The sequence below is a fragment of the Paroedura picta genome, chromosome 3, assembly GCF_049243985.1.
Source record: "Paroedura picta isolate Pp20150507F chromosome 3, Ppicta_v3.0, whole genome shotgun sequence".
In the NCBI taxonomy this organism is placed as follows: Eukaryota; Metazoa; Chordata; class Lepidosauria; order Squamata; family Gekkonidae; genus Paroedura; species Paroedura picta.
In genome coordinates, this window is record NC_135371.1 from 10,133,246 (window position 1) to 10,197,504 (window position 64,259).

Sequence of the window (64,259 nt, forward strand, 5' to 3'; positions counted from 1 at the left end):
TTCAAAAAGCCTCAATTCTTTGACGCTCGGCCTTCCTTATGGTCCAACTTTCACAGCCATACATTGCAACTTGGAATACCATAGCTTTGACTAGATGCACTTTTGTTGGCAGGGTGATGTCTCTGCTTTTTAGGATGCAGTCTAGATTTGCCATAGCTTTCCTCCCCAGGAGCAAGCGTCTTTTAATTTCTTTGCTGCAGTCCCCATCTGCAGTGATCTTGGAGCCCAGGAAAATAAAATCTGTCACTACCTCCATTTCTTCCCCATGTATTTGCCAAGATATTTGCCCCGGGACCCAGGGCAGACAGGAAAAGCCTCTGCCCTGGGAATATTTACTCATATGTAAGTCATGTGAGGTTGGCAATTTGCAATCTGAGAAGGGAGAGAGGCTTTCAGGGTAACCATCACAGGCACTTGCAGAAGGGGAAATAATGCTGGTGTGGGTGGGATGGGGAAGGTGTAGACTTTCCCTCTCCATATGGACACCAACTGGGTCTTGCTGCAGTCTTTCCAAGGCCACCACAAGAAAGCAAATTTGAGGCCAATGGCATGGAGGATGAGGAAACTGTCTATGTGGCACAGAAGCACTATAAGGCCTTGGGAAAATTGGGAGGGCGGGAGACAGTGTTTCCTAGTAGCACCTTCCCAGTAGAAGAAGAGTTGGTTTTCATATCCTGCTTTTCCCCCACAACAGACACCCCATGAGGTAGGTGAGGATGAGAGAGCTCTGAGAGAAACTGCTCTGTAAGAACAGTTTCAAACAGGACTGTGACTAGCCCAAGGTTACCCTGCTGGACCAGGTTCATCCAGTATGTGGAGGAGTAGAGAATCAAATCCTGCTCATCCCCCTGCCCATTCCCATCCCAAACAGCTCTTTCTTCCAGGGGAACTGATCTCTGCAGTCTGGAGAGGAGCTTTCATTCTGGAGGATCTCCTGGTCCCACCTGGAGGCTGACATCCCTGCTACTCTATTCAACACTTACTTTCTCACACACCCACAAAAAAGATTTCCTGGGGAGGGGGAAATGGCTATAATCGACATATGCTTGGAGCGAAAAAGATAGCAGAGGGCCTGTGGAAAGAAATATGAAACAGAAAGGCATGGGAGAAGATTTAAATAGCCAGTGCATCCAGTGGAGGAAGAATTGGATCAGCAGTGGTGCTCTCACAGGGACAGTAATTTCTATTTCTGAAAAGAATTATTTTTTATATAGCCCATGGTTCCTCTCATTCATATTTAAAGGAGAGCATTCTCTTAATAGATTCCTCACAGCAGCGCCAGTTTTTAAATATTAAACAAATTAAATAAAAGAAAGGGCAGCAGGTAAACCCAAATGTATGTTTATTCTTTCACTTTTGATATTCTCAAGACATAGCTCCTCCAAGAACACGGAAGAAGATCAGGTAGAGAAGTCTCCTTCGTCAAAGGCCCAGTGACTGAGGGCAAAGGGAGAGCAGCTGGTCCAGTAGGGAGAGGGGAGGATGGGTTCAGGAGGGGAGGAGATCAAGCCCAGGGGATGCGTTGCCAACTCCCACCTCCCCAGAAGGGTTGGTGCAGTTAGGAGGAGGGAAGGGAGAAGGTGTTTTTTTATTGCATAAGTCAGTGTTACAGCAAGTAGTAACCCGAATTAATTTAGCTAGCTTAATAATTGTGTCACAATATTCATCAGTATAACTGATACATCCATACTTGACTCCCGCATATTTTTCACCTGCAAGACAAAAGGCAAAAACCCATGAGTTGTTATTTTGCATGGGAAAGTTTAGGAAAGTTCAGTTTATTTACAGTTCAACAAATGAATAAAATTATACCACCGATGCTTAAACAAAGTGTCCAACTGTGCTGAATGAATAAAGAAGAAAATTAATTTCCATCCTGGCCCCCACCTGGTGGAACGAGCTCCCAGAGGAGATCAGGGCCCGGACAGAACTAAAGCACTTCCACAGGGCCTGCAAAAGGAAGCTCCTCCACCAGGCATTTGGGTGAGGTTGACCTATCCATCGCTTCCAATTGGCCCCCAAGCCCTCCCCTCCTCCCATGACTGTGAACAAATCCACCCAACCCCTGGGTCTCAGTACGAGTTGAGCTAAGGCTCTTGCAGTTTCACTTTCCTTTAATGTTATTGTTGTTATTGTTATTATGTAAATGTTATTGCTGTTGTTACCACCTACTGTTACTTGAATGATGTTACCTGTACTATTTTGTTGTTTCATGTTAACCGCCCTGAGACTTCGGGGAGGGCGGTATATAAATAAACAAACAAACAAATAAATAAATAAAATAAATCAGTGTGGCGTAGATACATTAAAATGAATAATGTGTGTCAAGATAATAAAAAAGGCTCCATTTAGAAATAAACTTTGCATGGGAGGGTGATGTCCCAGATCAGCAGAAACTAGTCTCAGGCTGTCTGTGGGGGATTGGGGAGAACAAGTTATACAGCAGTTGTGTAAGTTGCTAGAAATCCCCCGCTAGGGTAGCCTGATTCATGGAGAAATGCAGAGAGGGAAAAATAGGCTAAGGAGCAGATGGTGCAACTGAAGGAGAATATGTTATTGTTTGGGTCAAAGGTGGGATGAGTTGAGAGTCTGCTGTGCAGCCCTGTGGCTTCTTGCCCCAGACACCCTTTGGTGAATTGGTGCCTTATGGCAATGGGAGTGGGGCTTGTGAGCTTGATTTGTGGAAACCCCTGGAGATCGATAAGGGACCTCATGAAGCTCATTTGATGTGCCATGTTCTTGTCTGTCTTGAACAAACCTTTATCGCCTTCATAGATTGATTCTGTGTAACATCGCCCAAGCTTAGCTACGCAAGTGTCGCCAGCCTTACAGTTCCCCTTTTCAGAATGGCAGAAGTTGCACAGGATCTCTTTAGCTAGAAGAAACAAAAGAATATTTTCAATATTTCAATGCATCAGACCATCCCAGATTTCCCATTATTGATGTCAGATGTACATTTTCAAAGGCTCCATCCCTTCATCCATCCTTTCCCGCAGGCGTAGGAGCTGGAAATTGCACATCAAAATGCAGCTGCTAAGAGGACCCATATCTAACCTGTGCTGAGGCAGCTGCACTGGTTTCTGGTTGTGGCCTGGATCCAGTTCAAGGCTCTGGCATTGATCTTTAAAACCATCCATGGTTGGGTCACTCATATCTGCTGTACTGCCTATTTCCTTCTCCCCCCTGCAGGGTCTTGTGCTCTGCAGGTATAAATCTGTTGGTGGTTTCTGGCCTAAGAGAGGTTTGCCTGGCCTCAACTAGGGCCAGGGCATTCTTGGTCCTGGCTCCTATCTGGTGGAATGAGCTCCAAGGAGAGCTGCAGGCCATGTCAGAAATTTTGCAGTTCTGCAGGGGCTACAAAATGGAGTTCTTCCACTGGGATGTTGGTTGAGGACAAGGCAAGGTAGATCTCCCCCCCCCCAAAGATCTGTGAGATCTTGGCTTCCCCTGATATGGTCCCCCTTAGGAGACCATGAGTTCTTTTGACCTGGGAGTGGGAGGGAGATGTTGCCACCATGCCAATGCCAAGCTCTCTCTATCATAATCACTCTCTTCCTTTCTATCTCCCTCTCTCTTTGCTATTTCCCCCTCCCCCTGCTAGTGCCCATTGTATTAGCTACAACAGTCTATAATTTTAGTATAAATAAATATCAAACAATCTACCCTACTGGGATTTCGCAGTCATCACTCAATGAGGAAGATCAACCACCTACTCATTATGACCACTGGTTTCCTTCAGGCTGTCCACGTCTTGATGGGGGTTTCATGATTATTTAGCACGAAAAGGGAATTTCTCTCTCACTCCCAGCCCTTCAGGGAATCAACAAGAACAATTTCCAACTCACCACAAGTAAAGAGGAACAGACTGGAGATTCCAAGGAGAAGAATCATTTTCATTCTGTGTTAATTTTTGAGGTTGCTGAGGAGAATAAGACTGAAAGAGGCAGCCAGAATCCTCAACACTCTGCAAGTCTTCAGGTACACCTAGGTAGGTGTACAGTTGTTATTTATTCTCCCCAGCATCTGAGGAGGAGCCAATGGGGAGAAGGATGAAGGTTTGTTAACTCCCTTTTGTGGTTCAATATACACGTTGCACAAATGCCTTTTTAATTGTTGTTTTTAGGATTTGTCACAGATTGACGAGAATCAGGCGACAGTAGTGATGTAAACATATGGGAGATTTACACGTCAATATGTGAAACGGAGTAGATAAATATGTGGAAACTTCGGCTGATGGATTTCATCAGACTGTGTTGGCTTCTGAGAAGTGCTTTGTGAGCCAGTTGGACTGCTTCCCAGTTCTGGGAAAACTGCCGAAGACAGAATTTCGGGGAACAAGCAGTCCATGATGGCTTGAACATCCTTGGTCTAATCAGGGCTCCCTCAGAACTGCATCTCCCCTTTAAAGTTTCCTGTAACAAAAACCTGATCTATGAGGCCCATAGGGCAAATTCTTATATCACAGGGGAGAATGGTACTTGAAGATGGCTATCATATCACCTCCTAGTTGTCTTCTCTCCTGGATAAACAGACCAGACTCAACCTTTCTTCAAACATTTCGGACTCCAAACCCCTCATCATTCTCGTTGCCCTCCTCTGGCATCATAGAGTGCCAAAGTGAAGGCCCTACTATGACTAGGTACTTCGTTTGGCCGAATATGTCATAGGGGAAGATGAGTATCTATTGGGTTTGCTGATAATGAAAGAGGGGTTATTAGCTTGAGCCTGTTGACGTTCTATGTCAGTTAATCTCTGCTTAACAGCTGCTTTGGCCTAATCATATCCCACGTTCAGTAGGAACTCAGGAGAAAACTCCAAGAGTGCAATTTTCGCTCTCACTTTTCTTTGCCATAAAGATTAGTACCCATCCTCAGTTGTTAGTGGGGCAAGGCCATGGGGGGAAAAAGATAGTCTAAGCCAGTCATTTAAAGCAGTCAGCCCTAACCCAGCCTCCATCTTCAAATATCCTGTCTCAAGTCTCAGAGGAGCATTGGAGACCCACTTTGATTGTAAATGTCTTGCATATAGTTTGCTGATAATATCTGCAGGATAATTTTTCGTCCCTTTTTTATGTATTGGGACAATAATTGCTAACCCCCAGTCCTTAGGAATAAGTCCATGAGTATCTATGAAAGTAAAAACTACAAGTGGCTATCATCTGGAGTTTCCATAGAAAGTTCATGAAACTTCTGGAGAGATGTGACAATCCGCTATAGATTATCCCTTTCTTTGGGAGCATTATGTCAAATGCCAAAATGAGGCTGAATCATTGGATTTAACAGCTTGTATAAGACTTGACCAGTTATTTTTCATGGCTTCCTTTTTCTTATAAGATAACAGTTGCTTATATGGTCTTTTTTGATGGAGACGATCTGTTGCAGTTGTTGAGGCAGTATTAGCTATAAATGCCTGATAAGCAAAAACAAGAGCTTTCTTACCAGTGACACAGTCCTTATCAAACCACGATCTTGAATGATAATGCTTCCATAGTACAAATATATTGTCTCTGCGGGATAAATGCTGGTAGATTTCTTGAGTAAGAGCACTATAATTTTCCAGAAAAGCAGCTGGAGTCGGCGATCTGTGTCCAGGAAGTCAGCTGTTGATCAATGCAGTTGAAAAGTCCACTTGGCATGGCCATAGGATCTGCCTGCTGGCATTAAGGCGGGCTGATGACACTCCTCAGTATGCAGCCTTCGAGCAAGAACATTTAAATTAAGCATGACTTGAAAATGGTCACTAAAAAAATTAGGAATAACTTTTAAGTTCTTAACATATGGAAGAAGATCCCTAGATACAATAATGTAGTCGATAGTGCTAATTCTAGCCCCCGATAAATAAGTAAATTCAGTAGGATGGTCTCCCTCTCTGGCACCATTTAGTATATGGAGATTGAACCTATAGGCCATTTTGGTTAAGCAGAAACCTGAAAAATTTGTAATCTTATCATTGGAGCAACAAGTAAGAAGAGCTCCAGTGTCTTCATGTGATGGAGGCAAACATTTATTTTGCTTATAAAGAGTATAGTCATCTGGGCCCAATCTGGCATTAAAATCCCCTCCCAAGACTATAGGTCCATCTGAGTTTGACAGGATAAGGTCAGCAATATACATTTCTAATTCCGCCCACAGAGCATTAATCAGAGGTTTGTTTCAAAGGGGTCAGATAGACATTTATTATCAAGATACTTGCTTTTAAATTTAATTTTCATTGCCATAGCACTGAATCACATTGCTGTCTCATGTTCAGTATCTGGTCTACTAAGATATCAAGACCCTTTTTGCACATATTACTCCCAAGAGAGGTCTCCCCTATCCTATAATGATTCATTTGATTTTTCCTACCTAAATGTAGAACTACATTTATCAGTATTGAAATTCATTTTAGCCCAGTTTTCTAGCCTCTCAAGATCATCCTGTATCCTGATTCTTTCTTGTGCTGTTTTTTTGGTAATCTCTCCCAGTTTCATTCTGCAAATTTAATAAGCACCCCCTCTATTCCATCATCCAATTAATTCATAAATATGTTGAACAATATAGGGCCTAAGGCAGATTCCTGAGGGACTCTGTCACTACTATTGAAGAGGACAATGAACCCTTAACAAGCACCCTTTGGCTGTGATCTGTCACCCAGTTATTGGTCCACCTAATAGTAAACAAATCCATACTGCATTTATCCGACTTGTCAAGAAGAATATGTGGAATCATAGAATCATAGAATCATAGAATCATAGAGTTGGAAGGGGCCATACAGGCCATCTAGTCCAACCCCCTGCTCAATGCAGGATTAGCCCTAAGCATCCTAAAGCATCCAAGAAAAGTGTGTATCCAACCTTTGCTTGAAGACTTCCAGTGAGGGGGAGCTCACCACCTCCTTAGGCAGCCTATTCCACTGCTGAACTACTCTGACTGAGAAAAACTTTTTCCTGATATCTAGCCTATATCGTTGTACTTGAAGTTTAAACCCATTACTGCGTGTCCTTTCCTCTGCAGCCAGCAGAAACAGCATCCTGCCCTCCTCCAAATGACATCCTTTCAAATACTTAAAGAGGGCTATCATGTCCCCTCTCAACCTCCTTTTCTCCAGGCTGAACATTCCCAAGTCCCTCAACCTATCTTCATAGGGCTTGGTCCCTTGGCCCCAGATCATCTTCGTCGCTCTCCTCTGTACCCTTTCAATTTTATCTACGTCCTTCTTGAAGTGAGGCCTCCAGAACTGCACACAGTACTCCAGGTGTGGTCTGACCAGTGCCGTATACAATGGGACTATGACATCTTGTGATTTTGATGTGATGCCTCTGTTGATACAGCCCAAAATGGCATTTGCCTTTTTTACTGCTGCATCACACTGCCTGCTCATGTTTAGTTTACAATCCACAAGTACCCCAAGGTCTCGTTCACACACAGTGCTACCTAGAAGCGTATCCCCCATCCAGTATGCATGCTTTTCATTTTTCTGACCCAGATGCAGAACTTTACACTTATCTTTATTAAATTGCATCTTGTTCTCATTTGCCCATTTTTCCATTGTGTTCAGATCTCGTTGAACTCTGTCTCTATCTTCCGGAGTATTTGCCAGTCCTCCCAATTTGGTGTCATCTGCAAACTTGATGAGTAGTCCCTCCACCCCCTCATCTAGATCATTAATAAATATGTTAAAAAGTACCGGGCCGAGCACCGAGCCCTGAGGTACCCCGCTACTCACCTCTCTCCAGTCTGATGAAACACCATTGACAACAACTCTTTGAGTGCGGTTCTCTAACCAATTCCCTATCCACCTAACTATCTGAAAATCCAGATTGCAGTCCTTCAACTTATCCATCAGAACATCATGGGGAACCTTGTCAAAAGCTTTACTAAAATCCAAGTAAATGACATCAACCGAATTTCCCCGATCCAGCAAACCTGTTACTTGGTCAAAAAAGGAAACTAGGTTGGTCTGGCAGGACCTGTTGGAGACAAATCCATGCTGACTTCCTTGGATCACCAAATTGTCCTCCAGATGTTTGCAGATCGCTCTCTTTAATATCTGCTCCATTATCTTCCCCACAACAGAGGTCAGACTCACTGGTCTGTAGTTTCCTGGGTCATCCTTCCTCCCTTTTTTGAAGATCGGAATAACGTTTGCTCTTTTCCAGTCCTCCGGGACATCTCCAGTCCTTAAAGAGGTTCCAAAGATGATGGACAAGGGCTGTGCAAGTTCTCTGGAAAGTTCTTTGAGTACTCTCGGGTGCATTTCATCTGGACCAGGGGATTTGAACTCATCCAGTGCAGCTAAATGCCTCTCGACAACCTCTCTATCCATGTTAACCTGCCACCCAGACACTATCCTTTGGCTACAGCCATCTCTAGATGTGCCTAAACACTTTGACCTGTGGGAAAAAACTGATGTAAAATAGGCACTAAGCCTTTCTGCTTTCTCTGCATCTTTCGTTAGAGTTTGTCCATCTGCACCCAATAGTGGGCCTATTGCCTCCTTGACTTTACTTTTGCTCCTCACATAACTGAAAAATCTTTTCTTGTTACAATGGGCTTCCCTGGCCAATCTTAGCTCACTCTCAGCTTTGGCCTTTCTGATGATATCGTATCAAAAGCTTTCCTGAAATCAGAATTAGCTATATCCACAGCATTCCCCTTATGCAGCAAGGTAGTAACTTTCTAAAAAAAAAAGAGATAGTTAGTCTGACATTACTTGTTCTTGAGTAAGCCATACTGACTCTTATTAATCACAGCCATCTTCTCTAGCTGCTCATGTACTAACAGTTTAATTGCCAGCTATAGATGACAAGCTAACAAGTTACCCAAGATCCTTGTTTTCCCCATTCTTGAAGACGGGAACATTTGCCTGCATGCAATCTTATGGCACTTCACCTGTTCTCTAAGCGATCTCAAAAATAATGGATTTGAGTCTGCTGCATGTTCCAAAAACAAATGCTACCAGAGTTTTCAAATGGCGCATCCTTACTTAAAACTTGCCACATGCTGAAAACAGGAAATGAAACTGGATTCAGGCTGGAGTCTTAACATCTTTAAACCACCCCGTGGCACGGCGCAGAATAAATAATTGAGTAAGGGCAGTCGGGGAGGAGTTAGGGCGGACCCTGTCCGGGATAAAAACTCGGAGCGCCCAATCAGGAGCCGCGAAGCTCCAAGTGTCCATCCAGGGCCAAGCTGCCAATGGCCAGGCCAGCCAGGGACTCTGCAAGTCCTCTGGCCCCACCACTCCTGCATCTTCGGAAAGGAACAGGGACGCCGTGTCAAAGACGCGGCGTCCCTGCTCCTTTCCCACCCTTGGGGCCATGGCCATTGCTGGGGGGACGACATCGCCAGCCGCCTTCTCTCGCACCCTCATGCTGCGGGAGGCACTTTGTGCCTCCTGATCCGCCCCCCAACTTCGCCTGCGTCCCGCGAGCGGCTGCCGCCATCACCTCCGGCCCTGTCACCTCCACCGCTCGCCGCCCACCCCGATGCCCAGGAGGGCCCAATGGATGCGCCCGTCGCCATTCTGCCACCAGCAGCCGCAGTCCCAAACATGGCGCCTCGCAGCCGCGCTGCACACCTGGGAGCTGTCTCTGCAGCCACATGCCGCTGCCACGCCTTCCTTCCGCTGCCAGCAGCCGCCCTACAAAACATGGTGCCTCGCGGCCGTGGCCGCAACCCTGCACAAGCCCACCACGACCGGCCATCCCGCGCACCCGGAGCAACAACCTCGCTGCCCGGCCTTTGAGCTCCTGCCATCGACGGCGCCCGCACCAGCCTCCAGGTAGGATGCCCATCGCTGCTCTAATCGTCGCCTCCGCCCAGTCAGCCCACACGACCAACACCACAAACTGCCCGGCTTCCCTAGCGCCCGCTGTATTCGCACTACAGCGGGCTTATTTTCTAGTCTAGAATAGTGAAGTTGGTAAAATATCATGAATTTCACCTTGATCAAACTTCTTCTTTAACACAAATGATATTTCATTGCTGGATTGCCTCATTGTTCTTGTTTTATGTCCATCCCAATGTTGGACATAAGAGAATTTCCAGGTGGGGGAAGGGAATAATGGTTCAATGGGAAATCCGGGTTGCATTTTTTGCTAACCCCAACGGAGGGTGGTGTGGCTCAGAGACTCCTTGGTCTCCTTAGAGCAATTCCTTCATCCTTGTGGTACCACCAGCCACAAGTCAGGAAGCTGAGGAAAGCAGCAAATTTTTTCTATGAGTTGGGGGCCACAAGTCAGCATGGGAATACCAGATCGATTGGTAGTGGAGAGACAAAGGAAGAGCAGTGGGGCTCAGTCCAGCAACTGACCAATCATCTGAGAAATTATCTGTGCTTGCAGGTCAATTCTTGGCCCACAAACTGACCTGCTCACACTGTGAGAGACAGCTGAGGTAAGCCCACCAGCTGTATCTAGGCCACTTTCTGAGCTTGGCCAAAGCTTCATGTTTTTTGCGGGTGAAATTCAACACGTCAGTTTATAATAAATTCCTGTAAGAGAAAATTTGTGCTTGGAATGTTTTTGTTTAGTAAAGACTTGCCTTGTTTACATGAATTAATCATTGTTACAACAGTCATCTTCCCAGAAGAGACATTATTCTGGTTATTAGAAATGGCATTTCTAGAAAAGCTCAATGAACCATCATTTACCTATGCCATGCAAATGATATTTCGGAATGACACACCTGTGTAGCTATAAAGGGGGAGAGAAAAAGAGAGGGTGAGAGAGAGAGCACACAGTGTCTTGCTGTTCATTGCAGGTAACTGATCCTCTGAAACTGAAGATGAACAAAATTATTCTCCATGGTTTAGGTCTTCTGCTCCTCTGTGCTGTGGGTGAGTAAATAAAGTAGTAATAATATGTATATTAAAGTTCCAAAATCTCTTGTGAAAACACAGTATTATTGTTTTAGTACAGTTAATAGATTGAATCTCTTCCTGACTCTGATCTACCAAAGTTGTGAGTGCCCTATTTAAGACTACTCTGGCCTGAGACAGCATCATCCACATATATAAGAATCGGTATTTTTGTCTCTGCTGCAAGCTTTGGGGCATGCATGTCAATGTCTAGGAAACTGATTATCAAACAGTTCACATAAATATTGAATAAAAAGGGGGGAAGAAAGCAACCTTGTCTAACTCCTTTTAGAGACTGCTGGTTTATATAGCCTGCCCTCAGAGGAATATTTCCTCTGCAGATTGGTGTTTTCATGCGCTCTGATCATTAAATAAGGGAGGCTTTTATTGATCTTTGTAGATCCCAATGTTGCCCAGAGCCAAATTATTTAATTGTTTGTTTACTAGGGACAAAGCCCATTGAATCCAGGTATACAACAGGCGCTAGAGTATGTGGGGTGGTAAAAGTAAGTAAGGAATTGTTGAATCTGGAAGGACATGTGGATGCATGGGTGTGTTGTTTGGGTTGTGATTGTGTGGCTAGGCAGGAGGGTGTGTGATTGCAGAGGGTTGTGGCACAGACGGGCACTCAGAAGATTTTGTAGGTTTTAGAACAATGGGCGTTAGAGCTTGGCTGTAGGAACAGGAAGGGAAGGGGTTGTTCAGTCTGTCTCCCAGACCAAGCTTTGGAAAAGTCACTTCAATTCCCACGTAGCTCCAGACATTTACTTGTTCACCATTTACAGTTTCGGGCTGTAAATATTCTTTATTTAGATCTTCCTGCACTTTCCAGACTCACAGGACTGATGCTGGTATGTCTGTCTGTCTGCACCACAAAATACAGAGCTGCTGACAAGGGCTGGCCAAAGACCATAACCTAGGAGGGACACACCCGCACCACTCCACCCCAACCTCAATCTGCAAGCCTCTACCATCATCTCTAGATCACTGGGTGATCACCATTTTAAGGCCCTCCTCCAAACATCCAGAAATATTTCCAACCCAGGGGTAAACAACCTCCAGTTGGCTCCTGGAATATTGGTGAAATTACACCTCATTTCCAGATTGTAACGATCAGTTTGCCAGACAACAATGACTGCTTTAGAGGGTGGTCTCTGAGGCATTGTACCATTTGGAAGTCCCAGACCTCCAGGAATATTTCCAACTCAGGGGTAGATAACCTCTAGGTGGGGCCTGGAGAGCTCCTGGATATGGAGTTCATAGCTTTAGACTATAAACTTCAGCTCCATATATGGAAACGGCAGGTTTGGAGGTTGAATAGTGTTGTTCTGGAGAAGAAGCACTCCCTTCCTCACCCCATAACAGACTTCCTGTGAGGGAAGTATGTCTGAGAAAGCTCTGAGAGAGCTGGAACTATCTTGAGGTCATCCAGCAGGTCTCAGGTCTCTCTAAGCAATTTTCAATCACCTTTCAATCACTTGGCTAAGTTCAGTGCAGTCAAAAGGAGAGAAACAAGAGCTAACATTTTAGAAAAAAGAACTATTGAAATAGCTGTTGAGATGAGTTGGACTGCTGGATGTACTTTTGGATTAAAGAACTCTAGGTTTGATTGGCCACATGCAAATGCCCCTCGTATGACTTTAAGGATTTGCTCCTCAGCCATCCAATTGCAGTTTTACACAAAGACTTTAGTTTAAAGCTTACAGATAGTGTTTAAGAGGATCATAGGTCTATAATTATTTGGGTCCGATCTGCTATACGTCTTATATAGCGGTATTATTATAGCAAGCCCCCACTCCTCCGGGATTAATCCCCACATAGGAAATTTATTTTCCCGCATGAAAAACCCTCTTATTAGCTCACCGATGGCAAAAAGTTGATATCTTTCCAGCATCAGTGTTTATTTTGGAACAGTGATTTTTATATTGAAAATAACCACATACATACGTATGTATGTATGTATGTATGTATGTATGTATGTATTATTTAATTTATAGACCGCTGCTCTCATTGACTCATAGAGGTTTACAGTAAAAAGATTAAACAACAATACCCATAAAATCCCCCATGCAAAAGTGATGGCTCATCAACGGAGATGACTCAACTTTAATCTCCCTCCTCCACCTGTCCAGCTAGCAGTCTGGAGCATTTCCATTAGGAGCAAGGGACCTGATCTAGTAGTTCAAGGGGCCTTCCAGATGTTTATTCTGGGACCTCAACCCAGACTCAATCATATGCCTGTGGAAAGCTGTTAACTGCAGCTTTATGGTTTGTTTGTGTGTAGTGTTTCTAATCTAGTTCAGCAGCAAAGGACAGGGAGGGGGGAGGAGGGTTGTCAGATGCAGGTTGGGAAATTCCTGGAGATTTGGAGATTGAGCCTGGGGAGGACAGCAAACTCTGTGGGACAGAATGCAAGACAGATGGCTTAGAATGATATCAATTAATTGGAAGGGACCTCCAGTCCAACCCCCTGCAGAAGGTTTTCTCATCCAGTGATTCGTGACAGGCCTGGAAGGGTTTCACAAAAGGGTAGGAGCTTTATTTCTATATCATTTTAAAACTTTTATTGGGTGGTGTAAACATATATGGTCATGTCAACCTGCCTCCCCCAATAGCCAATGATGGGCCTAGAGGGGGTGGGAAAAGGGAGGGCCCCTAGGTGGATGTATGCACAGCTCTGCTTCCCAACCATATTTCTTCACGATTGTGCCATTTCTGGGGTTTCTCAAAGCCTGAAGAATGCTTCAGGGATTCCTCAACAGTAAAAAAAAAAAAAAAAAAAGCTGAGAAAAGCCGCTATAGAGTTCCACCCTCCAAAACATCCATTTTCTCCAGAGGAACTGATCTTTGTCTGGAGATGAGCTATAATTCTGGGGGATCTCCCGGTCCAACCTAGACCCTGGCCTCCCTTCATGGTCCTGAACATTTTACTGAAGCAGTTTAATTATTGGTTACTTGGATATGTTTATCCCGTTTCTCTTTTAATCTAATTCCATTGACATCGTTTTCTAAAGAACATTATATCATTTAATGTCAGAAAATGACTTTGTTATTATTTTTAATTAAGAGTTCAATGTATGCAAATAACGTAGAGTCAATGCTGCCTGAGTGGTACTAGATGAAGGGGAACTTTCCCAACTGCTGCTGCAGCTTCCTCTTCCCCCAGGAAGTTGTGCCCTTGTGGGGGGGGGGACCCTGCAGCCCTAAGGAACAATGAAAGGGTGAAGTGCGGTCCTCACTAAGGAGTGGGAAGGTTCCCCCATCAACCTTTGATGCAAGGCATTCTCTTCCTAGATTTCCTATTTTCCTTACTCAAAGGATTGCATTGTGATTCCAGAAGTTTCTTTAACAAGTATTTTCAGATCAACATAAAATTTAATAGACACTTAACTGGTCTATGACTACAAATAAAGTGAACTGAATTGGACACAGTAAAAATAGTCATTTTATTTATTTAATGAGTGAGTGAGTGAGGGAGTGAGTGAATGAATAATTTGTATGGACAAAGAAGTGAAAAATATCCCAGTGAAACATACAAATATATTGACTTCAAATATTATAGTGGGAGGGGGAGCCTGTCCTCCCACCTTTTAACTGGTTCTACAGAAGAATTAGCCATCAGTTGGACTCCTTCAAAATTCTGTTGTTAAGTTCTTCTTTAGCATTTAGCAAACCAAAAAGAAAATAAGAGCTGTCCTCAATTATCCCTGCTACCTTTTGATTTTCTTCTGTGATCTTTAGCAGTATGAGACAAAAACATACCCAAAATGGAGTTCTGCATACTTCTCACTGACAACACTCCCTTTCTCAGTTCAGGGTTTGTGGTGCTATCAGAAGTGTGACAGCGATCCATGTGTTCCCGTTTACTGCTACGCTTGTGGAAAGGATCAGTGCTTCACCCAAAAGATACAAGGTAAGCTGCAGAATGTCCCAATGGCAGGGCTTGTCTGACCTTTTGGCCAACCAAGATCACCACAGATGCCTAAGTTATAGAAGCCCTTAAAAGCTTGTCCCGAGTGGGGGGGTGGAGGGGACACTGCCTTCTTCTGAGCCAGATTATTGGGCTATCCTACCTAGAACAACCAACAACCTAAGAAAGAAATATTAGATGCTCTTAAAGTCCATTGAGAGTAGGGCAGAGTCTGCACTTACTTTGTTTATTGCATTGTCAATCCTGTTGAATTCAGATCGATTTGTCTCGGGTCTTCCTCTCCCCCCCTCCCCATTGAAACAGAAAAGTGTTAGGGTAGCACAGTCTCTTTCTTTTTTTTCTTGAAGTGGGGGAGAGGGATCGAAGAAGGCAGAGGAGGGAGAAAAAAATCTAAGACTGACAGAAATTGAGAGAAATTAGGGCCTTCTCCTTTAAGGCAATCTTATCACATGAGCAGCTTTGGCCAATCAGGGGTTCTCTGCCACAGAGCAGATGCCAGACGCAAAACAGCCTGCTTTTTCAACCCGATTCTTAAAATATTGAGGGTTAAAAGCACTCTAAGATATCGCACAATAAAGGTAGGGTCACTCTGGATCAATCCTGCTTGTTGAAAAATGAAAATTTAAATCGGCCAATATCAAAACAGAAATCGCATTCTGTGTAGATAGCAGGGACTGAATCGACCTGGGATTGGAATAAAAGCTCCGTGCAGTTTACACCCAGATTCTCCATCTTTAGGTCATCAGGACCAAAAAAGCCTGGAAACAAGAAACCCTTTTCCCCTCTGTGTCCTATGGGAATTAAAAAATCTTCCCCCCACTATCTTAATTGTATTCTGTAATTGTCATATCTTTTAAAAATTATCTTATTTGGTTTCATTGACACATTGTTGGGTACAGCCCATTTTTCTTTATCCTTCTTTTATCTCATTTATTACTTTTGTACTGGTATTATTAATACTTCTGACTGTTTATAATACATTGTTGTTAATCCACCAGAACTTGGTGCTTTGGTCTTTTTTTCATTTTTTTATTGCCCTGGAAAATTCCTGGATTGTCATTGCTTTCTTTCTTTCTTTCTTTCTTTCTTTCTTTCTTTCTTTCTTTCTTTCTTTCTTTCTTTCTTTCTTTCTTTCTTTCTTTCTTTCTTTCTTTCTTTCTTTCTTTCTTTCTTTCTTTCTTTCTTTCTTTCTTTCTTTCTTTCTTTCTTTCTTTCTTTCTTTCTTTCTTTCTTTCTTTCTTTCTTTCTTTCTTTCTTTCTTTCTTTCCCAGAACCGGATCAGGGTGGTTTACAACATATAAATACATTAAAACATTCCTCATTAAAACAATAAAGCAGTAAAACAATTAGAATTCTGAAGTGCCCAGGCTTGCAATCGCTAACATATCTCGCTTGCAGGTATTATATGATGGACCTGTTCATCTTCAGGTCTTTTTATTCCAGGGAGGGCTCTTCTGGGTTCTTGTGGGAGGAGGCCTATAAGATGTTATTCCTTAATTCCTTGGCCCCAACCAAACGTCATTGCAGAAGAGCTCATTTTGCAGGCTCTTCAGAACTGTAAAAGTGCCCAAAAGGGATGCAGAGGTTCAGTGTTCTTAACGGTATTCTGTAATTGTCATGTCTTTTAAAAATTATCTTATTACCTTCTCTGAGACAGACTGTTTTTTGTAAGTTCTGTAAGGACATTAACATTTTTTTTCTATTTCTTTTTCACCATATATAATTTGATGTCCTTTATTTATGCAGGTTATTGCTCTTTTTTCTTGCTCTTTCCTGAGATAATACAGCGAGTAGCAATATTTGGCACATGTATTGTTGCCAACATACATACCTAGTTTGAATGTTTTGTTTTGAATTGAGGCAAGATATAGTTTGCCTAGAGCCTCTTGTGGCGCAGGGTGGTAAAGCAGCCGACATGCTGTCTGATGCTCTGCCCATGAGGCTGGGAGTTCGATCCCAGCAGCCGGCACAAGGTTGACTCAGTCTTCCATCCTTCCGAGGTCGGTAACATGAGTACCCAGCTTGCTGGGGGTTAAAACGGTAATGACTGGTGAGGGAAATGGCAAAACCACCCTTTATTGGGTCTGCCAAGAAAACGCTAGAAGGCGTCACCCCAAGAGTCAGACACAACTCGGTGATTGCACAGGGGATACCTTTACCTTTATAGTTTGCCTAATTTGTGATCATTTAAAAGATGTTCATATTTTTCCATTGTATGAGTGTCTTGCAGGCGTAACATTTCGCCCATTTTAAGTTGACTTAATAAAATTGTTTGCTTGAAAGGAGAATTTCATTCATTGATTAAATATATTATCCATTGATTTATCCATTGATAAAATCTTTTAAGGAGTTGAGGATCACATATATTGAACACCTGAATTCCATTCCTAAATGTATGTCTGGCCCTTAAAGTTCTTGATGTCCAGAACTTGCTTCTAAAGAATCCAGATGATCATTTCACTCAAGTTTTCTCCAGTGTGGGTGCTGGTGGCAAAATGCACAAAGATCCCTCCTTCTTCATTCTGGCAGCACCCAAAACAAATGCAAAAAGTGATCTGTCAAAGGATGTCTGGTGTAAATGAAAGGCTCAAAAGAAGTTTGTTTCTTGGAGGCTTTATTTACGCCCTTCATTCCCCCTTAACACAATTAGTTTCACAGATCTGTGAAGGAATTTATAAATCATGGCCCTTTCCTTTTTTTGTCTCCTCTCAGCTGATGTGATGCAGGGAAAGGGAATGAGGAACACTTATCAAACTCCATATGGTAAGTTTCATTGCTGGAGAAATGTGAAGGTTTTCACCACAGACTCAAAGTCCCTTTTCTGCAAGAAAGCTAGTAAGAGTGACTATACACTGAAGTATTTTTCCTGAATTACTTAATTTTTTTGCACATCCAGCAGACTTTTTATCTACTGTACTCAGAATGCCCTTCTGTAATTCTGCAACACTAAAATGCAATTCAACGAACAGTTTTTGTATTGGATGGCTTTTTCATGCTCCTTTTTGTTTCACATTTTTCTGTTCTGGAAACCGTCCTTCCAATATACCAGTCCTCATTGTACAGGAGAATTTATGGACAAAGCCAGCAACTGTTTCCCGTGGAAAGAAAATATAGCCATAGCTTCTAACAACCTTATAACCATAGCATCTCCATGTTCTTGCTCTTTCCTAAGAGAATACATTGTAATCTCCATGTTTATTTGCACATTCAAAATGCCTCTGCTTTAACGTTTTAATTTTTTTCTGACTTACTTCCATCTTCATCACATCTAATTAGTTTTAATTGTCTAATTTCTTCTAATATAACTTTATTAAGAAACTTTTGCATTCTTCCTCCAGTTTCTGAATTATTTCTAATTTCTTTGTTCTCTTTTCTTCTTTGCATCCACTGCTATTAAAATTACTCTGATTTATTTTGATACCTTTGGTTTATAGACTGTCATCTCCAGTCAGGGCCAGGGCTGCGCATATATATATATATAGGCTTTACGTGTTGCTTGCCACATTGCAGCTGAAGATATTCGTTCTGTTGTTTATTTTAAAGAATTCTTCTAGATATTTTTACACATATTCATCACCTTGTCTTGTAATAGAAAAGTAGCATTCCGTCTCCATCTTTCTCTTGGTGTTCTATTCCACTATAAAAGTACATCTACTGCAAAGGTACCTTGGCAAATATTCTCTTTTTTATTATTCTTATTTTTATATAGATACAGAAAAGAACAAAGACATAATATATTGGCTTACAATATCACCCCTCCCTCTACCCCCCAAAGTCCCCATTTGCTTGAAATTTCATTTTGCCAGATATTCCAAATACATCTGTTGTCTGTAAATATAAAAACAAGGCAACAACAAAAAAAGTCCACTTTTACAAACATTTCCAGCACTTACAATCAACTTTGGGTATTACAAAAATGACCCTTAAACTTGAACTTAAGCTAGGAAATCAACTGGCTCCTGCACTTGTTCACAATAACATATTTTATGTACATTTCTTATAAAACAATATGAAATTTAACCCAGTATTTATAAAAAAAGAAATGAAAAAAGGAAAAACCCACTTTATTATGACATTTCCAGCTCCTGAATTCTTCGATTCAGATCATTTTTATACTTTAACACAGTATTTATTTTTTAAAAGGAAAAAAGGAAAAGCCCACTCTTTCTCCAAGATGATGTCTTGACCTTAGCCCAAAATTTATAAATTTTCTCACATAAGAATTCCACAGTTCTTGAGATTCTTCAGCTAATTTTCTGTTGGCTATAGATGTAACCTTGTTGCAGTGATTGCATAGAAAATTAGGTTTTTAACACAATCAAAGAGCCTTCCTGACAGATATTCAACACGATATTTCTAGGTTTAAATTAGATACTTAACATTGAACATTTCTTGTAGAACTTTGGCCCTATAACTATACACTGATTTTAAAAAGAGAGAGAGGGGAACCCCCACACACACTTTATCATGATATTTCCAGCACTTACAAATTATATTACCTTAAAAGTATACAGAAAAAGAATAAAGAAAAGATTTCAAACATGTTGTTCCCCTTTCCTTTGCTTCTCCTTTCCTTTCCCCAATCTTCTTAAGGGGATCTCATATCGAGGCTTGCTGCACCTTGTTGTTCCCATAGACTTATATTCTGTCCAGTTAGACTTCGGCGTAGAAAGTGCAGTTGTACTCTTTTCCATAGAATATTCACTGATGGATATTGAAGTAGTTGTACCTCCTGGACTCCAATCCACAATGTATCAGTACGATTTTTTTCCCCTGAGAAGCTCCTTTAAATCGATTACTTTCAAAACAGATCTATTTATCTTTTGGCTGATTCTTGTGTACTGTTGCTTTGAAATAGCTGTATGCCTTTTCAAAAGGGTGTCCTTATCTGGGGAGTCATGTTTTCTGAGGGGCTCCAACACCCCCTTTTCCATCTCCAAAATTTCAAATTTCTCTTCTGCTGATGATTTCCAACCTCGTTTAGTGCTGTCATCAACCACTGTTTTTAGTCCATCAATCCTGTTAAAAACTTCTTCCTTGCCATCTTGGATCTCCTTGAAAATATTCTTAAGCAAAAGTTCTGTAAATGCTTTGAAATCATGGGTTTGTTTCTCTATTAGATGGGCCATTCTTTTTAACATAGACATATTTTCGGCTTATAAGTCACCAGCCAAGCTCAGACAATATTGCAAATAGCCAGGAGAGGTCTTCCCTCAAAGGGTTTTGACGATGTTGCTTAGAAAGTCACAGAGCTTCAGGAAAGGTATTGCGGGAATGCCTTATCGAGGAAATCTCCGCGAAGTAATAAACAGACTGGTTTAATGCTTTCTTGTTTTTCAGTTTTATTAGTATATCTCACCTTCCCCCTGAAGTTAAAAGAGGACAAAAATAACTGGCAGGAAAGGCTTTGTAGGAGGTAACTCCATTGCCGCTTCCTGATAACAGAGCAGGGGGAGGTATGCGAAAACAATTTAAAGTCACTGGAGAATTACTCACTCTTAGACGTTTGTAGTCAGAAATTAATCTCCGTAGAAATTCTAAAAACTCTTCCAGGCAGCTCAGGGAGTGATAGAAAAAAAAATGTTAAAAAAAATAATAATATGAGAAGAACACAAACAGCATGATTTCCAGGGAGATAAATCTCCCTAAGGGTCAGAATTGGCCCCACAAGTTCCCAAGAACTTCCTGAGTAGAAAATTGGGGAGGTTTGCGCACCTCGTCCCTTTCTGCCGATTGCAGCTGCAAATCAACCCCTGTCAGGTTCCAGAGTTCACTGATAGTGAACTGCTCAAGAAGCCATATTTTTCCGCCCCCCGGCAAATATTCTCATTTGGAATTCTGCTTTATCTATACTTGTTATTAAGCTTTTTGCTATTCAGCACAGTTCTGTTTGATGTTTGCCAAGGGGGGGAAAAAAACATAATCTTTCTCTTTCGGATGTTTAGACCTCCAAAAGAGGTTTGTTTCCTGGAGGCTTTATTTACACCTTTCATTCCCCCTTTAACACTATCATTTTCGCAGATTTGTGAAGGAATGTATAAATTATGGCCCTTTCCTTTTTTGTCTCCCCTCAGCTACTGCTATGCAGGGAATAAAACCAAGGAAATTAAATCTAACTCTCGATGGTAAGTTTCATTGCTAGGGAAATGTGAAAGTTTTTACCACAGACTCAAAGAACTTTTTCTGCAAGAAATTTAATGAGAGTGACTATACACTGAAGTATTTTTTCCAAATTACTTAATTTATTTTGCACATCCAGCAAACACTTTATCTGTTGTACTCAGAATATCCTTCTGTAATTCTGTAACACTATAATGCAGTTCATCAAATAGTTTTTGTGTTGGATAGCTTTTTCATGCTCCTTACTTTCATACTTTTCCATTTTGGAAAACATCCTATCAATATACAAGTCCTCACTATACAGGAGGGTTTGTAGGCAAAGCCAGGGACTGTTTCCTGTGGAAACAAAATATAACCTTAGCTTCCAACAAGAAGTCTCTGCAGTTCGTAACACAAACACAAATGGAGAGGGTGAGAAATACCACACAAGGTAAAGGTATCCCCTGTGCAAGCACTGGGTCATGCCTGACCCTTGGGGTGACGCCCTCTAGCGTTTTCATGGCAGACTCAATATGGGGTGGTTTGCCAGTGCCTTGCCCAGTCATGACCGTTTACTCCCCAGCAAGCTGGGTCCTCATTTTACCGACCTCGGAAGGATGGAAGGCTGAGTCCACCTTGAGCCGGCTGCTTGGATTGAACTCCCAGCCTCATGGGCAGGGCTTTCAGACTGCATGTCTGCTGCCTTACCACTCTGCACCAGAAGAGGCTCTTATCCACACAAGATAGGTCTTCAAATTTGTTTTCATCTTTGTTGGACCACCAGGCCAACCAAGGGAATCACTGCAGGTGCCCTAGTTAGAGGGGGACACTGGAAAGCCTGTGGTGGGTGGAGGGGACACGGACATATTTTGAGTCAGATTATTGGGCTATCTTGCTTAGAACTGCCAACACTCTAAAAGAGAATGGTCTAGAACCCACTAAGAGAGGTTCAGTCAGATGTCATTTCAGTCTTCACTCTGTTGAACCTGGAGTGGGTTCGCCAAAGTAATAAAAACACAACCTCCTCTGTCCCATGAGAATTAAAATAGGCAGGTTGGATGACTGCTGTAGTTCAATGGCTAAAGATAAAAGAGCTGCAGCTGGGTCCTTTCAAGTCAGAGGAGGGTAGTTTGTGAAAGCTAAGGTCCAGAATGACATGATGCTCTCTATTTTGATGGAGTCCATCACCACCCATGGCTTACCCAAGCCAAGGGGCAGTTTTTGCTCCTAATGTTTCACCTGCACCTGTGCCTGGCATCTTCAGAGTTCTGTCACAGCAAGAGGTGTATTTCTATATGGCATAACAAACAGATTATCCTGTCCAGATCATGGGAGGTGATGGTACCGCATTACCCTGTTCTGGTTCAGCCTTGGAGTGCTGTCCTCACTTTTGGGCATTTGCATGTGCACGTCTAATGGTAATCTTTGTCAGGCAAGACACATTTGCGTGTATATGTCTTGGTGGAGTGCTCTGTCTTTGGCTTGACTGTGTGTGACTCATCTTAGAACCTGGACTGAAGAGATGTTGTAGGGGTGGAGAAAGAAAAGGAATGGTCTGTGATCGAGCAAAATGGATCTACCACACCTTCCCACTGACAAACTGAGTCACTTAAACTGGGCTCAGCAAGCAAATAGCAACTCCACAACAGAAACCAGAAGACCAAGATGCAAGGTTACAGGACCCACCACAAAAACTATAAAAGCTACTCAAGAAAAAAGACCAAAACAATGACATTGATTAAGGGGCATGGGGCAGGGAAACCCTGTATTCTTGTTTTGTTTGTGCGGGGGGGGGGGGGTAACAGTGAGAGATCTTCTGGGGTTCTGGCCCTGCTGGTGGACTTCCTGATGGTTTTGATCCTTTGCAACACGGTAACTGATGGTGCACGGGGAGGAAAGTCAGGGCCAGTGGCAGCATGACAGCAGGGCTAATCCCCGCTTATGTATGACATTGCTGCCCTCCTGGTCCTCTCCCATCCCCAACTAGCTCTAGGGCCTCTGATGGCCTGCAGCAAGGGAATGCTGATTTTTCAGGGTTCCCTTTGTTGCCGCGGCTATCATCAGGGCAGGGGCAGGACCGTGTATACAGGGAGACAAGTCACCCTGTTGAGCTTTTCTGCTATCCCAGCATGCCACTATCCCACCATCTTGTAGTGGGATTCCCGTGCCCCTTGCCCCCTCTAATGTCACAGTGTGCTGCCCTAGCCGGGCACACGCAGGGTTAGTGCAAGGGCAAGCACAGTTACCGAGTCCAGCAAGTTCAAAGCGCATACCAGAGAGTAGTCAAAAGTCCAGTCCAGGTCTTATCAGGAATTGTTAGCTGACGAAGTCCAAAGGAGAACCGAAAGAGTTGTCGTTTATCTTTACCAAGGTGAAGCCGGGAATAAGTCAAACAGAGCTTCACCGAAGCGTCGGGGAGCAGGAGACCAGTCAAGGCAACGGGTGGACATGTGCACAAAGTTGCAGCCACACTGGGAAGCACTTCGCCTGAGCTTAAGAACAAGCTGAGCTGTCACACCAAGTGGCTGCACCTGGCACTCAGCCTTCCTCCAATGAATGAGCCCCACTTGAGCCCAACCTAGCCTGTTGCTGTAGTCTTAGCCGAGCACTATGCCTGCATTTTGCCAACGTTGTCCTCCTGCATTCCCTCCTGCGCTCTGGAGAGGAATCTGGGCTGTTCAGGGGTATTGCTGCAGGCTGAGGTAATGCTGGTGCAGAGGGCATGGTGCTTGTCTGGCTGGGAACTGGTTGTGGCTCCCTATCAGGACTTGCCTCTCTAAGCAGCACCCTGCTGCTTTGCTCCAGCTCCTCCACTTCTTCCTCCAAGGGAGCTGGCAGAATGAGCTCAGGCAGTGGTGCAGAGGCACCCTCTGGAGACGGGGCCATGACACACAGCCACAAGGTGTCTCAGAACATTCCCACCCTGGAATTTTGTGTGCACATGCAGAGCACTGGGGTGGACCGTGTGCGTTGGGGGATGACTTCCCCTGTCCATACATGGGAAGCGGGGGGGGGGGGGGCATGTATAGGTCCAGGACAATTGCCCCTTTGCTCTCCCTAGCACTCCTACATTTGCTTCATCTTATCCATGAGATTTTCATTCCCCATATACCAAACTTGCTCCTGTTTTGACTTTCTCAACCAGATCTCCAACCAACTGGCTGCACCACTGCAAAGAATCGCCATCTGTGCAACACAACTCGATTTGGAGGAATGATCCCAATTTTCCATGTCAACGTTTCAATCTACATAAATATGACGTGCTGCAAGAAAAACAATTGTAACGAGGATAAATTCTCCTCGCTTTCTTCAAGTTCTTTGGGAGGGATGTAAACCACACCCTCCTGACCCTGCGACTTGAAAACTTACCTGTTGGTGCCTTGATTTAAAGGATGAAAATAAAATTGTAATTCCACCTTGATTGTGTCCAGTTCTCCTTTACTGTCTGAGATACCTGTTTGTCTTTAGCTGCAAAGTCGTGTCCGACCCCTCGCGACCCCATGGACAATGATCCTCCAGGCCTTCCTGTCCTCTACCATTCCCCGGAGTCCATTTAAGCTCACACCGACTGCTTCAGTGACTCCATCCAGCCACCTTATTCTCTGTTGCCCCCTTCTTCTTTTGCCCTCGATCGCTCCCAGGGTGGACCCGTGGGATGTTCAAGGGGGTGGAGAAGCCAGGTTATTGGTTTGACCCAAAAAGCATCATCTTTCCCCACCTTCAATGGAATGTTATAAAGTCTTATGTAACCTATTGTTCAACGCACAGATTTGGGAACCCCCTGTGCCTATATTTCTGCTGCAGTAAAAATATGAAAAGGTCTTTCTCTCCGTATGATTCTGTGGGATGGGCAGAAGGTACCCTCATTTGGCTGTTTGACCTTCAGGACTACCAATAAATGGTTGAGGAAGGGGGAAGGAGAGATGGGTGGCTGGCTAGAGGAGCCGGCTCCTCCCCTGGGTGTAAACTGCACGGAGCTTTTATTCCAACCCCAGATCGATTCAGTCCCTGCCGTCTACACAGAATGCGATTTCCGTTTTGATATTGGCCGATTTAAATTTTCATTCTGCAACAAGCAGGTTTGATCCAGAGTGACCCTACCTTTAATATGCGATATCTTAGAGTGCTTTTAACCCTCAATATTTTAAGAATCGGGTTGAAAAAGCTTAGAGAGCTAACCAAAAGCCAGCCTTCGCTGAGTGTAAGGGCTAGGGGAGAGAGTTATTCAAAGCCTTTTGGGAAAGAGATCAGAACTGAGCCTACCAAAGACCTGTTACAGAAGAGTCCCGGAACTAACCAAAGCTGAGGTGAAATCAGCCTTCTTCAGGCAGAAAGCCTCTGAGAGGAAGAAACTGCTGACCAGGGAGTGGCCCCGGAGCCTGAGAGCGACCCAACCCTACAGCAAAGTCCAGGGTGGAAACTACAGGACAGATTCCTGGAGATTTGAGGTGGGGATAGGGAGGGACCTGCGTTAGATATAATACCAGGAAAACCAAGCCATGTAGTCTGGAGTTCATTTTTAATTTGGGGAGAACTTGAAGCTTCACCTGGATGTTGGGGAAACAAACGAGAAGGCCAACGGGTGTAAGTTGAAAAACAGGGAATAAACTATTTGAGAATAGTAGAAATTCAAAATATTGTTTAATATTTTGTAATGTAAGGTAAAGGTAAAGGTATCCCCTGTGCAAGCACCGAGTCATGTCTGACCCTTGGGGTGACGCCCTCTAGCGTTTTCATGGCAGACTCAATACGGGATGGTTTTGCCATTTCCCTCCCCAGTCATTACCGTTTTACCCCCCAGCAAGCTGGGTACTCATTTTACCGACCTCGGAAGGACGGAAGGCTGAGTCAACCTTGAGCCGGCTGCTGGGATTGAACTCCCAGCCTCATGGTCAGAGCTTCAGACAGCATGTCAGCTGCTTTACCACCCTGTGCCACAAGAGGCTCATTTTGTAATGTAATGTAATGTAATGTAAAGGTAAAGGTATCCCCTGTGCAAGCACCGAGTCATGTCTGACCCTTGGGGTGACGCCCTCTAGCGTTTTCATGGCAGACTCAATACGGGGTGGTTTGCCAGTGCCTTCCCCAGTCATGACCGTTTACCCCCCAGCAAGCTGGGTACTCATTTTACCGACCTCGGAAGGATGGAAGGCTGAGTCAACCTTGAGCCGGCTGCTGGGATTGAACTCCCAGCCTTATGGGCAAAGCTTTCAGACGGCTGCCTTACCACTGCGCCACAAGAGGCTCTTATAATGTAATGTAATGTAATGTAATGTAATGTAATGTAAATGTTAATCAGAGGGCTATGTTCTTTGCCAAAAGAAATTCCCTTAATAAGGGAAGTATGACCATTGGTAACAGCCCAATCAAACAACAAACTATAGAATCATAGAGTTGGAAGGGGCCATACAGGCCATCTAGTCCAACCTCCTACTCAACGCAGGATCAGCCCTAAGCATCCTAAAGCAATGTAAGATAGAAGTCCAAAATTTTAACAAGAGATCCCTGGTAACAATCATTTTCAATTTGTTAGAGTCTTTGTCAGGACTATTCTACAAAGACAAAACAAATGAGATTTATATGGTAGAAAAAAACATTTGTGACCATATTAAACAATATTTTGATTTTCTACTAGCCTCAAACGGTCTCCCCCCTGGATGCTGGCAACCCTGCTACAAAGGGTTTTTTAAACATTCCTAACATGTTGTCACAGTTGTCTGAAACTGTTGTTAAAAGTGACTAATCTATTCTAGGATTGGTCTAGATCCAAAGAGAGAAGTTTATGTTCTTTCTTTTTACTTGGGAATGCAAATGCCTAAGGCATAACTGCGCTGCATTCAAAAACAAGATATCTTACCATTTTCTGTAGTGTGTTTATGGGGTTTTTAGTATGGGAAATGATAAAATAATGCATTTCTGCTTGTTTTGTCGTGAAGTCTCACCTGGAAAGTTCATTTAGGAGGGGGATAATTCAGTTCCAGATGGGATTTCACCAGCACATATTGTCTCACAGGTGGATGTGGTTTGGACCCAGCACTATTAGGTTGCCAGCTTCAGTTTGGGAAATACCTGGAGGTTTGGGTGGAGTTAGGCCTGGGAGGGACTTAATTGGGGGATAACACCACAGAGCCTGTCTTCTACAGAAGCCATTTTCTCCCAGTGGTGTAGCTCCTAAGTAGCACGTAGAAATGATTTTACATCACTATAGAGATTTATATCGCCGTGTATGAAAATATTAAGCAAGAAATCATTTAGAGCAGTGGTCCCCAACCTTTTTATCACCAGGGACCACTCAACGCTTGACAATTTTACTGAGGCCCCGTGGGGTGGGGGGGTAGTTTACTCCTCTACTCTCAACCACTGCCCTAACACTCTCTGATCGCTATGGTAATGTTTAAACTTCAAAATAAGATACAGACACGCCACAACAATGAACATAAGGAACATTTTATTTTCATAGAAATTTTAACTCATGACGATGACAAATCAATGGGAACCCAGAGCTTGTTTCTCTGCAACGAGATGGTCCCATCTGGGAGTGATGGGAGACAATGACACCCAAAGTGTGTTGTGAAGGGCCGGGGGGGATGAAGTAAAGGGCCGGGGGGGGGGGAGAAGGCGTCCTTCGCGGCCCTCCTCCAATTAGTCGATGGACCACATGTGGTCCACGGTCCACAGGTTGGGGATCGCTTATTTAGAGGTATCCATATGACAGATTGGTTCAAATAATAAGTTGGTAATTTAAAAATCCAATATGGCAGTAATTTACTGAGAAATGTTGTAAATCTTCACAGTAATCAGCGGAGAGATGTCAGTATGATGAAGTCTTCTTCAAGGCCGGCCTTTCACATTTCAATTGCAGCATAGCTATAACTAAAGGTAAAAAAAGGTAAAGGTATCCCCTGTGCAAGCACCGGGTCATGTCTGACCCTTGGGGTGACGCCCTCCAGCGTTTTCATGGCAGACTCAATACGGGGTGGTTTGCCAGTGCCTTCCCCAGTCATGACCGTTTACCCCCCAGCAAGCTGGGTACTCGTTTTACCGACCTCGGAAGGATGGAAGGCTGAGTCAACCTTTAGCCGGCTGCTGGGATTGAATTCCCAGCCTCATGGGCAGAGCTTTCAGACTGCATGTCTGCTGCCTTACGACTCTGCGCCACAAGAGGCTCAGTAGCTACAACTACCTGAACACAAATAATTCCTCCTCTGTAATAATGATGAGATGATACCCACCTTTCCCATTTCAATTGCAGCACATCAGTAGCTTAACAATGTCATAAACAGCAGCGGAGCATTAATAACTGCCTTGGTTAAGTAGCATCTTTACCAAGTTTAATATAACGTCATTATATTAAACTTTCACAAGCATCTGCTGCCATCTACTGGACAGATGATTTCTTAAAGGTACAGTGATTCACACATGCATATCTGGAGCCACCTCGTTTGAATGAATGAATGAATGAATGAATGAATGAATGAATGAATGAATGATTATGGTCCAAGACCAGCAAGTAAAAATGGCTACTCTGCAACAGAAACCACAAGACTTAGAAGACCATGATGCAAGGTTACAGGACTCACCACAAAACGACAAAAGCCACTCAAGAAAAAAGACCGAAACAACAGAATTTACCTTTAGAAGGGACAACTTTACTCAGATTAAAGGGTCTGGGGAAGTAAACCCCTGTATTCTTGATTGTTTTTTTTGGGGGGGGCAACAGTGGGAGATCTTCTGGAGATCTGGCCCTGCGGGTGGACCTCCTGATGGTTTTGACTCTTTGCAACACATTGATTGACGAAGGATGGGGAGGAAAGGCAGGGCTGGCAGCAGCAGGGTAGTAGGGCTAATCTCCGCTTATGCATGACATTGGTGCCTTCCCTGCCCCCTCCCAGCCCCAACCAGCTGTAGGGCCTCTGATGGCCTGCAGTGCAAAGATGCTGATTTTTCAGCGTTCCCTTTTATTCCTCAGCCACCATCAAAGGCAAGGCTGGGGCAGACCCATACAGGGACACAAATCACCACGTTCAACTTTTCTGCTATCCCAGCATGCCGCTATTCCACCATTTTGCAGTGGGATCCCTGTGCCCCCTGCCCCGTCTGCTGTCACAACTGCAAGGTGCAGAAGAACCTTCCCATCCTTGAATTCTGTGTGCACATGTAGAACTCTGGGGTGGACCGTGGGCACTGGGGGATTTCTTCCCCTGTTCACACACGGGAAGCAGTGGGGCATGTAAAGGTCTAGGACAATTGCCCCTTAGCTGTCCCTAGCACTCCTACATTTGCTTCATGTTATCCATGAGATTTCCATTCCCCACATATCAAACTTGCTCCTATTTTGTGGACCTTGCAAAAATCCTGTCAACTATCTCGAGAACTAATCTATCTCTGCTGCAGATCGGCTATACGGCACAAGGCCTTATTAGTGTTGTCCCTATGTCTATGTCCGGAATTTGTTTCTGTTTTAAATTTTGTTTTAAGTATATCAAAGCTTATGCCAATAAAGGTACCTGAATCCGAATCTACCAAACTTGCTCCTATTTTGTCATTCTCAACCAGATATCCAAAAATATGGCTTCACCACTGTGGGCCATAAAAGACACCAAAGGAAAACTGACAACCAATGATGGGATGTATAGGAGAACAGTTAGGTAACCCACAGGCCATAGGAGATGCCTGGGGTGTGAAGGGGACTTCCTCCTGGCTATTCCAGGAGATTCTGGGAGTCATTTCACAAATGACAGGCTGAATAGAAGCCCCTGCCAACCCTGGGACTAACCCATGGCAACACAAGTGGTGTTCTCATGGGGAGAGGAATTTCTATTTCTGAAAAGAATTTTTTTAGATATAGAATCATAGAATCATAGAGTTGGAAGGGGCCATACAGGCCATCTAGTCCAACCCCCTGCTCAACGCAGGATCAGCCCAAAGCATCCTGAAGCATCCAAGAAAAGTGTGCATCCAACTTTTGCTTGAAGACTGCCAGTGAGGGGGAGCTCACCACCTCCTTAGGCAGCCTATTCCACTGCTAAACTACTCTGTGAAATTTTTTTCCTGATATCTAGCCTATATCGTTGTACTTGAAGTTTAAACCCATTACCGCATGTCCTTTCCTCTGCAGCCAGCAGAAACAGCATCCTGCCCTCCTCCAAGTGACAACCTTTCAAATACTTAAAGAGGGCTATCATGTCTCAACCTCCTTTCCTCCAGGCTGAACATTCCCAAGTCCTTCAACCTATCTTCATAGGGCTTGGTCCCTTGGCCCCATGGGTCCTCTTATTCATGTGTAAAGGAGAACATTCTCCTAATAGAAAGCCAGCTTGGTGTAGTGGTTAGGAGTGCGGACTTCTAATCTGGCATGCCAGGTTCGATTCTGCGCTCCCCCACATGCAACCAGCTGGATGACCTTTGCAGAGGGTGTGAAGCTGCACCCAAGCCAAGGTGGGTAGGCACGCTTCCTGATCTGTCCCTTCCTGTCCAGCTCCTCCACATGCAGCCTACTGTTGGTGCTGTTCTGACCAAGCAGTCCTGTCAAAACCTCCCTCAGCCTCACCTGTCTCACAGGTTATCTGTTGTGGATAGAGGAAGGGAAACCAATTGTATGTCACAGACTTGCAGAGGGGTTCAAAGTGGCTGTCAAGCCCTCTCAGAAGCCTGCACGTCCTCGAGCCGGGTCCAGGAAGGGGGCCAGCACCACACGGGCCTTGTGGACCATGGGCACGACCAGACCCAAACTCGCCGTGTCAGACGAGAGCATCTCCGTGAAAGTCTTGAAGGGCCCAAGCACTTCCACGGTCTGAGAAATGATCTCCCACTCTCGGTGGGTGAGCCACTCCCCAGGCATAAAGATCCGCGTCTCCTGGACAAGGGCGTCTAAGGCTCTCCTCTGCTCCACCAAGCGCTCAAGCATGGCGCGGGTGGAGTTCCAGCGCGTGCTGACGTCTCTGATAAGGCAGTGCTGCGGCACGCCCATCAGGACCTGCTTTCTCCCCAGCCTCGAAACGTCGTACGAGCTGTGAGAGAAATGCGCCACGATCTTCCGGCACTTCTTGATGAGATGCCAGAAGTCAATGGCTTCAGGACCATGCCCTTGACCGCCTTGGCCATGTTGAGGGCACCATCTGTCACCAAGAAGCCCTTGGTGACCCCCGTCCCACTGACTACACACCCATCTACCATTCTATGAATGGTGCCCTCGATGTTGTCTGCCGTGTGCCGGACATTGAAGGGCTCGATGTGCAGCAAGGCATGGCGATAGCCTGCCCGGCAGCCCTCACCCTGCCTAACAGGCTCAACCCCACCCAGCACCTCCCGTACGTCCCACCAATGCACAGTAAGCGAGACGTACGCATCCTGCGCATGACATGACGTTCATATGTCCAACGTGAAGTGTAGGGTCCCTGAAGCTCGGGACAGCTCTACCTCCACGCGGCACGTGGCTGCCCTATAAAGAGAGGGCAACACTGTCCTGCTAATCGTGGCATGACTAGGAGGCGTGTACCAGGTGGATATGCGATGGCAGAGTCGGTGGAAGTACATATTGTCGGCCAGACGAAAGGGGTACCCACCCACGGCCATCAGCGTAGCTAGGTCAGGGTTCGCAGCCCTACACCCTGCCTCAAACCCCCCTTTTGGCATGCCACTGCCAGCCCGGGCAAGCATCTCCACCATGGTCGCTTGCCTCCCTCTAACTCCACCCGCCCCCTGAGAAGAACTCTTAGGGCGAGCTCTCGAGGTGGAGGTCCCAGGTAGACTCTCCAGCCCCGTGCTGGTAGGTTGTACCTGGGCAGGCACCCCACTGCCAGCCTGTCTCTCCCCCTGAAGCAGGACAGCCTGGTGGTGCCTCTTCAGGTGGTTCATGAGGCAGTTAGTCGTGTAGTGACGCTCTTGCCTTCCACGACTAACCCTCTGCCTACAGAGCTGGCACTCTGCTAGGTGGGTTCTCTCCACTGTCTGGAAGTAATTCCAGACTTTGGAGCCTTTGGACGATGCAGGCTGGCTTGCAGCCTGCGAAGTCCTCTGAGCTGCCTCCTGTGAGGAGCTCGGGCCGGACACACCGTGTCCTGAGGTGGGGACAGAAGGAGGTGAGAGAGGGGGAAGGGGTCGAGATGGCGGGGCAGGGGGTGCCACCTCCATCTCTCCCTCTTGCACCACCTCTACCATCTGCTCCTGTCCCCCCCCCAACTGATGCCTGCTGGATCCTGGAGGAGAAAGGGGAGTAGACTGGCGGGCCAGTCCCTCACCCATCCCCTCCAGGGCTCTCTGCACCCCGAGTTGATGCCTGGGGACATGAAGGACAAGCCACTCATGTCCCCAAGGCTCACCCTGAGGGAGAGATCAGGCAACTCCTCCTGACGTCCCCATGCCTCGCTAGCAAAAGGAGCGGCACGAGGGGCTGCCTGATCAGCAGGCCCCGCAGAAGTGCCAGCAAAGACCCCTGCCTGACGCACCTTAGAAGGGGGCACCCCGGCAGCCGCCTCAATAAAGAGACCCTTGCGGACACTCTTTATTGCACCGCCCCGGCCAGAGGTCGGAGTGGTGGAAGGTTGGCCCAAGACAGGCCTCTTCTCAGGTGGGGGGAAGGATGCTTCCTTCCCCCTCTCACTCCCCTCCACCCCTCTAGTTTTCTGTAGGGCCTTTCCCCCAGGGCCCCTAGCCTGACCTTCCTTCTTCCCACTCATGTTCCCTTGGACAAACTTTTTCTACTAACTGTCTGTAATCTAAGAGACAGGGAAATTTGAGGCCCTACCACTAACTGCCCTAACACCTGTTTCTAAGGAAACCTTGAAACTTATAAAACCCTCCCACCAGCTACCTGTTTAGTTTTTTTAGACCCTAAGCTGACCTAACTTCTATGGAATTCTCCTGTTCTCTCTCTCTCTCTCTCTCTCTCTCTCTCTCTTTTTGTTAAACTAAAGGAACCTGTCTGGGCCTAGCTAAGTTTAACTGGCCCTACCTAACCTACAGCAGGGAAAAAATAGAAAAAAAAACCTTTTTACACTTTTAAAGTGTTTTAAGCTACCTGAGTGTTACTAGCTAGAAGGAAGGCTGGAGCAGATTTGTGCACCAATCCCCCACCTGATCTGCTAAGAAGAACCCCTAAACCTGTTGGCCTCTAAATCAATTCCTGTCTCTACCAGGAAAGCTGACCTTCAATAAGGCACAGCCCCTGCTGGTTTAAAGTTTTTTAAACTATTAAGAAAGTACTACTATTTTAACCTAAAACCCAAATCACTGTTCTCTTATAAAAATCCTATCTGGCTACTTAGGAAAGAAACGATCTATTCTAAAAAATTATTTGCACTTTATAATTTCTCCTAACACTATGGATTTTACTGCCTATTTAAAGGGTCACTAATTGAGCACCCCAAGAAGAATGCAGCAATTCCCCCCAGGAAGGAAACAATCTATGAAACAAACACCAACCAGCTGCCAGCCACCCAGGGTACTCCCCCAAAGGTGGCAACTGAGCAAAAGTGGCCCTGCAAGGACCAAACTGCCAAACCAAGCCTACCCTAGGCCAACCAAACAGCTTCTACAAACAAACAACCAGCAGCCACCCAGGGCACTCCCCAAAAGGTGGCTGGCAATCTAGAAAAATTGGCCCTGCAAGGCCCTGCTAAACCAACCTAACAAACACAACCCCCCCCTAAACTGAAACTAGCCCCCCACCAAAAAACACCTACAACTATCAAACAACCAGCTGCCACCCAGGGCACGAAGCCCAAAGGTGGCAACTGAGGAAACCTGTGGAAAACAAAACAAAACAACCAAACAATCCCCCCAAAAAACAACCAGAAAAAAATGCAAAATACACGCCCCCACCCCCAAAATACTTTTACAAAAAACAAAACAGCAAACAGTTAACACAATAACAGCAAATACAATTCCCCAACCCCCCAGGCCCCCACCCACATAAACCCAAAGGCAAAAAACTTTTGAAAAGAGGAGGGAGAGAGAGGAAGAAGAGGGAGGGAAAAAAGAGAAAGAAAGGAAAGGAGAAGAAAAAAAACCCTATAACAAAATATTCGCTGTCTTCTCCAGCGATGTCCTCCACAATCCAGGCCAGGTCCAGGAGTCCAGGCAGGCAGGCAGGAAGGCCACTCTACCAAGCAGGGACCTTAGGAGCAGCACAGCCAGCCAGCCAGAGAGCTCAAATGAGCTCCAGCAAGCAGCCCCTTGCTATAAGTAGCCTCCTCCTGGGCAGGCTTAAAGCAAGAGGATTAAAAAAAACAAACCCTTCTGTGAGTGGCCAGAATGCCTGAACTGAAAAGCTACAGGCATTCTGGTTGGCCACTCACTCCCCCCTCCCCCCCCGCCGCCATTTTAGGCGGCAAAAAATAAAGTTTAAAAAAAAAGGCAGCCAGAGGCTTCAGGCAATGGCTGCCTGAAGCCTCCGACTCAGCCGAATCGATACGGGCCCAAATCGATTTGGCTGTCCGAATCTCAGCGATTCGGACCACTAGAGGGAGCCAGAGGGCCGATACGGACTTATTTTTTATATAGCCCATGGTTCCTCTCATTCATGTTTAAAGGAGAGCATTCTCCTAATAGATTCCTCACAGCAGCGCCAGTTTTTAAATATTAAACAAATTAAATAAAAGAAAGGGCAGCAGGTAAACCCAAATGTATGTTTATTCTTTCACTTTTGATATTCTCAAGACAGAGCTCCTCCAGGAACACAGAAGAAGATCAGGTAGCGAAATCTCCTTGTCAAAGGCCCAGTGACTGAGGCCAAAGGGAGAGCAGCTGGTCCAGTAGGGAGCGGGGAGGATGGGTTCAGGAGGGGAGGAGATGAAGCCCAGGGGATGCGTTGCCAACTCCCACCTCCCCAGAAGGGCGGGTGCAGTTAGGAGGAGGGAAGGGAGAAGGTGTTTTTTCATTGCATAAGTCAGTGTCACAGCAAGTAGTAACGTAAATTAACTTAGCTAGCTTAATAATTGTGCCACAATATTCATCAGTATAACTGATACATCCATACTTGACTCCTGCATATTTTTCACCTGCAAGACAAAAAGCAAAAACCCATGAGTTGTTATTTTGCGTGGGAAAGTTTAGGAAAGTTCAGTTTATTTACAGTTCAGCAAATGAATAAAATTATACCACCCATGCTTAAACAAAGTGTCCAACTGTGCTGAATGAATAAAGAAGAAAATTAATTTCCATTCTGGCCCCCACCTGGTGGAATGAGCTCCCAGAGGAGATCAGGGCCCGGACAGAACTAAAGCACTTCCACAGGGCCTGCAAAAGGGAGCTCCTCCACCAGGCATTTGGGTGAGGTTGACCTGTCCATCGCTTCCAATTGGCCCCCAAGCCCTCCCCTCCTCCCATGACTGTGAACAAATCCACCCAACCCCTGGGTCTCAGTACGAGTTCAGCTAAGGCTCTTTCAATTTCACTTTCCTTTAATGTTATTGTTGTTATTGTTATTATGTAATTGTTATTGTTGTTGTTACCACCTACTGTTACTTGAATGATGTTACCTGTACTATTTTGTTGTTTCATGTAAACCGCCCTGAGCCTTCGAGGAGGGCGGTATATAAATACAATAAATAAATAAATAAATAAATAAATAAATAAATAAATAAATAAATAAATTAATTAATTAATTAATTAATACTGACCAACAGGCAAGAGTTGGTGGTTAATACTGATCAACAGGCAAGAGTTGGTGGATGAGGTGAAGGAGGTGGGGACCCTAGGGGGAAGTGACCATGTCCTCATAGAATTCCTTTTGAGATGGGGAGCCAAGGAAGCTTGTAGCCAGACGCGGATGTTGGATTTTCGTAGGGCAAACTTTAATAAACTCAGAGACATGATGAGTGTCATACCATGGACGAGAATGCTGGAAGGGAAGGGAGCATGTGAAGGGTGGGCGCTACTCAAACAAGAGCTATTGCATGCTCAATCAATGACTATCCCAGAAAGATGAAAACACTGCAGGAGCTCTAAGAAGCCTATTTGGATGAACAGAGAACTTCAAGAGGAACTAAGAAAGAAAAGGAAAATGTTCAGGAAATGGAGGGAAGGACAGAGCTCTAAAGAAGAGTACCTACAGGTTACTAGGCACTGTAGATCAATCATCAAAAAGGCCAAAGCTGAGAGTGAGCTAAGATTGGCCAGGGAAGCCCATTGTAACAAGAAAAGATTTTTCAGTTATGTGAGGAGCAAATGTAAAGTAAAGGAGGCAATAGGCCCACTGTTGGGTGCGGATGGACAAACTCTAACGAAAGATGCAGAGAAAGCAGAAAGGCTTAGTGCCTATTTTACATCTTTTTTTTCCCACAGGTCAAAGTGTTTAGGCACATCTAGAGATGGCCGTAGCCAAAGGATAGTGTCTGGGTGGCAGGTTAACATGGATAGAGAGGTTGTCGAGAGGCATTTAGCTGCACTGGATGAGTTCAAATCCCCTGGTCCGGATGAAATGCACCCAAGAGTACTCAAAGAACTTTCCAGAGAACTTGCACAGCCCTTGTCCATCATCTTCGGAACCTCTTTAAGGACTGGAGATGTCCCGGAGTACTGGAAAAGAGCAAACGTTATTCCGATCTTCAAAAAAGGGAGGAAGGATGACCCGGGAAACTACAGACCAGTGAGTCTGACCTCTGTTGTGGGGAAGATAATGGAGCAGATATTAAAGGGAGCGATCTGCAAACATCTGGAGGACAATTTGGTGATCCAAGGAAGTCAGCATGGATTTGTCTCCAACAGGTCCTGCCAGACCAACCTAGTTTCCTTTTTTGACCAAGTAACAGGTTTGCTGGATCGGGGAAATTCGGTTGATGTCATTTACTTGGATTTTAGTAAAGCTTTTGACAAGGTTCCCCATGATGTTCTGATGGATAAGTTGAAGGACTGCAATCTGGATTTTCAGATAGTTAGGTGGATAGGGAATTGGTTAGAGAACCGCACTCAAAGAGTTGTTGTCAATGGTGTTTCATCAGACTGGAGAGAGGTGAGTAGCGGGGTACCTCAGGGCTCGGTGCTCGGCCCAGTACTTTTTAACATATTTATTAATGATCTAGATGAGGGGGTGGAGGGACTATTCATCAAGTTTGCAGATGACACCAAATTGGGAGGACTGGCAAATACTCCCGAAGATAGAGACAGAGTTCAACGAGATCTGAACACAATGGAAAAATGGGCAAATGAGAACAAGATGCAATTTAATAAAGATAAGTGTAAAGTTCTGCATCTGGGTCAGAAAAATGAAAAGCATGCCTACTGGATGGGGGATACGCTTCTAGGTAGCACTGTGTGTGAACGAGACCTTGGGGTACTTGTGGATTGTAAACTAAACATGAGCAGGCAGTGTGATGCAGCGGTAAAAAAGGCAAATGCCATTTTGGGCTGTATCAACAGAGGCATCACATCAAAATCACAAGATGTCATAGTCCCATTGTATACGGCACTGGTCAGACCACACCTGGAGTACTGTGTGCAGTTCTGGAGGCCTCACTTCAAGAAGGACGTCGATAAAATTGAAAGGGTACAGAGGAGAGCGACGAAGATGATCTGGGGCCAAGGGACCAAGCCCTATGAAGATAGGTTGAGGGACTTGGGAATGTTCAGCCTGGAGAAAAGGAGGTTGAGAGGGGACATGATAGCCCTCTTTAAGTATTTGAAAGGTTGTCACTTGGAGGAGGGCAGGATGCTGTTTCTGCTGGCTGCAGAGGAGAGGACACGCAGTAATGGGTTTAAACTTCAAGTACAACGATATAGGCTAGATATCAGGAAAAAGTTTTTCACAGTCAGAGTAGTTCAGCAGTGGAATAGGCTGCCTAAGGAGGTGGTGAGCTCCCCCTCACTGGAAGTCTTCAAGTAAAGGTTGGATACACACTTTTCTTGGATGCTTTAGGATGCTTTGGGCTGGTCCTGCGTTGAGCAGGGGGTTGGACTAGATGGCCTATATGGCCCCTTCCAACTCTATCATTCTATGATAAATAAATAAATAAATAAATAAATAAATAAATAAATAAATAAATAAATAAAATCAGTGTGGTGTAGATACATTAAAATGAATAATGTGTGTCAGTAATGATAAACGGATAATAAAAAGGGCTCCATTTAGAAATAAACTTTGCATGGGAGGGTGATGTCACAGACCAGCAGAAACTAGTCTCAGGCTGTCTATGGGGGATTGGGGAGAACAAGTTAAACAGCAATTGTGTAAGTTGCTAGAAATCCCCAGCTAGGGTAGCCTGATTCATGGAGAAATGCAGAGAGGGAAAAATAGGCTAAGGAGCAGATGGTGCAATTGAAGGAGAATATGTTATTGTTTGGGACAAAGGTGGGATGAGTTGAGAGTCTGCTGTGCAGCCCTGTGGCTTCTTGCCCCAGAGACCCTTTGGTGAATTGGTGCCTTATGGCAATGGGAGTGGGGCTTGTGAGCTTGATCTGTGGAAACCCCTGGAGATCGCTAAAGGACCTCATGAAGCTCATTTGATGCGCCATGTTTTTGTCTGTCTTGAACAAACCTTTATTGCCTTCATAAATTGATTCTGTGTAACATCGCCCGAGCTTAGCTACGCAAGTGTCGCCAGCCATACAATTCCCCTTTTCAGAATGGCAGAAGTTGCACAGGATTTCTTTAGCTAGAAGAAAAAAAAGAATATTTTCAATATTTCAATGCATCAGACCATCCCAGATTTCCCATTATTGATGTCAGATGTACATTTTCAAAGGCTCCATCCCTTCGTCCATCTGCCTGTGGCAGTCACACCTCCCAACAAAATCAGAGCCTCAAAACTGGGGGCCATTCCGCACAAAGGGCAATGTGGCTAAATCTGTGCGCTATTGAAAAGCGCTGCAGGCAAAAGCGGCAGATCGAGGTAACGCACAAAGCCGTTTCTAGCGAAAAAAGGATCTCCCACTAGCGCTGTTCTCATAACATACAAGTTTCCGGTCTTGCTGAAATCGCAATAGGGGACGCGATATTTTTCCACGCTTCCTCCTGTCCCTTAACAGCCAATTAAATGTTGTGTTCGTGTTTCCCTTTAAGAACTCTTTTTTTAAAAACCCAAAAACTCTTGCAGCAACACATATTTGTTCCTTCAATGTATCAGAAAGAACTTTTCCGCAGGTGTAGGAGCTGGAAATTTCACATCAAAATGCAGCTGCTAAGAGGACCCATATCTAACCTGTGCTGAGGCAGCTGCACTGGTTTCTGGTTGTGGCCTGGATCCAGTTCAAGGCTCTGGCATTGATCTTTAAAACCATCCATGGTTGTGTCCCTCATATCTGCTGTACTGCCTATTTCCTTCTCCCCCCTGCAGGGTCTTGTGCTCTGAAGGTATAAATCTGTTGGTGGTTTCTGGCCTAAGAGAGGTTTGCCTGGCCTCCACTAGGGCCAGGGCATTCTTTGTCCTGGCTCCTATCTGGTGGAATGAGCTCCAAGGAGAGCTGCAGGCCATGTCAGAAATGTCCCAGTTCTGCAGGGGCTACAAAATGGAGTTCTTCCACTGGGATGTTGGTTGAGGACACGGCAAGGTAGATCTCCCCCCCCCCAAAAAAAAGATATGTGAGATCTTGGCTTCCCCTGATATGGTCCCCCTTAGGAGACCATGAGTTCTTTTGACCTGGGAGTGGGAGGGAGATGTTGCCACCATGCCAATGCCAAGCTCTCTCTATCATAATCACTCTCTTCCTTTCTATCTCCCTCTCTCTTTGCTATTTCCCCCCTCCCCCTGCTAGTGCCCGTTGTATCAGCTACAACAGTCTTTAATTTTAGTAACAAATAAATATCAAACAATCTACCCTACTGGGATTTCGCAGTCATCACTCAATGAGGAAGATCAACCACCTACTCATTATGACTACTGGTTTCCTTCAGGCTGTCCATGTCTTGATGGGAGTTTCATGATTATTTAGCATAAAAAAGGGAATTTCTCTCTCACTCCCAGCCCTTCAGGGAATCAACAAGAACAATTTCCAACTCACCACAAGTAAAGAGGAACAGACTGGAGAATCCAAGGAGAAGAATCATTTTCATTCTGTGTTAATTTCTGAGATTGCTGAGGAGAGTAAGACTGAAAGAGGCAGCCAGAATCCTCAACACTCTGCAAGTATTCAGGTACACCTAGGTAGGTGTACAGTTGTTATTTATTCTCCCCAGCATCTTAGAAGGAGCCAATAGGGAGAAGGATGAAGGTTTGTTAACCCCCTTTTATGGTTAAATATACACGTTGCACAAATGCCTTTTTAATTGTTGTTTTTAGGCTTTGTCACAGATTGACGAGAATCAGGCGACAGTACTGACATTGATGTAAACATATGAGAGATTTACATGTCAATTATGTGAAACGGAGTAGATAAATACGTGGAAACTTCGGCTAACAGGTTTTATCAGACTGTGTTGGCTTCTGAGAAGTGCTTTGTGAGCCAGTTGGACTGCTTCCCAGTTCTGGGAAAACTGTCGAACACAGAATCTGGGGAACAAGCAGTCCATAATAGCTTGAACACTCTTGGTCTAATCAGGGCTCCCTCAGAACTGCATCTCACCTTTAAAGTTTCCTGCAACAAAAACCTGATCTATGAGGCCCATAGGGCAAATTCTTATATCACAGGGGAGAATGGTACTTGAAGATGGCTATCATATCACCTCCCAGTTGTCTTCTCTCCTGGATAAACAGACCAGACTCAACCTTTCCTCAAACATTTCGGACTCCGAACCCCTCATCATTCTTGTTGCTCTCCTCTGGCATCATAGAGTGCCAAAGTGAAGGCCCTCCTATGACTAGGTACTTCGTTTGGCTGAATATGTCATAGGGGAAGATGAGTATCTATTGGGTATGCTGATAATGAAAGACGGGTTATTAGCTTGATCCTGTTGACGTTCTATGTCAGTTAATCTCTGCTTAATAGCTTCTTTGGCCTAATCATATCCCATGTTCAGTAGGAACTCGGGAAAAAACTCCAAGAGTGCAATTTTAGCTCTCACTTTTCTTTGCCATAAAGATTAGTACCCATCCTCAGTTGTTAGTGGGGCGAGGCCATGGGGGGGAAAGGATAGTCTAAGCCAGTCATTTAAAGCAGTCAGCCCTAACCCAGCCTACATCTTCATATATCCTGTCTCAAGTCTCAGAGGAGCATTGGAGAACCACTTTGATTGTAAATGTCTTGCATATAGTTTGCTGATAATATTTGCAGGATAATTTTTCTTCCCTTTTTATATATATTGGGACAATAATTGCTAACCCCCAGTCCTTAGGAATAAGTCCTGTCAAGCGTTGCAAGAACTCACAACATGCTTCTTTAATAAAGAAAGCATTTATTGAGAAGTTGCTTCATACACCTAAGCTAAAAAAGTCAAATCTGCCTGAGACCACATTTGCCTCCCCTTTTCAATAGAGTTCTCCCGCCCAAAACTTGAAAGTTCCCAGGGAAGGGGGAGAGGGGGCACCAGGTGCCATAAACCATAGTGTTACTTCTCGCACGTCCTTGGTCGTCTCCGGACAAGATAAGATGTTATGGTTACAAAAGGCAGACCCAGCCGGCAGGTTCAAAAGACAAATAATTCACAGCTCCCTGAGATAGCAGGATGCAACAAACAGTTTCGATTTCAGGCATGCAAGCATAATATATGGGCCTTGGGTTACAAAACGGCCCCAGGAAAGGAAAGGCAAAAGGCAAGGCAAACAAACATGGAGAAACCCATGTCAACTTATGGCAGGAACAGGCACTGATCCTGACAAAGTCCATGAGTATCAATGAAAGTAAAAAGTGAGGCCAAAATAGGAACCCAAAAGTACAAGTTGCTATCATCTGGAGTTTCCATAGAAAGTTTATGAAAACGAGTCTCCCAAACTTCTGGAGAGATGTGACAATCCACTATAGATTATCCCTTTCTTTGGGAGCATGATGTCAAATGCCAAAATGAGGCTGAATCATTGGATTTAACAGCTTGTATAAGACGTGACCAGTTATTTTTCATGGCTTCCTTTTTCTTATAAGATTACAGTTGCTTATACGGTCTTTTTTGATGCAGAAGATCTGTTGCAGTTGTTGAAGCAGTATTAGCTATAAATGACTGATAAGCAAAAACAAGAGCTTTCTTACGAGTGACACAGTCCTTATCAAACCACGATCTTCAATGATGATGCTTCCGTATTACAAATATATTGTCTTTGTGGGATAAATGCTGGTAGATTTCTTGAGTAAGAGCACTATAATTTTCCAGAAAAGCAGCTTGAGTAGGCGATCTGTGTCCAGGAAGTCAGTTGTTGATCGATGTAGTTGAAAAGTCGACTTGGCATGGCTATAGGATCTGCCTGCTGGCATTAAGGCGGGCTGATGACAGTCCTCAGTATCCTATAAAGATGCTTGTGATTTTTCCTGCCTAAATGGAGAACTACATTTTTCACTATTGAAATTCATTTTAGCCCAGTTTTTCAGACTGTCAAGATCATCCTATATCCTGATTCTGTCTTCTGCTGTTTTTGGTAATCTTTCCCAATTTCATTCTGCAAATTTAATAAGCACCCCCTCTATTCCATCATCCAATTAATTCATAAATATGTTGAACAATATAGGGCCTAGGGCAGATTCCTGAGGGACTCTGTCACTACTATTGAAGAGGACCCTGAACCATTAACAAGCACCCTTTGGCTGTGATCTGTCACCCAGTTATTGGTCCACCTGACAGTAAACAAATCCATACTGCCTTTTACCGACTTGTCAACAAGAATATGTGGAACCGTATCAAAAGCTTTCCTGAAATCAAAATTAACTATATCCACAGCATTCCCCTGATCCAGCAAGGTAGTAACTTTCTCAAAAAAAGAGATAAAGTTAGTCTGATATTACTTGTTCTTGAGTAAGCCATACTGACTCTTATTAATCATAGCCATCTTCTCTAGCTGCTCATGGACTGACAGTTTAATTGCCAGCTATAGATGGCAAGCTAACAGGTTACCCAAGATCCTTGTTTTCCCTGTTCTTGAAGAAGGGAACATTTGCCTGCCTGCAATTTTATGGCACTTCACCTATTCTCTAAGAGATGTCAAAAATAATGGATTCGATATTACAGAATTCAGAGTCTGCTGCATGTTCCAAAAACAAATGTTACCAGAGTTTTCAAATGGCGCATCCTTATTTAAAACTTGCCACATGCTGAAAACAGGAAATGAAACTGGATTCAGGCTGGAGTCCTAATGTCTAGAACAGCGAAGTTGGTAAAATATCATGAATATCACCTTGATCAAACTCCTTCTTTAACACAAATGATATTTCATTGCTGGATTGCCTCATTGTTCTTGCTTTATGTCCATCCCAATGTTGGACAGAAGAGAATTTCCAGGTGGGGGAAGGGAATAATGGGAAATCCGGGTTGCATTTTTTGCTAACCCCAGCTGAGAGTGGTGTGGCTCAGAGACTCCTTGGTCTCCTCAGAGCAATTCCTTCGTCCTTGTGGTACCACTAGCCACAAGTCAGTAAGCTGAGGAAAGCAGCAAAATTTTTCTATGAGTTGAGGGCCACAAGTCAGCATGGTAGTACCAGATCCACTGGTGGTGGCGAGACAAAGGAAGAGCAGTGGGGCTCAGTCCAGCAACTGACCAGTCATCTGAGAAATTATCTGTGCTTGCAGGCCAATTCCTGGCCCACAAACTGACCTGCTCACCCTGTGAGAGACAGCTGAGGTAAGCCCACCAGCTGTATCTAGGCCACTTTCTGAGCTTGGCCAAAGCATCATGTTTTTTGAGGGTGAAATTCAACACGTCAGTTTATAATAAATTCCTGTAAGAGAAAATTTGTGCTGGGAAAAACAATTCCGAATGTTTTTGTTTAGTAAAGACTTGCCTTGTTTACATGAATTAATCATTGTTATAACAGTCATCTTCCTGGAAGAGACGTTATTCTAGTTATTAGAAATGGCATTTCTAGAACAGCTCAATGAACCATCATTTACCCATTCCATGCAAATGATATATCGGAATGACACACATGTTTGGATATAAGGGGGAAGAGAAAAAGAGAGAGTGAGAGAGAGCACATGGTGCCTTGCTGTTTATTACTTGCAGGTAATTGATCCTCTGCAACGGAAGATGAACAAAGCTATTCTCTATGGTTTAGGTCTTCTGCTGCTCTGTGCTGTGGGTGAGTAAATAAAGTAGTAATAAAGTGTATATTAAAGTTCCAAAATCTCTTGTGAAAACCATTAACTGTACTAAAACATTGTTTTAGTATTATTGTTTTAGTACAGTTAATGGATTGAACCAGACTCTGATCTACCAAAGTTGTGAGTGCCCTATTTAAGACTACTCTGGTCTGAGACAGAAGAACAGCATCATCCACATATATAAGAATTGGTAATTTTGTCTCTGCTGCGAGCTTTGGGGCATGAACGTCAGTGTGTAGGAAACTGATTATCAAACAGTTTACATAAATATTGAATAAAAAGGGGGGAAGAAAGCAACCTTGTCTAACTTCTTTTAGAGACTGCTGGTTTATATAGCCTGCCCTCAGAGGAATATTTAATCTGCAGATTGGTGTTTTCATGCACTCTGATCATTAAATAAGGGAGGCTTTTATTGATCTTTGTAGATCCCAATGTTGCCCAGAGCCAATTTATTTAATTGTTTGTCTACTAAGGGCAAAGCCCATTGAATCCAGGTATACAACAGGTGCTAGAGTATGTGGGGTGGTAAAAGTAAGTAAGGACTTGTTGAATCTGGAAGGACATGTGGATGGATGGGTGTGTCGTTTGGGTTGTGATTGTGTGGCTAGGCAGGAGGGTGTGTGATTGCAGAGGGTTGTGGCACGGATGGGCAATCAGAAGATTGTGTAGGTTTTAGAACAATGGGCGTTAGAGCTTGGCTGTAGGAACAGGAAGGGAAGGGGTTGTTCAGTGTGTCTCCCAGGCCAAGCTTTGGAAAAGTCACTTCAGTTCCCATGTATTTCCAGACATTTACTTGTTCACCATTTACAGTTTCAGGCTGTAAATATTCTTTATTTAGATCTTCCTGCACTTTCCAGACTCACAGGACTGGTGCTGGTATGTTTGTCTGTCTGCACCACAAAATACACAGCTGCTGACAAGGGATGGCCAAAGACCATAGCCTAGGAGGGACACACCCGCACTACTCCACCCCAACCTCAATCTGCAAGCCTCTACCATCATCTCTAATGATCAGGTCTGCAGGCAAAAATGGCTACTTTGGAGGGTGGAGTCTGAGGCATTGTACCCTTTTAAGGCCCTCCTCCAAACATCCAGAAATATTTCCAACCCAGGGGTAACCAGCCTCCAGTTGGCTCCTGGAATATTGGTGAAATTATACCTCATTTCCAGATTATAATGATCAGTTTGCCAGACAACAATGACTGCTTTAGAGGGTGGTCTCTGAGGCATTGTACCATTTTGAAGTCCCAGACCTCCAGGAATATTTCCAACTCAGGGGTAGATAACCTCTAGGTGGGCCTGGAGAGCTCCTGGATATGGTGTTCACAGCTTTAGACTATAAACTTCAGCTCCATATACAGAAACGGCTGGTTTGGAGGTTGAATAGTGCTGTTCTAGAGAAGAAGCACTCCCTTCCTCACCCCATAACAGTCTTCCTGTGAGGGAGGTGTGGCTGAGAAAGCTCTGAGAGAACTGGAACTATCTTGAGGTCATCCAGCAGGTCTCAGGTTTCTCTAAGCAATTTTCAATCACATTTCAATCACTTAGCTAAGTTCAGTGCAGTCAAAAGGAGAGAAACAAGAGCTAACATTTTAGAAAAAAGAACTATTGAAATAGCTGTTGAGATGAGTTGGATTGCTGGATGTATTTTTGGATTAAAGAACTCTAGGTTTGATTGGCCACATGCAAATGCCCCTCGTATGACTTTAAGGATTTGCTCCTCAGCCATCCAATTGCAGTTTTACACAAAGACTTTAGTTTAAAGCTTACAGATAGTGTTTAAGAGGATCATAGGTCTATAATTATTTGGGTCCGATCTGCTATACGTCTTATATAGCGGTATTATTATAGCAAGCCCCCACTCCTCCGGGATTAATCCCCACATAGGAAATTTATTTTCCCGCATGAAAAACCCTCTTATTAGCTCACCGATGGCAAAAAGTTGATATCTTTCCAGCATCAGTGTTTATTTTGGAACAGTGATTTTTATATTGAAAATAACCACATACGTATGTATGTATGTATGTATGTATGTATGTATGTATGTATGTATGTATGTATGTATGTATGTATGTATGTATGTATGTATGTATTATTTAATTTATAGACCGCTGCTCTCATTGACTCATAGAGGTTTACAGTAAAAAGATTAAACAACAATACCCATAAAATCCCCCATGCAAAAGTGATGGGTCATCAATGGAGATGACTCAACTTTAATCTCCCTCCTCCACGTGTCCAGCTAGCAGTCTGGAGCATTTCCATTAGGAGCAAGGGACCTGATCTCAGTAGTTCAAGGGGCCTTCCAGATGTTCATTCTGGGACCTCAACCCAGACTCAATCATATGCCTGTGGAAAGCTGTTAATTGCAGTTTTATGGTTTGCTTGTGTGTAGTGTTTCTAATCTAGTTCAGCAGCAAAGGATAGGGAGGGGGGAGGAGGGTTGTCAGATGCAGGTTGGGAAATTCCTGGAGATTTGGAGATTGAGCCTGGGGAGGACAGCAAACTCTGTGGGACAGAATGCAAGACAGATGGCTTAGAATGATATCAATGAATTGGAAGGGACCTCTGGTCCAACCCCCTGCAGAAGGTTTTCTCATCCAGTGATTCGTGACAGCCCTGGAAGGGTTTCACAAAAGGGTAGGAGCTTTGATTCTATATCATTTTTAAACTTTTATTGGGTGGTGTAAACATATATGGTCATGTCAACCTGCCTCCCCCAATAGCCAGTGATGGGCCTAGGGGGGGGGGGAAAGGGAGGGCCCCCAGGTGGATGTATGCACAGCTCTGCTTCCCAACCATATTTCTTCATGATTGTGTCATTTCTGGGGTTTCTCAAAGCCTGACGAATGCTTCAGGGATTCCTCAACAGTAAAAAAAAAAAGCTGAGAAAAGCCGCTATAGAGTTCCACCCTCCAAAACATCCGTTTTCTCCAGAGGAACTGATCCTTGTCTGGAGATGAGCTATAATTCTGGGGTATCTCCCGGTCCAACCTAGACCCTGGCCTCCCTTCATGGTCCTGAACATTTTACTGAAGCAGTTTAATTATTGGTTACTTGGATGTGTTTATCCTGTTTTTTAATCTAATTCCACTGACATAGTTTTCTAAAGAGCATTATATCATTGATTCAATTTTAATATCAGAAAATGACTTTGTCAGTATTTTTAATTAAGAGTTCAATGTTTGCAAATAATGTAGAGTCAAAGCTGCCTGAGTGGTACTAGATGAAGGGGAACTTTCCCAACTGCTGCTGCAGCTTCCTCTTCCCCCAGGAAGTTGTGCCCTTGCGGGGGAGGACTGTGCAGCCCCAAGAAACAATGAAAGGGTGAAGTGCGGTCCTCAATAAGAAGTGGGAAGGTTCCCCCCTCAACCTTTGATGCAAGGCATTCTCTTCCTAGATTTCCTATTTTTCTTACTCAGATTGCATTGTGATTCCAGAAGTTTCTTTAACAAGTATTTTCAGATCAACATAAAATTTAAAAGACACTTAATTGGTCTATGGCTACAAATAAAGTGAACTGAATTGGACACAGTAAAAATAGTAATTTTATTTATTTAATGAGTGAGTGAGTGAGGGAGTGAGTGAATGAATAATTTGTATGGACAAAGAAGTGAAAAATATCCCAGTGAAACATACAAATATATTGACTTCAAATATTATAGTGGGAGGGGGGAGCCTGTCCTCCCACCTTTTAAATGGTTCTACAGAAGAATGAGCCATCAGTTGGACTCCTTCAAAATTCTGTTGTTAAGTTCTTCTTTAGCATTTAGCAAACCAAAAAGAAAATAAGAGCTGTCCTCAGTTATCCATGCTACCTTTTGATTTTCTTCTGTGATCTTTATCAGTATGAGACAAAAACATACCAAAAATGGAGTTCTGCATACTTCTCACTGACAACACTCCCTTTCTCAGTTCAGGGTTTGTGGTGCTATCAGAAGTGTTTCGGCGATCCATGTGTTCCCGTTTACTGCTACACTTGTGGAAAGGATCAGTGCTTCACACAAAAAATACAAAGTAAGCTGCAGGGCTTGTATGACCTTTTGGCCAACCAAGATCACCACAGATGCCTAAGTTACAGAAGCCCTGAAAAGCTTGTCCTGAGTGGGTGGGTGGGTGGGGGGACACTGCCTTCTTCTGAGCCAGATTATTGGGCTATCCCACCTAGAACGACCAACAACCTAAGAAAGGAATATTAGATGCTTTTAAAGTCCATTGAGAGTAGGGTAAGAATAAACTTACTTTGTTTATTCCATTGTCAATCCTGTTGAATTCAGATTGATTTGTCTCGGGTCTTCCTCCCACCCCCATTGAAACAGAAAAGTGTTAGGGTAGCAAAGCCTCTTTCTTTTCTGGAAGCGGGGGGGGGGGGTCGAAGAAGGCAGAGGAAGGAGAAAAAAATCCAAGACCAACAGAAATTGAGAGAAATTAGGGGCTTCTCCTTTAAGGCAAGCTTGTCACATGAACAGCTTTGGCCAATCAGGGGTTCTCTACCACAGAGCAGAGCCCAGATGCAAAAAAGCCTGCTTTCTCAACCCGATTCTTAAAATATTGAGGGTTAAAAGCACTCTAAGATATCGCACAATAAAGGTAGGGTCACTCTGGATCAATCCTGCTTGTTGCAGAATGAAAATCTAAATTGGCCCATATCAAAACAGAAATCGCATTCTGTGTAAACAGCAGGGACTGAATCGACCTGGGATTGGAATAAAAGCTCTGTGCAGTTTACACCCAGATTCTCCATCTTTATGTCATCAGGTCCAAAAAAGCCTGGAAACAAGAAACCTTTCCCCCCCTCTGTGTCCTATTATTCCTATGGGAATAATTCCTATGGGAACACTTATTCCTATGGGAATTAAAATATCTCCCCCCACACACACTGTTGGGTGCAGCCCATTTTTTCTTTATCCTTCTTTTATTTCATTCATTACTTTTGTACTGGTATTATTAATACTTCTGACTATTTATAATACATTGCTGTTAATCCACCAGAACTTGGTGCTTTGGCTTTTAAAAAAAAATTTATTCCTGGATTGTCATTGTTTAAAGATGTTCATATTTTTCCATTGTATAAGTGTCTTGCAGGCATAACATTTCGCCCTTTTTAAATTGACTTAATAAAATTGTTTGCTTGAAAGGAGAATTTCATTCATTGATTAAATATATTATCCATTGATTTATAAGAATATAAGAACCAACTCTTCTTCTTCTTCTTCTTCTTCTTCTTATCCATTGATAAAATCTTTTAAGGAGTTGAGGGTCACATATATTGAACATCTGAATTCCATTCCTAAATGTATGTCTGGCCCTTAAAGTTCTTGATGTCCAGAACTTGCTTCTAAAGAATTCAGATGAACATTTCACTCAGGTTTTCTCCAGTGTAGGTGCTGGCAGGAAAAAGCACAAAGATCCCTCCTTCTTCATTCTGGCAGCACCCAAAACAAATGCAAAAAGTGATCTGTCAAAGGATGTAAATGGTGTAAATGAAAGGCTCAAAAGAAGTTTGTTTCTTGGAGGCTTTATTTACGCCCTTCATTCCCCCTTAACACAATTGGTTTCACAGATCTGTGAAGGAATTTATAAATCATGGCCCTTTCCTTTTTTTTTGTCTCCTCTCAGCTGATGTGATGCAGGGAAAGGGAATGAGGAACACTTATCAAACTCCATATGGTAAGTTTCATTGCTGGAGAAATGTGAAGGTTTTCACCACAGACTCAAAGTCCTTTTTCTGCAAGAAAGCTAGTAGGAGTGACTATACACTGAAGTATTTTTCCTGAATTACTTAATTTTTTTTGCACATCCAGCAGACTTTTTATCTACTGTACTCAGAATGCCCTTCTGTAATTCTGCAACACTAAAATGCAGTTCAATGAACAGTTTTTGTATTGGATGGCTTTTTCATGCTCCTTTTTTTATATATACAGGTTTTTTATTTTCATAAAGATAGAAATATAGGATGCAGTATGAGTTATTAATACAAAGAACAGTAAAATATAATCATCATTTGAAAATGTACGACCCCACATTAACTACATAATGATATAAACTTTTGCCCAAAGCTTATAAACTTGTTCACGTTTGAGTCTAAGAGCCATCCACATTTCCACTACATTTAAGAAAAGAGGCCTATTTAGATATACAAAAGAGAAGTCGTTAATAATCAACTTACTTAAGAGATCGTAGACCTCACGTTAACTGCTTAACACAATCTAAGAACTGTCCTGACAGATATTTCTAGGTTTAAGTTAGATGCTTAACATTAAACATTTCTTATAGAACAGTATGAGTTTTGGCCCTGTATCAATACCCTAATGAAGAGAAAAGAAAGTAGGGCTTTGCCTTAAAGATGTACAAAAAAAAAATTACAAGAGGATTTCATAGCTTCTCCTTATCCTTAATACAGATACATCTACAAAACGATTTATACTTGACCCATTCTAAGAGCCATCCTGACAGGTATATTTTCAGATTTAAGTTGAGAGCTTAACATTAAACATTTTCTACAGAACAGTGTGAGTTTTGGCCCTATAGCAATACACTAACAAAGAAAGAATAAAGGGGGGAAAACCCCGTTTTATATTTCCGGCACTAACGATTATATTACTTATATGCCTACAGAAGAAAAGAAACAAGAGAGAAAGAACCACTGCGTCCCCTTTTTCATAAAAATAGAAATATAGAATACAGTATAAGTTATTAATACAGAGACTAGTAAAGTTTCCAGGTTTAGATTAAATGCTTAACATTAAACATAGAACAATATGAGCTTTCGGTCTTCTTAAGGGGGTCTCATATCGAGGCTTGCTACATCTTGTCGTTCCTGTAGACTTATATTCTGTCCCATTGGCCTTTGGCGTAGAAAGTGTAGTTGTACTCTTTCCCGCAGAATATGCGTCGATAAATCTTGAGGCCGTTGCACCTCCTGGACTCCAGTATCAATACAATATTTTCCCCAAAGAGCTCCTTTAAATCGGTTACTTTCACTACAGATCCATATATCTTTTGATTGATTTTTGTACACTGTTGCTTTGAAATGGCTGTATGTCTTTTTAAAAAGGGTGTCCTTATCTGGGCTGCAGAACTCCGACATCCCCTTTTCCATCTCCAGAATTTCTGATTTCTCTTCTACTGTTGGTTTTCCACCTTGTTTAGAGCTGTCATCAGCCACTGTTATTGATCCATCATTCCTGTTGGAGACTTCTTCCTTGCCATCTTGGATCTCCTTGAAAATATTTTTGAGCAATCCTTCTGTAAATGCTTTCAAATCTTGGGTTTGTTTCTCTATTAGATGAGCCAATCTTTTTAACATAGACATGTTTTTGACTTGAAAATCAACAGCCAGCCTCAAACAATTTTACAAGTGGCCAGTAGAGGTCCTCTGTTTTATCCTCTGACATTCCTGGCACAGGCAAGTGACGTATTGAAGTCAGTAAGGCAGATATTCTCATGCTGGAACAGAGTTCTCATGAGATCTTCCCATTCACAGCTCTGATCTCTTATCTCCGAAAACCAAAACAATTGCAGTAAGAGCTTTTGCCAATTAATTTGAGTTGATTTGAGTCCTTCTTCTGCTAAGTTAGGAGAATTAGCCTGCCTCATAACGAGGTGGCTTCGGGCAGAGCAGAGTAAAAGGAGGGGGGAAACAAAGGGCTTTGATGCAGGAAGAGAGACGGAGAAAAAAAAACGAAAGATACTTGCAGTAAATGATGTTTTGGAACTCAGCCGATGTCCTCCCCTCAGTTCACAGCGTTCATTTGCAGTAAATCGTTGTGTAGGGTTGGAGCAAATGCTTTAAGATTAAAGAGAGAAAAGAAAGTCTGAGATAGAATATGGCAGTTGTCCTCTGGACCTGAAACACTGACAGCCTATAATCCAGGGAGATATATTCCCTAAAGGATTGGAGACGGCCCCAAGAACTTCCTGGGTAGAAAGGTGAGGTGGGGTTTGCGTACCCCTCCTCTTTTCTGCCAATTGCTTCCGCAATTGACCCCTGTCAGGCTTCAGAGTTAGCAGAGCAGATGCCCTGCAACCCTCTCAGAATGACATCTTGGCCACATCCCCTGTCATGCTCCTTTTTGTTTCACATTTTTCCATTTTGGAAACCATCCTTCCAATATACTAGTCCTCATTGTACAGGAGAATTATTTCTAATTTCTTTGTTCTCTTTTCTTCTTTGCATCCACTGCTATTAAAATTACTCTGATTTATTTTCATACCTTTGGTTTATAGACTGTCATCTCCAGGGCTGCGCATCATATGTCAATATATATATATATATATATATATATATATATATATATATATATATATATATATATATATATATATATATATATATATATATATATATATATATATATATATATATATATATATATATATATATATATATATATATATAGGCTTTACGTGTTGCTTGCCACATTGCAGCTGAAGATATTCCTTCTGTTGTTTATTTTAAAGAATTCTTCTAGATATTTTTACACATATTCGTCACCTTGTCTTGTAATAGAAAAGTAGCATTTCATCTCCATCTTTCTCTTGGTGTTCTATTCCACTATAAAAGTACATCTACTGCAAAGAATGGCAAATATTCTCATTTGGAACTCTGCTTTATCTATACTTGTTATTAAGCTTTTTGCTATTCAGCACAGTTCTGTTTGATGTTTGCCAAAGGGGAAAAAAAAATAATCTTTCTCTTTCGGATGTTTAGACCTCCAAAAGAGGTTTGTTTCTTGGAGGCTTTAAATACACCTTTCATTACCCCTTAACGCTATCATTTTCACAGATCTGTGAAGGAATGTATAAATTATGGCCCTTTCCTTTTTTGTCTCCCCTCAGCTACTCCTATGCAGGGAATTAAACCAAGGAACTTAATTCTAGCTCAAAAAGGTAAGTTTCATTGCTGGGGAAATGTGAAGGTTTTTACCACAGACTCAAAGAACTTTTTCTGCAAGAAATTTAATGAGAGTGACTGTACACTGAAGTATTTTTTCCAAATTAAAGGTAAAGGTAAAGGTATCCCCTGTGCAAGAACCGGGTCATGTCTGACCCTTGGGGTGACGCCCTCCAGCGTTTTCATGGCAGACTCAATACGGGGTGGTTTGCCAGTGCCTTCCCCAGTCATTACCGTTTACCCCCCAGCAAGCTGGGTACTCATTTTACCGACCTCGGAAGGATGGAAGGATGAGTCAACCCTGAGCCGGCTGCTGGGATTGAACTCCCAGCCTCGTGGGCAGAGCTTTCAGACAGCATTTCTGCCGCTTACCACTCTGCGCCACAAGAGGCTCATAATTCCAAATTACTTAATTTTTTTTTTGCAAATCCAGCAAACACCAACACAAATAGAGAGGGTGAGAAATACCATACAAGATAGCTCTTCAGATTTGTTTTTATCTTCGTTGGACGACCAGGCCAACCAAGGGAATCACTGCAGGTGCCCTAGTTAGAGGTGGACACTGGAAAGCCTGTAGTGGGTGGAGGGGACACGGACATATTTTGAGTCAGATTATCGGGCTATCTTGCTTAGAACTGCCAACACTCTAAAAGAGAATGGTCTAGTACCCACTAAGAGAGGTTCAGTCAGATGTCATTTCAGTCTTCACTCTGTTGAACCTGGAGTGGGTTCACCAAAGTAATAAAAACACAACCTCCTCTGTCCCATGAGAATTAAAATAGGCAGGTTGGATGACTGCTGTAGTTCAATGGATCATTGTCCATGGGGTCGCGATGGGTCGGACACAACTTCGCCCCTAACAACAAAGATAAAAGAGCTGCAGCTGGGTCCTTTCAAGTCAGAGGAGGGTAGTTTGTGAAAGCTAAGGTCCAGAATGACATGATGCTCTCTATTTTGATGGAGTCCATCACCACCCATGACTTACCCAAGCCAAGGGGCAGTTTTTGCTCCTAATGTTTCACCTGCACCTGTGCCTGGCATCTTCAGAGTTCTGTCACAGCAAGAGGTGTATTTCTATATGGCATAACAAACAGATTATCCTGTCCAGATCATGGGAGGTGATGGTACCGCATTACCCTGCTCTGGTTCGGCCTTACTTGGAGTGCTCTCCTCAGTTTGGGGCACCACAGTTGAGGAGGCTTGTAGACAAACTGGAGTGTGTCCAGAGGAGGGCAACAATGATGGTGAGGGGTTTGGAGACCAAGATGATGAAGAAGAAGAAGAAGAAGAAGAAGAAGAAGAAGAAGAAGAAGAAGAAGAAGAAGAAGAAGAGGAAGAGTTGGTTCTTATATGCTGCTATTCTCTTCCTGAAGAAGTCTCAAAGTGGCTTCCCGGCGCCTTCCCTTTCCTCTCCCCACAACAGACACGCTGTGAGGGAGGTGAGGCTGAGAGAGCCCTGAGATTACTGCTCAGTCAGAACAGCTTTATCAGTGCCATGGCAAGTCCAAGGTCACCCAGCTGGCTGCATGTGGGGGAGCGCAGATTCAAACCTGGCTCACCAGATTAGCAGTCCATGCTCCTAACCACTACAACCAAGCTGGAGGTGTTGGGAGGAAAGGTTGGGAGAGCTTGGGATGAAATTAATTCAAAAGAGATTCTGTTTAAACATTCAGAACAAGTTACTGACAGTTAGAGTGGTTTCTCAGTGGAAAAGTCTTCTCCATCTTTGGAAATTTTAAACAGAGCCTGGATAGCCATCTGATGGCTGATTCTCTGATGGTTCAAGGGGGTGGCAGGTTACAGTGGATGAGCGATAGGGTTGTGAGTGTCCTACATAATGCAGAGGGTTGGACTAGATGACCCAGGATGTACCTTCCAACTCTATGATTCTCTGGTGGGATTGAGGTTGCATGTCCTTTTATATTATTCCTCTCAGTTGGAGGTGAGATGCGTAATGACTGGGGAAGGCACTGGCAAACCACCCCGTATTGAGTCTGCCATGAAAACGCTGGAGGGCGTCACCCCAAGGGTCAGACATGACCCGGTGCTTGCACAGGAGATACCTTTACCTTTTTATATCAAACTTGCTCCTATTTTGTTTTTCTCAACCAGATTGGGATAACACTGGCTGCACCACTGCAAAGAATCGCCATCTGTGCAACACGACTCGTTTCGACGGAATAATCCCAATGTTCCATGTCAACGTTTCAATCTACATAAATATGACGTGCTGCAAGAAAGACAATTGTAATGAGGACAAATTCTCCTCGCTTTCATCCACTTCTTTGGGAGGGATGTAAACCACACCCTGCGACTTGAAAACTTACCTGTTGGTACCCTGATTTAAAGGATGAAAATAAAATTGTAATTCCACCTTGACTGTGTCCATTTCTCCTTTACCGTCAAGAAAAAAAGCTTTGCAACACATTGATTGACGAAGGACGGGGAGGAAAGGCAGGGCTGGCAGCAGCAGGGTAGTAGGGCTAATCCCCGCTTATGCATGACATTGCTGCCTTCCCTGCCCCCTCCCAGCCCCAACCAGCTGTAGGGCCTCTGATGGCCTGCAGTGCAAAAATGTTGATTTCTCAGCATTCCCTTTTATTCCTCAGCCACCATCAAAGGCAAGGCTGGGGCAGATCCATACAGGGATACAAACCACCACGTTCAACCTTTCTGCTACCCCAGCATGCTGCTATTCTACCATCTTGCCCCCCGCCCCCTCTGCTGTCACAACTGCAAGGTGCAGAAGAACCTTCCCATCCTTGAATTGTGTGTGCACAAGTAGAACTCTGGGGTGGACCGTGTGCGCTGGGGGACTTCTTCCCCTGTTCACACATGGGAAGCAGTGGGGCATGTAAAGGTCTAGGACAATTAACCCTTAGCTGTCCCTAGCACTCCTACATTTATTTCATGTTCTCCATGGGATTCCCATTCCCCATATACCAAACTTGCTCCTATTTTGTGGACCTTGCAAAAATCCTGTCAACTATCTCAAGAACTAATCTCTCTCTGCTGCAGATCGGCTATACGGCACAAGGCCTTATTAAAAAGGCAACAGGTCTGTCATTTCAAATACTTAGGGGTGGTCTTTCAGACCTCTGGTAGCTGGAAAGCCCATGGGGACTATGTGGCCAACAACGCACAGAAAAGTGCAAATGCCATTCTTAAGTTTTTTAGATCAACAGGTGGACAATATATACCTGCAGCACTCAAATTATCTGAAGCCAAGGCAGTGTCACAACTATTTTATGGCACACAGTTGGGCCCCCTCTCAAATTTGGCCCCCTTAGAGAGGGTTCAATCTAAATTTTTAAGATCTGCTCTTCAAGTGCCAAAGTGTGCCTCCAATGTTACTCTGAGACTTGAGACAGGTTTCATGAAGATGGAGGCTAGAGTATGGCTGACTGCTTTAAATCACTGGCTTAGACGGTCCTTTTTCCCTTGTGGCCTTGCCCCACTAACAACTGAGGATGGCTATCAATCATCATGGCAACGAAACATCAGAGCTAAAATCACACTCTTGGGGTTCTCTCCTGAGTTCCTACTGAGCATGGGATATGATCAGGCCAAAGATGTTGTTAAGCAGAGATTGACCGACATAGAACGCCAACAGGACCTAGCTAATAACCCATCTTTCATTATTAGTGAACCCAATAGATATTCATCTTTCCCTATGACATATCTGGCCAAGCTTGAAGTACCTCGTCATAGGAGGGCCTTCACTTTGGCACGCTGTGATGCCTTCCCTTCAGCAGTATTAGAAGGAAGATATAGGAAAATACCCTATACTGAAAGGAAATGCACCTGTGGCTCTGGACATGTAGAAACCATGGAACATGTTCTCTTTCAATGTCGATTCTATAATGAGATTTGAACTAGCCTAATTGCTGTCCGGATCCGGTTCAAGGTTCTGGTTCTAACCTTTAAGGCTTTACGCGGGCTGGGACCCACATACCTGAGGGACCGCCTAGTGCCCTATGCCCCCCGCAGGGCTCTGCGCTCTGCGAGTGAGAATCTTCTGGTCGTTCCCGGCCCTAGGGAAGCACGCCTAGCCTTGACCAGGGCCAGGGCCTTTTCGGTCCTGGCCCCCACCTGGTGGAATGAGCTCCCGGGTGAGCTGCGGGCCCTGCGGGACCCTTTAACGTTCCGCAGGGCCTGCAAGACGGAGCTCTTCCGCCAGCTCTATGGTTGAGGCTGGGGCTGCCGGGGTACATCGACTACTCTCCCCCGGGCTTCTTGAACATCGTTGACCTCCTTCTCCTCCACCCCCCCCTTTTTAGGAATGGGGGTAGGAAGGGGATCTTATTATTGTGCTGCCATGTTGTGACATTTTAAAGTCTTTTAATGGGAGTTTTAATGGGTTTTTTAAGACATTGTAACCCGCCGCGAGCCATTTGGGAGTGGCGGGAAATAAATCGAAATAATAATAATAATAATAATAATAATAATAATAATAATAATAATAATAATAATAATAATAATAATAATTCCGTTGCTAGGCAGATTCGCAGGGCGCTCAGGAGAATTTTACATATCTCTGCTGCTTGCAGATATAGAAAATAATACAACTTATAGATTTGCCAAGTTCTGCGCAGCAGCGATCAAAATTCGTAATTAAATGTTCTGTTTAAATGAATCTGGACAGCTGTGTATCTACCTTTTCTATTTTCTATTGCTAACTTTTAAGATGTTTTAATTCCTGGTTTTAATGGATGCTTCTGTATCATCTTATGCTGGTCTATGACCGTAATAAAACTAACTGAACTATTAAAAAGGTAAAGGTATCCCCTGTGCAAGCACCGGGTCATGTCTGAGTCAACCTTGAGCCGGCTGCTGGGATTGAACTCCCAGCCTCATGGGCAGAGCTTTCAGACTGCATGTCTGCTGCCTTACCACTCTGCGCCACAACAGGCTCTTAAGGCCTTATTACTGTTGTCCGTATGTCTTTGTCCGGTATTTGTTTCTGTTTTAAATTTTGTTTTAAGTATATCAAAGCTTATGCCAATAAAGGTATCTGAATCTACCAAACTTGCTCCTATTTTGTCGTTCTCAACCAGATCTCCAAAAATATGGCTGCACCACTGTGGGCCATAAAAGACACCAAAGGAAAACTTACAACCAATGATATGATGTACAGAAGAACAGCCAGGTAACCCACAGGCCATAGGAGATGCCCGGGGTGTGAAGGGGACCTCCTCCTGGCTATTCCAGGAGATTCCGGGAGTCATCTCACAAATGATAGGACAGGCCCCTGGCAACCCTGGGCCCAACCCATGGCAACACAAGTCGTGTTCTCATGGGGAGAGGAATTTCTATTTCTGAAAAGAATGCTTTTAGATATAGCCCACTTATTCATGTTTAAAGGAGAACATTCTCCTAAGAGAGAGCCAGTTTGGTGTAGTGGTTGGGAGTGCGGACTTCTAATCTGGCATGCCAGGTTCGATTCTGTGCTCCCCCACATGCAGCCAGCTGGGTGACCTTGGGCTTGCCACAGCACTGATAAAACTGATCTGACCGAGCAGGGATATCAGGGCTGTCTCAGCCTCACCCACCCCACAGGGTGCCTGTTGTGGGGAGAGGAAAGGGAAGGCAACTGTAAGCCGCTCTGAGCCTCCTTCGGGTAGAGAAAAGCGGCATATAAGAACCAACTCTTCTTCTTCTTCTTCTTCTTCTTCTTCTTCTTCTTCCTCACAGCAGCACCAGGGATGAATTTGGTAAGAGGTTTTTTTTTATATTAAACAAATTAAATAAAAGAAAGGGCAGCAGATAAACCGAAATGTATGTTTATTCTTTCACTTTTGATATTCTCAAGACAGAGCTCCTCCAGGAACACGGAAGAAGATCAGGTAGCAAAGTCTCCTTGTCAAAGGCCCAGTGACTGAGGGCAAAGGGAGAGCAGCTGGTCCAGTAGGGAGCGGGGAGGATGAGCTCAGGAGGGGAGGAGACCAAGTCCAGGGGATGCTTTGCCAACTCCCACCTCCCCAGAAGGGCGGGTGCAATTAGGAGGAGGGAAGGGAGAAGGTTTTCCATTGCAGAAGTCAGTATCGCAGCAAGTAGTAACGTGAATTAATTTAGCAAGCTTAGTTATTCTGCCGCAATTTATTTCAAGAAAATTGATACATCCATAGGTCACTCCCGCATATATTTCACCTGCAAGACAAAAGACAAAACCCATGCGTTGTTATTTTGCATGGGAATGTTTAGGAAAGTTCAGTTTATTTACGGTCCAGCAAATGAATAAAATTACACCTTCTGTGCTTAAACAAAGTGCCTAACTGTGCTGAATCAATGCAGAAGAACATTAAACCAGTGTGGCGTGGATACATGAATAATGTATGTGAATAATGATAAACGGATTTTTAAAAAGGCTCCAATTAGAAATAAACTTTGCATTGGACGGTGATGTAACGGATCAGCAGAAACTAATGTCGGGATGTCTATGGGGGATAAAAAGGTAAAGGTAAAGGTATCCCCTGTGCAAGCAGTCATGTCTGACCCTTGGGGTGACGCCCTCCAGCGTTTTCATGGCAGACTCAATACGGGGTGGTTTGCCAGTGCCTTCCCCAGTCATTACCGTTTACCCCCCAGCAAGCTGGGTACTCATTTTACCGACCTCGGAAGGATGGAAGGCTGAGTCAACCTTGAGCCGGCTGCTGGGATCGAACTCCCAACCTCATGGGCAGAGCTTCAGATAGCATTTCTGCTGCTTACCACTCAGCGCCACGAGAGGCTCTCTGGGAGAACAAATTAAATAGCAGTTGTGTAAGTCGCTAGAAATCCCCAGCTAGGGTAGCCTGATTCAAGGAGAACCAGAGAGAGGGAAAAACAGGCTAAAGAGCTGATGCTGCAATTGAAGGAGAACATGTTATTGTTTGGGTCAAAGATGGAGGTGGGATGAATTGAGAATCTTCTCTGCAGCCCTGTGGCTTCTTGACCCAGAGATCCTTTGGTGAATGGCTGTCTGATGACAAGGGGAGTGGGGCTTGTGAGCTTGATCTGTGGAAACCCCTGGAGATCTCTAAGGGACCTCATGAAGCTCATTTGACACACCATGGTTTTGTCTGTCTTGAACAAACCTTTATCGCCTTCATAAACCGAATCTGTGTAGCATAGCCCAAGCTTAGCTATGCAAGTTTTGTCACGATGACAGTTCCCCTTTTCAGATAGACATTGGTTGCACCGGATTTCTTTAGCTAGAAGAAACCAAAGAATATTTTCAATATTTGCCATACATCAGACCATCCCAGATTTTACATTATTGAGGTCAAATATACATTTTAAAAAGGCTCCATCCCTTCGTCTATCAGCCTTTGGCAGTCATGCCTCCAGACATAAGGGGAGCCTCATAACTGGATGTTGGCCTGAGGACACTCATGGGAATTGCAGAGCCCAATATCAGCAGCATCAGAGCATCTGGACCTTAGTAACCCCTGAATTTTCCCCCAGTTGTTTGCTTTGGATGTTTTGGTTGACTCTGGAAGCCATAAGGCATCCCAAAGTAAAGTAGGTATTTGAATGTTCAAGAGGATCCTGGGAGTTGCAGAAGAAGACAAGATGGTTTTCATATCCCACTATTCGCTGCCTGAATGAATCTCAAAGAGACTTACAATTGGTTTCCCTTCCTCTGTCCACAACACATAACCTGTGAGATAGGTGAGGCTGAGGGAGGTTCTGACAGGACTGCTTAGTGAGAACAGCAGCATCGGCAGGCTGCATGTGGAGGAGCTGGGCAGGAAGGAGCAGATCAGGAAGCGTGCCTACCTACCTTGCAGCTTAACTTCACACCCTCTGCCAGGAATTTGGGGGTGAACTTGGATGCCTCCCAATCTATGGAGGCCGAGGTTGTGTACTTGGTTGTGCACTCAGACTGTTTGGCCACAGTCCTCCATGCAATGGTCACCTCCAGATTAAATTTCGTATCTCACTCTTTGCAGGCCTCCACTTCTCCTTCACCTGGAAATTGCAGCTGGTGCAAAATGCAGCTGCTAGGGTCCTTCACGGACCACCTTGGAGGAACCATACCTAGCCTGTACCGAGACAGATGCACTGGTTACTGGTTGTGGCCTGGAACCAGTTCAAAGTTCTGCTATTAACGTTTAAAGCTATCCGTGGTTGGGTCCCTCATACCGGTTGTACTGCCTATTTCCTTATGCCCCCCCACAGACCCTTGCACTCTGCAGGCAGAAATCTTTTGGAGGTTCCCAGCCCGAGACAGGTTTGCCTGGCATTGTCTAGGGCCAGGGCATTTTTGCCCTGGTGGAATGAGCTCCAAGGAGAGCTGCAGGCCGTATCAGAAATTTTGCAGTTCTTGAGACAACTGAAGAGACAACATGCTAGCCCGTTTTCTGACGAGCTCTCAAGCCAAGCAGAGGGCCAGGAGCAGATACACCTGGCAAACCTGAGCGGGATGCGCAAATCTCACTCGCTGGTCGCCCCAGGAACCGGGAATGGCATCCTGAGGGTCGTACAGATCCGCAGAGCCTGAGTTCTCTGGATCACCGCTGCCTGTGCTCAGGGCCATGATGGCATCCTTGTCCTAAACAATTTTCTAAGCTTGAAACAACCAGCTGCATAAAATCCTGCATTCTTCCCAGATTCTCTTACCAGATTGACAAGAGCCGAAGTCTGATGAAATCAACGCAAAGACTTTGTTTTCCTATTCTTTAAAGCCGGGCATCAGCCCCCCTCCTTCCCCCCTAACCAATTTACAAGGGAATCCTTTCTTTGGACAGGAGGCAAGCCAGATAAATATACTCGTTAAAACAAACAAAAGAAAGAATTTAAGAATTTGTTAAGGAGAGCTCAGCGGGAGATGCTGACTTAATACGGAGATTGACAAACTGATAATTTCTGATTGCCCAAACTCTCGCAAGACCTCTTGTCTGTAATCTGTGACTGTTTACAGCTATGGAAAAACTAACTAAGGCACAGTTCTTTCGTTTGTTATGCGAAGGCAACTCAGAGATACTGAAAGTAGTCAAAAAGGTTGAAAAGGAAATTCAAGACACCAAGAAAGAGCTCTCAGACAGAATCGACGGTTTGAAAAAAATAGCTGATGAAAACACAACTCAGCTGGCAACCCACCAAACGAGAATCCAATGTCTGGAAGTTAATCAACAGGAGTGGGAGAGAGTGGTAGAAGATAAATCCGAAGCCCTGGAAGTAGAATCTAAAGCTAGGAATGTAATAATCAAAGGCGTCTTGGAAGAATTTGGGAAAACAGACCTAAGGAAGGAAATCACCGAAAGCCTGGAAGATTACTTAGAGGAGGAAGAGATTCAGATTAACAAAATATACAGAGTCTATTCAAAGGCGACCGCACGCAAGAAGCAATCAAGAGACATCTTTGTGGGCCCTGGCAGAAAGGCTGCAAGAAATACTCTATCCAAAAAGCTTCAGGCGATGCCGCTGAGCTCGGTGGATCAAGAAGCACAAATACTTCAAGACCTGCCAGCAGATACATCATGGAAAAGAGCACAATTCCATCTTTTGCGACCACCTGAAGAATGTGACGAACAGTGGAGCAATTACCTGGTCTCTCTTAGGAAAGACAGCAGCAACCTTTAGGTTAGGGCCAACATACGATGGGAACTGACTATATATTACTTAAGATAATAATAATTATATTTTTATATGTATTAACAATTATTTTGCTAAGAAAGACAACAGTAACTTTTAGGTTAGGACTAATATGCAATGGGAACTGAATATGTTCTTTTAAAGATAATAACATACTATACTCTTACATGTATCAACAATTATTTTGCCGGCTGGTTGTTTCTTTTTCTTTTCATCTTTCTGTAAATGCTTTATATACAATAAAAATAAATAAAATATATGTTAAAAAAGAAATTTTGCAGTTCTTCAAGGTCTGCAAAATGGAGTTCTTCCACTGGGTTCTTGGTTGAGGTCAAGGCAAGGAAGATCTGCCCCCCCCAACCCGATACATGAGATCTTGGCTTCCCCTGAGATAATCCCCATCAGTGGCTTATTCCAGGAGATCTTTTGAGCTGGGAGTGGGAGGGAGATGTTGCCACCCTGGGGTGGCTGAAACTGGAGTTTGTTATTATTTTAAATGGGGCTTTTTATGAGTGTTATATTGGTGAAACGTCTTGTGAAACACCACAAGCCATTTTGGGAGTGGCAGAATAAAATTTTTAAAATAATAAATAAATATCAAACAATCTACCCTACTAGGATTTTGCAGTCATCAATAAATGAGGAAGATCAACCATCCACTCATCCTGACCACTGGTTTCCTTCAGGGTGTCCACTGCTTGATGGGGTGTTGATGCTCGTTTAGCATGAAAAGGGAATTCCTCTCTGCCTCCCAGCCCTGCAGGGAATCAACAAGAACAATCTCCAACTCACCACAAGTAAAGAGGAACAGACTGGAGAATCCAAGGAGAAGAATCATTTTCATTCTGTGTTAATTTTTGAGGTTGCTGAGGAGAATAAGACTGAAAGAGGCAGCCAGAATCCTCAACACTCTGCAAGTCTTCAGGTACACCTAGGTAGGTGTACAGTTGTTATTTATTCTCCCCAGCATTTGAGGAGGAGCCAATGGGGAGAAGGATGAAGGTTTGTTAAACCCCCTTTTGTGGTTCAATATACAAGTTTGTCCAAATGCCGTTTTAATTGTTGTTTTTGGGATTTGTCACAGATTTACAAGAATCAGATGACAATAGTGATTTACACTTCAATATGTTAAATATAGTAGAAAAATATGTGGAAACTTCGGCTGACAGGTTTTATCAGAATATCTTGGCTTCTGAGAAGTGCTTTGTGAGCCAGTCTGACTGCTTCCCAGTTATGGGAAAGCAGGAGAAGATGGAATTTCTGGGAACAAGGAGTACATGATGGCTTGAACACCTTTGGTCTAATCAGGGCCCCCCTTAGAACTGCATTCCCCCCCTTTAAAGTTTCCTTCAACTCAACCCTGATCAATGAGGCCCATAGGGCAAATCCTTATATTGCAGGGGAGAATGGTACTTGAAGATGGCTACTATTTTACCTCCTTCTAGTCTTCTCTCCTGGATAAACAGATCAGACTCAACCTTTCATCATACATTTTGGACTCCAAACCCCTCACCATTCTTGTTGCCCTCCTCTGGCTGTGCTCCCCTTTGTCTACATCCTTCTTCGATTGTGGTGCCCAAAACTGAACAAAGTCTTCTAAGTGAGGTCTAACCAGAGCAGAGTAAAGCAATACCAACACCTCACACGTTCTGGATTCTATTATTTTTTCATAAAGCCCCAAATCCCATTTGCCTTTTTAAACACTGAGTCACATTGCTGTCTCATTTTCAGTGTATGGTCTACTAAGATCTCTAGATCCTTTTTGCACATACTATTGCCAAGACAGGTCTCCCCAATCCCAT

General features: G+C 43.9%; 1 protein-coding gene and 1 long non-coding RNA gene across 3 annotated transcripts; one reads left to right on the forward strand and one right to left on the reverse strand.

Annotated features, from left to right (window-relative positions):
- Positions 1 to 1,335: 1,335 nt before the first annotated feature.
- LOC143834446 (uncharacterized) lies at positions 1,336 to 5,793 on the reverse strand. Its single transcript, XR_013229778.1, has 4 exons — positions 5,439 to 5,793; positions 3,846 to 4,023; positions 2,759 to 2,875; positions 1,336 to 1,712 (listed from the first exon to the last, which is right to left on the reverse strand). It is a non-coding gene; the product is annotated as an uncharacterized LOC143834446 (long non-coding RNA).
- A 28,444-nt stretch (positions 5,794 to 34,237) lies between these two features.
- On the forward strand, positions 34,238 to 55,213 carry LOC143834418 (uncharacterized). Of its 2 annotated transcripts, none has more exons than XM_077331251.1 (7): positions 34,238 to 34,562; positions 39,769 to 39,948; positions 43,885 to 43,960; positions 47,898 to 47,999; positions 49,602 to 49,652; positions 52,824 to 52,874; positions 54,991 to 55,213. In XM_077331251.1, the coding sequence occupies exons 3-7, from the start codon at positions 43,909 to 43,911 to the stop codon at positions 55,176 to 55,178; spliced, it is 444 nt and encodes a 147-aa protein (XP_077187366.1). In that variant the 5' UTR covers positions 34,238 to 34,562; positions 39,769 to 39,948; positions 43,885 to 43,908; the 3' UTR covers positions 55,179 to 55,213. The 2 variants fall into 2 exon arrangements, with proteins under 2 accessions (XP_077187366.1, XP_077187365.1); XM_077331250.1 differs by having other exon boundaries at positions 34,238 to 34,482.
- The last annotated feature ends 9,046 nt before the right edge of the window (positions 55,214 to 64,259 follow it).

Excerpts from the sequence above, each read along its gene's own strand:
- LOC143834418 (XM_077331251.1), top strand. The coding sequence starts at position 43,909 with ATGAACAAAGCTATTCTCTATGGTTTAGGTCTTCTGCTGCTCTGTGCT. Across the intron at positions 48,000-49,601 it reads CTTCACACAAAAAATACAAA|CTGATGTGATGCAGGGAAAG; the intron begins GTAAGCTGCAGG and ends GTCTCCTCTCAG. Across the intron at positions 52,875-54,990 it reads CTTAATTCTAGCTCAAAAAG|ATTGGGATAACACTGGCTGC; the intron begins GTAAGTTTCATT and ends TTTCTCAACCAG.